The following is a 59835-nucleotide window of genomic DNA, read 5'->3' as shown; positions in this document are numbered from 1 at the left end:
GACACCCAGATCCCTCTGCATCTCAGAGCTCTGCAATCTCTCACCATTTAGATAATATGCTTCTTTTTTATTCTTCCTGGAAAAATGGCCAACTTCACATTTTTCCACATTATACTCCATTTGCCAGATCTTTGCCCACTCACTTAACCTATCTATATCCCTTTGTAGCCTCCTTATGTCCTCTTCACAATTTACTTTCTTACCTATCTTTGTCATCAGCAAATTTAGCAACCATACCTTCGGTCCCTTCATCCAAGTCATTTATATAAATTGTAAAAGTTGAGGCCCCAGCACTGATCCCTGTGGCACACCACTCGTTACATTTTGCCAATCAGAAAATGACCCATTTATGCCTACTCTGTTTCCTGTTAGCTAGCCAATCTTCTATCCATGCCAATATGTGTGACGCCTTATCAAATGCCTTCTGGAAATCTAAGTACAGTACATCCACTGGTTACCTTTCATCCACAGCACATGTTACTTCCTCAAAGAACTCCAATAAATTGGTTAAACATGATTTCCCTTGCACAAAACCATGTTGACTCTGCCTGATTACTTTGAACTTTTCTAAATGCCCTGCTATAACGTCTTTAATAATAGCTTCTAACATCTTCCCTATGACAGATGTTAAGCTAACTGGCCTGTAGTTTCCTGCTTTCTGTCTCCCTCCCTTTTTGAATAAAGGAGTTACAGTCGCTATTTTCCAATCTAATGGAACCTTCCCCGAATCTAGGGAATTTTGGAAAATTAAAACCAACACATCAACTATCTCACTAGCCAGTTCTTTTAAGACCCTAGGATGAAGTCCATCAGGACCCAGGGACTTGTCAGCCCGCAGCTCCAACAATTTGCTCAGTACCACTTCCCTGGTGATTGTAATTTACTTGGGTTCCTCCCTCCCTTCCATTTCCTGATTTACAGCAATTTCTGGGATGTTACTTGTATCCTCTATAGTGAAGACCGATGCAAAATACCTGTTCAATTCAACTGCCATCTCCTTATTTTCCATTATTAATTCCCCAGACTCACTTTTTATAGGACCAATGCTCACTATGTTAACTCTTTTCTTTTTAAAATATCTATAGAAATGCTTACTATCTGTTTTTATATTTCTAGTTAGCTTTCTCTCTCCTATTAATCTTTTATAGTCATTTTTTGCTGTTTTTTTATATTCTGTCCAATCTTCTGACCTGCCACCCATCTTTGCACAATTATATGCTTTTTCTTTAAGTTTAATACTATCTTTAACTTTTTTAGTTAACCACGGATGGTGGGTCCTCCCCGTGGAATTTTTCTTTGTTGAAATGTATATATTCTGTGTATTTTGAAATATCTCCTTAAATGTCTGCCACTGCAACTCTATTGACCTATCCCTTAACCTAATTTGCCAGTTCACTTTAGCTAGCTCTGCTTTCATGCCCTCATAATTGCCCTTATTTAAGTTTAAAATACTAGTCTTGCACCCATTCTTCTCTCTCTCAAACTGAATGTAAAATTCAATCATGTTACGATCGCTGCTATTTAGGGGCACCTTCACTATGAGGTCATTAATTAATCCTATCTCGTTGCACAATACCAGGTCTATTATAGCCTGCTCTCTGGTTGGCTCCAGAACGTGCTGTTGCAAGAAACTATCCCGAAAACATTCCATGAACTCCTCATCTATGCCACCTTTGCCCATCTGATTGTTCCAGTCTATCTGCAGATTAAAATCCCAATCCCCCATGATTATTGCCAGACCCTTCTGACAAGCTCCCATTATTTCTTCCTTTATACTCCATCCTACCATGTGGTTACTGTTAGGGGGCCTGTACACCACTCCCACAAGTGACTTTTTTTTTTTGCCTTTATTATTTCTCATCTCTACCAAAACCACTTCTACATCCTAGTTTCCTGAACTTAGGTTATCCCTCTATTGTGCTAATAGCATCATTAATTAACAGAGCCACCCCTCCATCTTTTCCCACCTTCCTGTCCTTCCTAAATGTCATGTACCCTTCAATATTCAGGTCCCAATCTATGTCATCCTGCAGCCATGTTTCTGTAATGGCGATCAGATCATATTTATTTATTTCTATTTGCACTATCAGTTCATATGCTTTGTTTCGAATGCTACGTGCATTCGGATGCAGAGCCTTTAGTTTTGTCCTTTTATTATTTTTGTAACCTCTAGCCTTATCTGTTGATTTACTCTTAGATTTGTACTCTCTATCCCTTCCTGTCACTGTCTGTTTATCATTTTCCATATTAATACCTTTCTCTCTTGCCTTGTCTCTAATATTTGAATTACCACATCTTCCCAAATTTGATCCCATGCCCCCAATATTTAGTTTAAAGCCCTCTCTGCCGCCCTAGTTATACAACTCACCAGAACACTGGTCCCAGCACGGTTCAGGTGAAGACCGTTCCAACAATACAGATCCCACTTTCCCCAGTACTGGTGCCAGTGCCCCAGGAATTGAAACCTATTTCTCCCACACCAGTCTTTGAGCCACGCATTCATCTCTCTAATGTTATTTACCTTATGCCAATTTGCTCGTGGCTCAGGTAATAATGCAGACATTGCATGAAAAGGGAAATTAAAGAAGCGTGCAATAAGGGCACGGCAGTCATCATGGGTGACTTTAATCTACATATAGATTGGGCCAACCAAATTAGTAACAATACTGTGGAGGAGGAATTCCTGGAGTGTTTACGGGATGGTTTCCTGGACCAATATGTCGAGGAACCAACCAGAGATCAGGCCATCTTAGACTGGGTATTATGTAACAAGAAAGGATTCATTAGCAATCTTGTTGTACGAGGCCCCTTGGGTCGGAGCAATCATAATATGATCGAATTCTTCATTAAGATGGAGAATGAAGTAGTTGACTCAGAGACTAGGGTCCTCAATTTGAATAAAGGAAACTACGATGGTCTGAGGAGCGAGTTGGGTAGGATTGATTGGGGAATGGCACTCAAAGGGTTGACGGTGGATAGGCAATGGCAAACATTCAAAGACTGAATGGATGAGCTACAGAATTTTTTCATCCCAATTTGGCATAAAAATAAAACAAAAAAGGTGATTCAACCATGGCTAACAAGGGAAATTAGGGATAGCATAAGATCCAAGGAGAGGACATATAAATTGGCCAGAAAAAGCAATAATCCTGAGGATTGGGAGCAGTTTAGGATTCAACAAAGGAGGACAAAGGGATTAATTAAGAAAGGGAAAATAGAATATGAGAGTAAGCTTGCTGGGAACATAAAAACTGACTGTAAAAGCTTTTATAGATATGTGAAGAGAAAAAGATTGGTGAAGTCAAGCGTAGGTCCCTTGCAGTCAGAATCAGGGGAACTTATAATGGGAAACAGAGAAATGGCAGGCCAACTAAATTCATAGTTTGGTTCTGTCTTCACAAAGGAGGACACAAATAACCTCCCAGAGATGCCGGGGAACATAGGGCCTGATGAAAGGGTGGAACTGAAAGAAATCAGTATCTGTAGGGAAATGGTGTTAGGAAAATTGATGGGACTGAAGGCCGATAAATCCCCAGGGCCTGATAATCTACATCCTAGGGTACTTAAGGAAGTGTCCCTAGAAATAGTAGATGCATTGCTGGTCATCTTCCAGAACTCGATAGACTCTGGAACAGTACCCATGGATTGGAGGGTAGCTAATGTTACCCCACTATTCAAAAAAGGTGGTAGAGAAAAAGCGGGGAATTATAGACCGGTAAACCTGACATCGGTAGTGGGGAAAATGCTAGAGTCTGTTATAAAAGATGTAATAGCAGAGCACTTGAAAAGCAGTGACAGGATCGGACAAAGTCAACATGGATTTACAAAAGGTAAATCATGCTTGACTAATCCACTGAAGTTTTTTGAGGATGTAACTGGTATAACAGATAAGGGAGAACCAGTGGATGTGGTGTATTTGGACTTTCAGAAGGCTTTCGATAAGGTCCCACATAAGAGATTAGCATGCAAAAGTAAGGCACATGGTATTGGGGGCAAGGTATTGACTTGGATAGAGAACTGGTTGGCGGACAGAAAGCAAAGAGTTGGAATAAACGGGTCGTTTTCCAAGTGGCAGGCAGTGACTAGTGGGGTACCGCAAAGATCGGTCCTAGGACCCCAGCTGTTCACAATATATATTAATGATCTGGACGAGGGAATTGGATGTAATATCTCCAAATTTGCAGACGACACAAAGCTGGGTGGGAGGGTAAGCTGTGAGGAGGATGCCGTGAAACTCCAGTACGATTTGGACAGGTTGGGTGATTGGGTAGAAACATGGCAAATGTACTATAATGTGGATAAATGTGAGGTTATCCACTTTGGTGGCAAAAACAGGAAGGCAGATTATTATTTGAATGGCAATAGATTGGGAGAAGGGGAAGTACAAAGAGACCTGTGTGTTCTTGTGCACCAGTCGCTGAAGGTAAGCATGCAGGTGCAGCAGGCGGTTAAGAGGCAAATGGTATGTTGGCCTTCGTAGCGAGAGGGTTCGAGTACAGGAACAAGGATGTCTTGCTACAGTTGTACAGGGCCTTGGTGAGACCACACCTTGAGTATTGTGTGCAGTTTTGGTCGCCTTACCTGAGGAAGGACGTTCTTGCCATGGAGGGAGTGCAGCGAAGATTCACCAGGCCGATACCTGGGATGGCAGGAATGACGTATGAGGAGAGATTGTGTCGATTGGGCTTATACTCACTGGAGTTTAGAAGATTGAGAGGGGATCTCTTTGAAATCTATAAAATTCTGTCAGGCCTGGACAGACGAGATGCAGGAAGGATGTTCCTGATGGCCGGGGAGTCCAGAACCAGGGGTCATAATCTAAGGATAAGGGGTAAGCCATTTAGGACTGAAATGAGGAGGAATTTCTTCACCCAGAGAGTGGTGAACCTGTGGAATTCTCTGCCACAGAGGGCGGTGGAGGCCTGTTCATTAAATATATTCAAGAAAGAGTTGGATATATTTCTTAAGGGTAAAGGGATCAAGGGATATGGGGAGAAGGCAGGGACAGGGTACTGAATTTGGATGATCAGCCATGATCTCATTGAATGGCGGAGCAGACTCGAAGGGCCGAATGGCCTACTCCTGCTCCTATCTTCTATGTTCCAGTCCTTCTCGGGTCCCCTCCCTCACCTCTTTTTCCGGTACATTGATGACTGTATCGGTGCCGTTTCCTGCTCTCGCCCTGAACTAGACAATTTCATTCACTTTACACCCTTCCCTCACCTTCACATGGTTCATCTCCGACTCTTCCCTTCCCTTCGACTTCTCCATCTGTGGGGATAGGTTATTGACCAACATTCACTACAAGCCCACTGACTCCCACAGCTACCTGGACTACACATCCTCCGACCCTGCCTCCTGTAAGGACTCTATTCCATTCTCCCAGTTTCTCCGTCTCCGCCGTATCTGCTCCGACAATGCCACCTTCCACACCAGTGCTTCTGACATGTCTTCCTTTTTCCTCAACTGAGGATTCCCCTCTACCATGGTTGACACGGCCCTCGACCGGGTCCTTTCTATCTCCCACACTTCAGCCCTCACCCCTGCCCCTCCCTCCCGGAACCACGATAGCGTTCCCCTTGTCCTCACCTTTCACCCCACCAGCCTCCACATTCAACGGATCATCCTCTGCCATTTCCGCCACCTCCAACGTGATTACACCACCAGATGTATCTTCCCCTCCCCTTTCAGCATTCCGTAGGGACTGCTCCCTCCAAGACAGCCTAGTCCACTCCTCTATCACCGCCAGCACCTCTTCCCCGGCACCTTCCCGTGCAAGCGCAGGAGATGCAACACCTGCCCATATACCTCCCCCCTTCCCACTGTCCAGGGCCCCAAACACCCCTTCCAGGTGAAACAGCGATTTACTTGTACTTCTTGCAATCTAGTATACTGTATTCGCTGCTCACGATGTGGTCTCCTCCACATTGGGGAGACCAAACGCAGATTGGGTGACCGCTTTGCAGAACACCTCCGTTCAGTCCGTAAGGGTGACCCCGAGCTTCCGGTCGCCTGTCACTTTAATTCACCGTTCCATTCCCACTCAGACCTCACTGTACTCGGGCTCTTGCATTGTTCCACGGAAGCTCACCGTAAACTCGAGGAACAGCACCTCATCTTCTGATTAGGCACTTTACAGCCTTCCGGACTCAATATCGAGTTCAACAATTTCAGATCATAACCTCGGCTCCTGTTATATTTTTTATCCACACTTTTGGTCTGTGACTTTTCCTTTTGTTTCTCTCTCCCACATGGCAGTTGTCTCTCTTTCTGCCAGCGCATTTCACACTTCATCTAGAGCCATTGTTTGTTTCTTGACTATCTCGTCTCACCTTGAATATCTCTTAATGTCTCTTCTTTCTTCCACTCCCCCATTTCCCAGGCCCCAAACTGCCTTTTGTTTCATTTCCTGCCTTTTCTCTCAGTTCTGACGAAGGGTTTTGACCCAAAACGTTGACTCTATTTCTCTCTCCACGGATGTTGCCTGGCCTGCTGAGCTTTTCCAGCGTTTTCTGTTGTTATTTCGGATTTCCAGCATCCGCAGTATTTTGCTATCGTATTAGTGTCAGGGACTCCCCTGAATTGGCTGTGTGGTGAACAGGACAGAGTTTCTCAGTGAATGTATCAGTGAAAGTGTCCAGGGGAGACACGTCATCAGCATTGTCCAGTGACACCTGTCCCCCCCTCACAGTCCCGGGAAACTCCCAGCTCCCGGGGTCACCAGGTGAGGTCAGAGCTTGAAATGTCCCTTCCACAATCCACACCTTATCCAGCATCAATGAATCCTTCTTCAGCAGAGACTGTGTGGCACAGACCCAGAATATGTCGTTCCCCCTCCCCCGCTCGCCCCTTGACCTTTGGGGCTCAGCTCGCGCTTCCGAACCACCCGCCGACAGGCCAATCACAGCCTCTCCTTTTTCCCGCTCTCTCTCTCTCTCGCGCTTTTGCGGTTTGCTTTTGATTGTCAGCTCGCGCCCGCTCCTCAACCGCCTTCCGTCTCCACCGCCCCCCCCCGCGCTCGCTGATCCTCCAATCACAGCCGCGACACCCCACCCCTCCTCACCCACCGCTCGCTAATCCTCCAATCAATTCAATTCAATTCAAATCGCTTTATTGGCATGACAAGGTACATCTTATGTTGCCAAAGCATCGAAAAACATTCATGGTTGAACACATAAATATAGATCTATCCATACAGTGTATAAACAGATATATCCCTGAGTGTATAAATATACATTCATATAATTTGTATATACTCTTTTCTTATATTTAGTGGTTGTCCCTGTTTATATTTAGTGGTTGTCCACAGCCTCGACAGCCCACCCCCTCACCCACCGCTCGCTGATCCTCCAATCACAGCCTCGACACCCCAACCCCGCTTCACCCACCACTCGCTGATCCTCCAATCACAGCCTCGAGACCCCCCCCACCCACCGCTCGCTGCTGCTCCAATCACAGCCTCAGCACCCCGCCCCCACCGCGCTCACTGATCCTCCAATCACAGCCTCGGCACCCCCCCCCACCCCGTGCTCGCTAATCCTCCAATCACAACCTCGACACACCCGACCCCCACACAGACACACACACACACACACCCGCCCCGGCGCTCGCTGACGGGCCAATCACAGCCTCTCCTTTTTCCTGCTCTCTCTCTCTCTCTCTCTCGTGCTTTTGCCGCTGGGCTTTGCCGCTGGGCTCGAGCCCGTCCTCCCGCCGCCTTCAGTCTCTCCGCAGCGGGGCGCCGCGCTCCTCCGCTCGGCGGCTCCACAACCCCTTCACATCACAGCGAGCCCGCGGCACAAGGTGGAGCCCGGCCTGGGGGGAGAGGGACAAGCAGAGCGGCTGAAGTCCCACTGGACCACCCACGTTAAAAGGAGCAAAACAGGAAGGCTGAGAAAATGAAAGAACTGAGAATGGGATGAACAGCTGGATGAGTGAAGCGGACTGGGATGAGGAGGCGGTGACAGCGAGATTCCTCCCTGTACCAAACCCAGGGACCACTTAGACCCTGAGACCAAATCCAGGGAGTTACTTACACCAAGAGACCAAATCCAGGTACCACTTACACCAAAACACCAAATCGAGGTGCCGCTTACACCCTGAGACCAAATCAAGGGACCACTCACACCCTGAACCCAAATCCACGGGCCATTTATAGCAAGAGACCAAATCCAGGGGCCACTTACACCCTGAGACCAAATCCAGGGACCACTACACCCTGAGACCAAATCCAGGGACTATTTACACCAAGAGACCCAATCCAGGGGCCACATACACCCTGAGACCAAATCCAGAGACCATGTACATCCTGAAACCCAATCCAGCGGCCACTTAGACCGAGAGACCAAATCCAGGGACCACTTACACCCTGAGACCTAGTCCAGGGACCACTTACACCGTGAGACCAAATCCAGGGACCACTTACACCGTGAGACCAAATCCAGGGACCACTTACACCGTGAGACCAAATCCAGGGACCACTTACACCGTGAGACCAAATGCAGGGACCACTTACACCCTGTGACCAAATCCTGGGACCACTTACACCCTGAGACCAAATCCAGGGACCACTTACACCCTGAGACCAAATCCAGGGACCACTTACACCATGAGACCAAATCCAGGGACCACTTACACCCTGTGACCAAATCCAGGGACCACTTACACCCTGTGACCAAATCCAGGGACCACTTACACCGTGAGACCAAATCCAGGGACCACTTACACCCTGAGACCAAATCCAGAGACCACTTACACCGTGAGACCAAACCCAGGGACCACTTACACCCTGTGACCAAATCCAGGGACCACTTACACCGTGAGACCAAATCCAGGGACCACTTACACCCTGAGACCAAATCCAGGGACCACTTACACCCTGTGACCAAATCCAGGGACCACTTACACCCTGAGACCAAATCCAGGGACCACTTACACCGTGAGACCAAATCCAGGGACCACTTACACCCTGAGACCAAATCCAGGGATCACGTACACCGTGAGACCAAATCCAGGGACCACTTACACCGTGAGACCAAATCCAGAGACCACTTACACCGTGAGACCAAATCCAGGGACCACTTACACCCTGAGACCAAATCCAGGGACCACTTACACCCTGAGACCAAATCCAGGGATCACTTACACCCTGTGACCAAATCCAGGGACCACTTACACCCTGAGACCAAATCCAGGGACCACTTACACCCTGTGACCAAATCCAGGGACCACTTACACCCTGAGACCAAATCCAGGGACCACTTACACCCTGAGACCAAATCCAGGGACCGCTTACACCCTGAGACCAAATCCAGGGACCACTTACACCGTGAGACCCAATCCAGGGACCACTTACACCCTGAGACCCAATCCAGGGACCGCTTACACCGTGAGACCAAATCCAGGGACCACTTACACCGAGAGACCAAATCCAGGGACCACTTACAGCGTGAGACCAAATCCAGGGACCACTTACACCGTGAGACCCAATCCAGGGACCACTTACACCGTGAGACCCAATCCAGGGACCACTTACACCCTGAGACCCAATCCAGGGACCACTTACACCCTGAGACCAAATCCAGAGGCCAATTACATCGAGAGATCAAATCCAGGAAGCACTTACACCCTGAGACCCAATCCAGGGACCACTTACACCCTGAGACCAAATCCAGGGACCACTTACACCCTGAGACCCAATCCAGGAAGCACTTACACCCTGAGACCCAATCCAGGGACCACTTACACCCTGAGACCAAATCCAGAGGCCAATTACATCGAGAGATCAAATCCAGGAAGCACTTACACTGAATACCAAATCCAGGGATCACTTACAACAAGTGAGCAAATCCACAGACCACGTATGTCCTGACACCCAATCCAGCGGCCACTTAGACCGAAAGATCAAATCCAGGAAACACTTACACCGAGAGACGATATCCAGAGAACACTTACGTAGAGAGATCAAATCCAGGGACCACTTACACTAAGAGACCAAATCCAGAGACCACTTACAATGTGAGGCCAAACACAGGGACCACTTAACCATGACACCAAATCCAGGGACCACTTACACCATGAGACCCAATCCGGGGACCACTTACACCGAGAGACCACACCAAGGCTCCACTTATATCCTGAGACTAAATCCAGGGATTGTTTACACTGAGTCTATAAAATGCGAACCAGAGCCCTCAGTATGGGATTAGTCATGGAGGTGAAACCAGCTCCAGTGAAGGCGAATGGCGGGTAATGGTTGAAGATATGATGGTGGAAGCAGATGGTGACTGGGGGGCCCTTGTGACATGTTGTTAGAATCATAGAATGGTTACAAAACAGAAAGAGGCCATTCCACCCATTGAGCCCATGATGGCTCACTGCAAGAGCACTTCAGCTAGTACCACTGCCCCGCCATTTCCCCGTAGCCCTGCAAATGTTTTCCTTCAGGTACTTATCCAATTCCCTTTTGAAAGCCATGATTGAGTCTGCCTCCACCACCTTTCCAGGCACTGCATTTCAGATCCTAACCACTCGCTGCTTTAAAAGTTTTTACTCATGTCACCTTTGGTACTTTTGCCAATCACCTTAAATCTGTGTCCTCTGCTTCTGAACCCTTTCTCCAATGGGAACAGTTTCTCTCTATCTACACTGTCTAGACCCCTCATGATTTTCAACACCTCTATCTAATCTCCTCGCCACCTTCTCTGCTCTAAGGAGAACAACCCCAGCTTCTCCAGTCTATCCACGTAACTGAAGCCCCTCATCCCTGGAACCATTGTCGTAAATCTTTTCTGCACCCTCTCCAAGGCCTTCACAACCTTCCTAAAGTGCGGTGCCAGAATTGGACACAATACTTCAGTTGAGGCCGAACCAGTGTTTTATAAAGGTTCATCATAACTTCCTTGCTTTTGTACTCTATGGGCTTGATTGTAACTCAGCCGTCAGGCGGGCTTTGAGGTGTGTGGGGGGTTAAAATCGCAAAACCTGGGGGTCGGGACCCCCCCCGCTTGGTTCCCGACACCTAGCCATTTTAACCCAGGCGTGTCTGATGGTCCCAAATCAGTCCCGCCTGCAACAGGCAGGACTGGTCTTTAGGGCCCTTAAACAGCACTCATTGGCCTTTATAATCCCATTTTAACAGGCCCTTGCCTGTTTAACCCTTTTCCCATGTAAAACACACCTAGTGGGGATCACGCCTGTGAAACCTGCCGTGAACCCTGTTGGCTTGCTGACTATCAGCTGCAGGTCAACCATTAAAGAGGAGATTTGATCAGCCATCATTTGCAGGTGGCAGGACTTTGTTGTTTCAGGCCAGGTGCAACTTTTACTAGGCTTAACCACACCTGTGGAAGGTTGGACCCTCGCACACTTCTCCAGTGTGACCTGCGAAACCCCTCTCGCCAGCCTCACTCAGCGCTTCCTCAACGGAGGCATCTATCAGAAGCATGGGAGGCCTTTTTGTCCTTTCCTTCTTGGCATTAGAGGACCTCCAGCCCCATTCGTGAAATGACACACACCACAACTGCAGAAGTTGCCATCAGAATTTTTATGCAAAACAAACAACTGATGGCATTTTTACAGAATACACAACATTTCACCCAAGTGACTACCCTTGTGACTATTTGTGCTTTATTTTCCTCTTACGCATGCTCCTACGTAATGGTTCCCCTGTGGCTTCAGCAGATGTGGAGGCCCCTTGCTCACTTTCCTGCTGCTCCTGTCTCGACACCTTTGGCGGGTGTCCTCTGGGGTGGCGAGCCTGTGAGGGCTTGTCAGCAGTCTGCTGCTCCTGTGGCTGTGCAGGAGTTGAGACGTCTATCTCAGTTGGGTATGGACTCCGGCGGGGCTTTGACCGAGGGCTCTGCAGTGGCATGGAAGTGTGAGCGCTTGGAGAGGAGCCCGCACTTCCTTGAGGTCTGCCACCAACCTCCCTCTCATGGGTCAGGTCCGCCTCAGTGCCTGCAAATGGCTTAAGGGCACCTTGCTGCACATCAGGGGGGCCATGGGGACCCGTATCTGCAATGGCAGTCCTATTCAGAAGGACTTCCATGAAGGTCTGGTTTCTCTGTTCAATAGATGCCCATCGCTCCTCAAGAGATGTCACTCTATTCTGAACACTCACCATGTTTTCCATACCCTGGCAACTAACCTCCTCCATGGCCGTAGCCCTCCTCTCCTCTACCGTAGCCAGCCTTACCACGGAGGCAGCAATCATTTCCACGTAGGTAGCCATCCTTTCCGTGTTGATGCGTTCATGCGCCAATGACTCCACAAAGGCTCTGCTCATGTTCGCTATGGACTCCTCCATTCGCCCCACACTCGCAGCGACCCTAGAGGCAAAACCTGCCAGAGACTCCTGTATCTGTGCCTGGAGTTCCATCACCTCTGATCTTACGATTGGACCCAGAGGCAGAGGGTCGACATGCAGCTGAGCCGAGCTGGCAGAGTCCTGCGCCCTCCGATGAGGACTCTCCACTGCTGTCCCTGTCTCCACAATCTGCTGATGCTCACTTGTGAGCTGTGATACTCTATGTCCCGAAGGTCCAACCGAGTCAAGGAAAAAGTTAAGATGTGATGCCAAGGTTACATGCACATTGCATTTTGCAGGTGATCATAAGTCCATATGATGTAGCTTCAGAATCATTATCAGCGACTCATGCAATGTCAATGAGAGAGATGGAAAACTATTCTGTCACCAGCTTGCGGGGATGCACTTGTCTCTCCTTCCCCAACTCCTGCATCTATGTCAGCCCCGACAATCTCCAGGATGCCTTCCTCCCAGTGGGTGAGCAGGGCTAATGAGGGTGGCCCTCCTCCTGTCCTGGCTCGCTCTCTCCTGTTGTGAGCTCTCTTTTCCTGCAATGAGGGAGACAAGTGGAGGTTGAGTGAGAATGAAGGAGTGAGTGCAGAGATTGCATAGCATAGATACTTAGAAGGTGACAAAGATGGAGTGAGGTTGCAAGACCAAGGGCCCTCCCTGTGTGTTGTCAGTTGTGTTCAAAGCATCAGAGTGAGAGGGAGTGTGAGGGCTGCATGGTCGAATAGTTATGTGAATGTGAGCATAGAGAGAGAGGGAATGGGTAAGGGTGCATGGATGTGAGTGTCAAGTGGAATGTGGAGGAAGAGATTGCGAAAACTGAGTGTTGGTGAGGAAGGGCAATGGGGATCAGATTGAGGGTGATGGAAACTTCATACAGTACTTAATTTTCCAGTGTGATGAAGGTCATGGAATCTTTTTCTGCACTGCATCCAGGTGCGTCGTGTGAGCCCCAAGGCGTTGACTTCCCCAGCCACCTGTAGCCACCCAGCCTTGGTCGGACTGGGAGCCTCTTCCTCCCTGAAGAAGGGAACAGGACCTCCCTGTGGGCCCTAGCACCATCCAGCAATGCCTGGGGTGAAGCCTCATCAAATTTGGGGGCAGCTCTTGCCCTCCCGCTGGCCGTTGCTCCTGCAGGCTCCTGTGCCATCTCAATGGTGAAGTTTGGAAGCCTGCAGAAGATGCAAGGCTTGCTGTGGGCCCTAAAAGCAGCAGCAATGATGACGTCATATTCTGCGACTTTCTGACTGGAAATACTCAATTGCCAAGGCTTCCCACACACCGGAAATCAATTGGGCAATTGAGTGAAAATTGCATCAATCTCACAGACCCATTTAGATTCGTGTGGGAAACACCAAATTCGGGGAACCCGACAATTCCCCGCACCTGAGTTAAAATCGAGCCCTATGCCTCTATTTATGAAACCCAGGATCCCGTATGCATTTTAACCACTTTCTCAACCTGCTTTGCCACCTTCAAGGATTTGTGTACATATACCGCCAGGTCTCTCTGCTCATGCACCCCCTTTAGAATTGTTCCCTTTAGTTTTAATTGCCTCTCTTCATTATTCCAACCAAAATGTATCACTTTGCACTTTTCTGCATTACATTTCATCTGCCACGTGCCCGCCCATTCTACCAGCCTGTCTATGTCCTCTTGAAGTCTATCACTATCCTCCTCACCCAAGTCCAAGTCATTAATATATATCAACAAAAGCAGTGGTCCTAGTACCGACCCCTGGGGAACACCACTGTATACATTCCTCCAGTCCAAAAAAACAACCATTCACCACTACTCTCTGTTTCCTGTCACTTAGCCAATTTCGTATCCGTGCTGCCACTGTCACTTTTATTCCATGGGCTTCACCTTTGCTGGTAAGCCTATTATGTTGCATTTTATCAAATGTCTTTTGGAAGTCCATGTACACCACATTAACTGCATTGCCCTCATCAACCCTCTCTGTTACCTCATCAATAAATTCAATCAAATTGGTTAAATACGATTTTCCTTTAACAAATCCATGCTGGCTTTCCTTAACTAATCCACACTTGTCCAAGTGACTGTTAATTTTGTCCCGGATTATCATTTCTAAAAGATTCCACACTACCGAGGTTAAACTGACAGGCCTGTAGTTGCTGGGTTTATCCTGACACCCTTTTTTGAACAAGGGTGTAACATTTGCAATTTTCCAGTCCTTCGGCACCACCCCCGTATCTAAGGAGGATTGGAAGATTATGGCCAGTACCTCGGCAATTTCCTCCTTTACTTCCCTTAGCATCCTAGGATGCATGCCATCCGGTCCTGTTGACTTATCTACTTTAAGTACAACCAGCCTTTCTAGTACCTTCTCTTTATCAATTTTTAGCCCATCCAGTATCTCAATAGCCTCCTCTTTCATACTAGGTTATTGTCAGAAGGCCTTTGCAGGCAGTCTGAAGACTGAATTTAACCAGCGGAACCTGGATCCTCCTGTTCTTGTTCTAAAATCCCAAAGTCTAATGTCCCTGAAGTCTTTCTGTGAGAAATGTAGAGATGTGAAAGAAGGAAGGAAATTGGACTCAGGCCAGAAGAGGGTTCCTTGAATGAACAATTCATGAGGCTGTTTCGTGATTCCAATGTGTAAGGTAAAAAAACATTGAATGAAAAAGAATGCGTCTGGTATTGTCATTAGTGGTTTCTAACCCTCACCACTAACCCCAGCCCGTAACCCTAACCCCAGCCCGTAACCCTAACCCCAGCCCGTAACCCTAACCCCAACCCGTAACCCTACCCCCAGCCCGTAACCCTAACCCCAGCCCGTAACCCTAACCCCAGCCCGTAACCCTAACCCCAGCCCGTAACCCTAACCCCAGCCCGTAACCCTACCCCCAGCCCGTAACCCTAACCCCAGCCCGTAACCCTAACCCCAGCCCGTAACCCTAACCCCAGCCCGTAACCCTAACCCCAGCCCGTAACCCAACCCCAGCCCGTAACCCTAACCACAGCCCGTAACCCTAACCCCAGCCCGTAACCCTAACCCCAGCCCGTAACCCTAACCCCAGCCCGTAACCCTAACCCCAGCCCGTAACCCTAACCCCAGCCCGTAACCCTAACCCCAGCCCGTAACCCTAACACCCTAACCACAGTTCGTGGAAGTATTTCCTTCTCTCATTACTTCCTTCCTTCTTCCCTCTCATCCTTACTTTCCCATCAACTCCTTCCCCACCTTCGCCCTCCCAGCATTCCCCTCTCTCCCATCCTCCATTCCATTGTCTCCTTCCATTTCTGCACCTTCTCCCTTCCACAGGCTTCCTCCTCCTCCATCTCTCTCCTTCCACTCACTCCCTCCCTTCCCCTCAAACCTTCCATTCCCCTCCCTCCCTCCCTTATCCTCCCTTATCTCCCCTCCCACCCTCCCTTCCTTACCCTCCCTTATCTCCCTTATACTCCCTCTCTCCCCTTACCCTCCCTCTCTCCCTTACCCTCCCTCTTTCCCTATCTTCCCTTTCTCCCTTACCCTCCCTTAGCCTCCCTCCCTTCCCCTCCCTCTCTCCCTTCCCCCCTCTCTCCCTTATTCTCCTCTCTCCCTTCTGCACCCTCCCTTCCACTCCCTCCCTCTCCCTTCCCTCCCTCACTCCCTTCCCTGCCTCTCTCCCTACCCTCCCTCTCTCCCTTCCTTCCCTCTCACCCTCCCTCTCTCCCTTATCCTTCTCTCTCCCTTCCCCTCCCTCCCTTCTCCTCCCTCCCTTCTCCTCCCTCCCTTCCCCGCCCTCCCTTCCCTTCAGTCTCTCCCGCCCTTCTGCTCCATCTGTTCTCCTCCCTCCCATTCCCTCAGTGCTCCCGCCCTTCTTTCCACTACTCATTCCTTACCCTCACTCCCTCCACCTCATTCCCTCCCTCCCTTCAATGTACCCATCCCTAGCTACCTTCACACACTCCTCCCGACCTCAATTCCACCCCCTCATTCCCACCCTTTCATTCATGCCTTCTCTTCCCCAAACACTCCCTTCACTTCACTCCCTCCCCTCACTCCCTTCTCATTCCCTCATGCCCTTCCCCTCACCCCCTTCTCATTCCCTCGCTCCCTTACTCTCACTCCCTTCTCATTCGCTGACTCCCTTATTCTTATTCCATCACTCCATTCCCCGCTCTCCCTTCCCCTCACTCCCTTTCCTTCACTCCCTTACTCCCTTCCCTCTCTCCTTTCTTTTCCATCCATTCGTCTCATGACCTCCCTCTTTTCCTCCTTCCCTTCATGCCCTTCCCCATTCTGCACCCATCTCCTCCTCCCTTCCCTCGTCTTCCATCCCTCCTCCCCTTCCCCTTCAACCATTCCCTCACACTCTCTTCCCATCCCTTCTCTCCCTTCCCCTTCCTTCTATGCCCTCCCTTTTCATGAGTCCCTCACTTCCCTCCTTACCTTTCCCTTTCCCTTCCATTCCCATTCCCTTCCCCTCCCCTCCCCTTCCCACCCTTCTTCCCTACCTCCCTCCCTTTCTCTCCCTTTTCATCACCTCTTACACTCTAATTTCTTCCTTTACTCCCCTCATCCGCTCCTTCCATTCGCTTCACTACCTCTCTCCTTTCTCCCACCTTTCATGCCCCTCCCCATTCTTTCCAATTGTGGTGTTTAAGATTATTAAAGGATTTGATAGGGTAGATAGAGAGAAGAAATTTCTTTTGTGGGTGAGTCCAGAACAAGGGGGGTGTAACCTTAAAATTAGAGCTCGACCATTCAGAGTTGATGTCAGAAAGAACTTCTTCACACAAAGGTTAATGGAAAACTGGAACTCTCTCCCCCAAAAAGCTGTAGAGGCCGGGAGTGAATTGAAAATGTCAAAACTGAGGTCGATAGGATTTTGTTAGGTAAGTGTATTAAGGCATATGGAATCAAGACAGTTAGCTGGAGTTATGATACAGATGAGCTATGATCTAATTGAATGGCGGAACAAGCTCGAGGGCTTGGATGGGCCTACTCCTGTTCCTAATTCTTTCTACTGTTTCCCTGACTCATCAATCAGCACACCCGCTGTCAGTCCAGTCTACAAGACAAACATTTTTTAAAGAAAGAAAATTAAAACACTTTGTTTCATTCCAGCACAATATGTCTGGGTCATATTAGATTGAGATAGGGACATCAGAATGGGTAGAGTCATTGAGCTAAATTTACAGAGTACATACCAACAGCAAACACCCTCACCCGCCGGCAGCACACAGCAGACAACTGGGGCAATGTGAGCTGCTCGGGCAGTGGGTTAAGCTGCTCACCCAGAGCCGTGACCTCAGAAAACGTGCCCCACTGTGTTAACCAGTGAGCAGTGTGAGTGGTTCAGTGTTTGTACCAGTGTTATTATTACACGGATTAAAGATGGGATAGAGTTTCTTGGTGAAAGTGTCAGTGAAAGTGTACAGGTGAGACATGTCTTCAGCATCATAAAATGACATCTGTCCTCCCTCATAGTCCAGGAAAACTCCCAGCTTCCGGGGTTTCACTTTCAGATGGGAGGTGACGTCTGGTATTTTCAATGATCTGTACTCAGGAAGCTGGCCAATGACCCAATATCCATTCTCAGGTGAAGGGATGATGTCTTCCTTCCTGTTGACAGACTCTCTGCAGACACCCACAATCCAGCAAGTCTTGTTTCCAAGACCCATCTCCCAGTAGTGTCTCCCTGATGTGAAACTCATTGAGGTCAAAACTTACAAGCGTTTATCAAATCTTTCCGGCCGATCAGGAAGGTTTTGCTCCTTATTCCCAAACTTCACACTAGTCAGATCCCGGGACAAGATGAGTTTTTTGTTTGCCGTCACTGGGTCCAGTGTTAGAGATGCTGGGACTGAAACAAAACATGAATGGGAAGCTGTTACTATAAGAAAACCAGGACTGGAACACGAGATGTGTACAGACAGCGATGGCTATCACCACTTTCCTCAGCTCAAGAACCCAACGACCAGGGCTGGTCTTCCAGGCCAATTTGATCAAGAAGTGATCCTTTGGCTGCATCCTTTGATGACTTCCCCCAATAGCCTGTGACACTCAATACCCAGGCACACACCAGAGAGCGAGGGGCCAGAAGGACAGTGACTCCCAGGGGACCTCAGGAAAGAAAGAGGGAAAAGTGGGGATATATCCAAACCATTTCAGGTACCCAGTCCCGATTTTAACTTAATCCACCTGGTGGTAATGAGGCAGGTTCGGGTCGGATGCCCATTTTACACCCTGCCCAATTTTACTGCCAATTGACTTCAATAACCCAAACCCACCCTCAGTCCTGCTGGGTAGATTAGGTTAAAATTGGGACTCCAATTTCAGCATCCAGGTCAGTTATATCACAACCAGTTGCAGAGTGAAGCTCCCTCTACTCTGCCCCAACGCTGCCTCCGCAAGATCCTGCAAATCCATTGGCAGGATAGGTGCACCAACGTCAGTGTTATCGCTCCGGCCAACATCCCCAGCATCGAAGCTTTGACCACGCTCGATCAGCTCCGATGGACAGGTCACATCGTCCACATGCCCGATACGAGACTCCCAAAACAAGCGCTCTACTCGGAGCCCCGACATGGCAAGAGAGCCCCAGGTGGGCAGAGGAAACACTTCAAGGACCCCTTCAAAGCCTCCTTGAAAAAATGCAACATCCCCACCGACACCTGAGAATCCCTGGCCCAAGACCGAACAAAGTGGAGGAGAACTATCCGGGAAGGTGCCGAACACCTTGAGTCTCTTCGCCGGGAGCAAGCGGAAGCCAAGCGCAAGCAGCTCAAGGAGCATCCCACCCACCCACCCACCCCTTCAACCACCATCTGCCCCAACTGTGACAGAGACTGAAGTGTTGTGTATGTAACCTGTTCCACCTTAAGAGAGCTTAAGCCTGTTCCACCTTAAGAGATGTACTACTTTCTCAGGCTGCTGTAGACGTAATACCAGGGGTGAACACACCGGTATATAAGCACTGTGCAGTAATCTTGTATTCAGTGTAGTCCCTACCTCCAACCAGTAAAGACCTGTTTTATTGTTACTGATTAAGTCTGAGTATTAATTACTTGAACAACTCACAGACTTAACACTGGCGACGAGTCAGGTTCTTACCCTGCGGCAGTTATTCCACGGCGGCTTCGTCCACAGACAGGACGTTGAAGAGAGGTTTCAAACCTCACCACCCCACTGGAAGCGACAGGCATTAGGACCCTGAAGCCTCCATCAGCGACTGAAAACTGGAGGACAGAAGACATCCTGCAGCTTCTTTTTCAACCTCGGTGGTGGGTAAGCCAAGCAGCGTTGGCTGCAAAGACAGGGCTGGGGGAAGTCGGAGGTAGAAGGGCCATCGATCGCAATCCCTGATAAGGGCCGCACTCGGGCTGAAAGGCGCAGCGTCGGCAGACACTGAAGGCGCGAGAGCCGCGGTGAAAAGCGCGGGCCATCGATCGCGGCGGAGATAAGGGCCGCACTCGGGGCTGAAGGGAGACGGCGTCGGGGGACGGGTGAAGACCGCCAAGAGCGGGAAAACCGCCATTTTGTGGGCGGAGGATGATGGCAAGAGCGGGAAGCCGCCATCTTGGATAGCAGTAAAAAAAAAAAATCTGAGAAATTGCAAATCTGATAAAGTACTACAATGCCTAAACACGGGAATATTAGCAACTTTGATAGTGACATCGAAGATTGGGCCATATATGTTGAACGAGTTAAAAATTATTGTAAGGCCAATAAAATTCATGAGGCTGATAAAGCACGAACATTATTAAATTTAATGGGTGCGAAGACATACGGGCAATTGAAACACCTGTTACCACCAGATGAACCGGCGGATAAGACGTTCGATGAGATTGTTACTGTCCTGAAAGATCATCTAAACCCCACGCCGCTGATGCTAGCGGAATGATTTAAATTTTACGACAGAAGGCAGCTACAGCATGAAAGCAATGCTGAATATTTGCTGGAATTGCGTAAATTAGCGAAATATTGCCAGTTTGGAACGGGACTGACAGATGCACTACGAGACAAATTTGTGTGTGGTTTATTTAAACAGGATACACAAAAGCGACTGCTCGAGGGGAATGAGCTGACGCTTGAGAAGGCGGTCACTATGGCAGCAGCACACGAAGCCGCAGCGAGAGGCACGGCAGTAATGCAGCTACGGTCACCGGAGCTCAGTGCACACAAATTGGGTGTGAGTTCTGGCAAATGTTATCGTTGTGGAAAGACAACGCATGATCAGAACCAGTGTTGGTTTAAAAACCAAGAATGTAGAACTTGTGGTAGGCTTGGACATATAGCTAGAGTATGCAGGTCAGGGAAGAAGACCAGCAACAAGAAGTCACCGCAAGGAAAATACGCAAAAGTACACAAGGTGGCCGAACAGGAGTCCGATTCAGACGCTAGCAGTAATGAACTGGCTGGCTTAAGCAGTATTGAACTGGCTAGCTTAAGGGTACTCAACGTTGGTAAGGGTGCAGACCTCCAGACAATTTGGGTTACTCTTCAGATAGAAGGAGTCCAAGTAAAAATGGAATTGGACACTGGATCGGCATTGTCGGTCATGAATAAGAAAGATTACAGAAGGTTATTCCAACATATTCCCCTACAGGATACAGAGATTATATTGACAACCTACACGGGGCAGAGAGTGTACCCCATCGGGACAATAAAGGTTGCAGTGGCCAATAAGGGCGAAGGAAGTCAAATAATGGACTTATATGTGCTACCGGAGGGAGGTCCACCACTACTAGGCCGGGAGTGGTTTAGAAACATAAATATGGACTGGCATTCGCTAACAGCCATAAAGAGTGAGAACTCGGTGCAGATAATCAGCCCAGACTCTAGAACTGATGATGGTAAGACCAACCCATGTGCAAAAGACAAAGTTTCAGCACAGAATTCCACTGAGCAACAACAACATAGTTTAACAGAGAATTCTGAGTCTGTCAAGTCTACTGATATGCACATTCTTGAGGGACACTGGGCTCGAACTCAACTCCATTTCAAACTACAACAGCAATTAGAACAAATGATTCGCTGTTTTGAGCAAGAGATGAATGAAATAAAAAAGTTCTTTGTTACAGAGTGGGATAATCTGGAAAGGCAACAGAAGCAACTGATGGAGAAAATGGAGCAGGAGCACACCAACCATCTGCGCGAGGAGGCCGAACGAATCAAAGCTGATTCAGGTTCTGAAGGTGCGTGCCATAATCTGGCGTCAGAAGAGTTAACGGTCAGCCAACTCCTTCATATGCTGAGGGACAAGACTCTGAAATGGGAAAAACTTGAACACGAGCTGCGATCTTCAAAGGAAAAGGGTTCGGAGCTCTCAAAAGTCATTGAGATGGCTGATGTGACGACACAGACTGAAACGACTGCAACAGAGCAGCCATTGGATGCCAAAAGTACGCTGACTCACGTCAATGTCGAACAACAGACCGCTGAAACAGCTGCTCCGGTAGAGGGATTGCATAGTCCGATCAATCAATCTCCAAAGGAAGTTGAAGTATTAAAATCACAAATGAGGTCACTAGTAAACGACTTGCTGAAAGCCCAGAAAAAGCTGGATGCAGAGGTACACATGAAGAAGTCTCTTCAGGAAAGATATCTGGATTTGGAACAAGAGCTGGCTAACGTCCAGCTGGGTATGGAGGAAATAGACGACCCTCTCGCTGACCTGTCGGACGACTCCGAATATTACTATGTCCTGTCCTGCCCAACTTGTAACTTCGACTCCCACCATACAGAAATCATGGAGGAGCACCGAAAGTCTACGGAACATCGGGAGAAGGTGGCTCTACTACGAAAAAAGGAGGAAGAGAAGGAGGAACTGCGCATGCAGCTGGCAGCTGTGGCAGCTGACAATGGAGCCCAGAGAGTCTCCAAGAAGCAGAAAAGGAAAAGTAAAAACAGAAGATGACCCATCTGAACCATTATCACCTCTACCAGATCACACACGTGGTCCCTCCGAACGGAGCCAAATCAGTTCGGAAGTTCAAGCTGTTAAATCCATGAAAGGACTATTGAATGAGTAACGTGAACCGACTACACCACAGAGATTGAATCTGTGAACTGTTTTCCGCAGAGACTGAATCTGTGATATGTTACGTTAAACATGAAGTTATATATGTATATATGTTATTACGTTATGTTAAATGGGGGGGATGACTATAAAGCTAAGAAGGGAGGAGTGTTGTGTATGTAACCTGTTCCACCTTAAGAGAGCTTAAGCCTGTTCCACCTTAAGAGATGTACTACTTTCTCAGGCTGCTGTAGACGTAATACCGGGGGTGAACACACCGGTATATAAGCACTGTGCAATAATCTTGTATTCAGTGTAGTCCCTACCTCCAACCAGTAAAGACCTGTTTTATTGTTACTGATTAAGTCTGAGTATTAATTACTTGAACAACTCACAGACTTAACATGAAGGTCCCGCATTGGACTCATCAGTCACCTGAGAACTCATTTTAATGTGGAAGCAAGTCATCCTCGGTTCCGAGGGACTGCCTAAGAAGAGAAGACTCTGCCCCAACAATGTGCCTCAGTCTCCATGTCAGATGAGCACCTGCCTCTGCTTCACCAGTATGATGTTTTTTCCATTTCCCACCTATTGCCTCTATGAATGAGATGGCAAATTCGGGTCAGTTTTCTGCTGCTGGCCCTTGCCCAATGTGAACTGGATCAAGATTACCCCAACCCATTTGACCCAAAACACTTGCAGATTGCAGACAGAAGAGACTTTCATCCCATCAGTCTGGGCTGGGTTTGACTCAAGGACCCAGAAGTGAAAGGTCAGTGTCTAACCCACTGTGTAGCCTGTACCAGGTGAGAGACTGGAAGCTTTAGATGAGCAAAGGGATTTGGGTGTCCATGCACACAAATCACTAAAAGCCGCACAGGTACAAAAAATAATCAAAATGGCGAATGGAATATTGGTCTTTATCTCCAGGGGGCTGGAATACAAAGGCGAACATAAGAACTTCTGGAGTGCTGCATTCAGTTTAGGGCACCGCACTTCAGGAAAGATATATTGGCCTTGGAGGGGATACTGTACAGATTTACCAGAGTGATACCAGAGCTAGATTAGGATACAGTAGTCGGTTCCTTTGTAATTTAAATTACATTCAATATCTTTTAAAACGTACCTACTCGTGCCCTGGCACCCAAAAGATCCAGCTTAATATTTAGAGCCTCCTCGAAGGCGAAGACAAGCGCAATTAGCGGAAACTCACAATTGTGGCCAGTTATGTGGGCGGGGCCTGCTACTTGCGCAATGTTTTTAAAACTAGCGCAAAATATCACGGAAATGTGAGTTGCGCTGAAAACAATTTGTGCTTAAAATTGCATGATCTTTTGCGCCGGTTACACCGATTTCAAGTGAATTATGCCGAATAAAACAACGAATTGAGCGAAAACTCCAGGCCACCATGTCCTCTGGTTGGGGAATCCAGAATAAAGTTAGAGCCAGGCCATTAGGGAGCAAAATCAATAAGTACTTTTTCATACAAAGGCTAGTGGAATTGTGGAACTCTCTCCCCCAAAAGGTTGTGGATGCTGAGGGACAATTGCAGCTTGCAAGACTGAGATCGATAGATTTTTGTTGGGTAAGGTTATTGAAGGATATGGAGCAAAGGCGAGTACATAAACATAAGAAGAACATAAGAAATAAGAGCAGGAGTAGGCCAATCGGCCCCTCGAGCCTGCTCCACCATTCAATAAGATCATGGCTGATCTGATCCTAACCTCAAATCTTCTATCACTCTCCATCCACCCGAGCCCATGTGATCTCCCGGGAGAGGCGAAAAACCAGATAAAAGACCCAATGGCCAATTTGGGAGAAAAAAATCTGGGAAATTCCTCTCCGACCCATCTAGGCGATCGAAACTCGTCCAGGAGATCACTCTGTCCCTATATTTTCTACAGTACTTACCTTCTGTAAAGGCGATCTCCACCCCAGCCAGGAACAGGAATAAAACCATCTCCTGAAATCTAACACAGAATTCGAACACAGTAGGAGCAGAACCAGGCTACACGGCCCCTGGGCCCACTCCACTACCCGCAGGGCCATGACCATTCCGAACCTAGACTCATGTCCAATTTCCTGCCCGCTCCCCGTAACCCTTAATTCCCTTTACTTCTAGGAAACTATCTATTTCTGTTTTAAATTTATTTAATGTTGTAGCTTCCACAGCTTTCTGGGGCAGCAAATTCCACAAACCTACCACCCTCTGAGTGAAGAAGTTTCTCCTCATCTCAGTTTTGAAAGAGCAGCCCCTTATTCTACGATTATGCCCCCTAGTTCTAGTTTCACCCGCCATTGGGAACATCCTCACCGCATCCACCCGATCAAGCCCCTTCACAATCTTATATGTTTCAATAAGATCGCCTCTCATTCTTCTGAACTCCAATGAGTAGAGTCCCAATCTACTCAACCTCTCCTCATATGACCACCCCCTCATCCCCGGGATTAACCGAGTGAACCTTCTTTGTACTGACTTGAGAGCAAGTATGTCTTTTCTTAAGTGTGGACACCAAAACTGTATGCAGTATTCCAGGTGCGGTCTCACCAATATGGAGTTTAAAAAAAATTCATTTATGGGATGTGGGCGTCGCTGGCAAGGCCAGCATTTATTGCCCGTCCCTAATCATCCTCGAGAAGGTGGTGGTGAGCCACCTTCTTGACCACTGCAGTCCGTGTGGTGAAGGGACTCCCACAGTGCTGTTAGGGAGGGGTTTCCAGGATTTTGACCCAGCGACGATGAAAGATCGGCGAAAAACTTCTAAATCAGGATGGCATGTGACTTGGAGGGGAACTTGGGGGTGGTGGTGTTCCCATGCACCTGCTGCCCTTGTCCTTCTAGGTGGTCGACATCGTGGGTTTGGGAGGTGCTGCTGAAGAAGCCTTGGTGAGTTGCTGCAGTGCATCTTGTAGATGGTACACACTGCAGCCACGGTATGCCGTTGGTGGAGGGAGTCAATGTTTAAGGTGGTGGATGGGGTGCCAATCAAGTGGGCTGCTTTGTCCTGGATGGTGGCAAGCTTCTTCAGTGTTGTTGGAGCTGCACTCAACCAGGCAAGTGGAGAGTATTCCATCAGACTGCTTACTTGTGCCTTGTAGATGGTGGATAGGCTTTGGGGAGTCAGGAGGTGAGACACTTGCCGCACAATACCTACCTCGAGTTGAGGTACAGATCAGCCGTGATCTAACTAAATGGTTGGAGTGGCTGAATAGCCTACTCCTGTTCCCAATGTTTGCACTATTTGTCTATCCTGATGTTGCATTTACTTAGTGACCTACCTCCCCGTCTATAACACTTTGCAGTGTATCCAACATCAGTGTCCACAGGCATAGCAGTGGACGAAATGTGCTCAGTAAAATATCGATAATATCTGCTCTCATACAGCTCATCAACTATCTAGTTCCATGCCTGTAGCAGAGCCCACCCAATCTCCCGTCCGTTAATTTAATCAGATGTATAATCAGACGGGCTCCCTTAGGGTGGAACGTTCCTTACTGCCCGATTCTCAGGTATTAGTGCCCTCAGGCGTTCCAATCACCTTAGGAGTATGAACAAGAAAACCTGTTCCCCCCACTTTAGTCACATGGATAACAGTAGGGTGAACGGGTTCGGTCGTGTAGTGGTTACTAATGTAATAAAGACTCACTATGCACTTGGTTGAACATAAAGCAAGGCTTTAATGGACTTGTACCAAAACATGGAGGTCTAGTTAGTAGTCACTAGCTTCCTGTTTCAAGATTGTCTCTGGCCAAGTTGGGACCACGCCCGAGTATTTATACTCCTCAGGCGGCGCCCTCAGCTGGCTGTCCAGTAGTACTTCCTGAGTTACTTCTTGTAGAAGTTGCGATTTATGACAGTTATGTTATCAGTAAAAGTGTTGGATTGTCCCAGCTGGTTCACTAATGTCCTTTGAGGATGGAATCCTGCTGTCCTTTCCCGGTCTGGCCTATATGTGACTCCAGTCCCACAGCAACGTGGTGGGCTATTAACTGTCCTCTGAAGTGGCCGAGCAAGCCACTCAGTTGTATCAAACTGCTACAAACAGTGGTTCAAGAAGCTTCTCAGGATGAATAGGGATGGGCAATAAGTGTCAGCTTTGCCAGCGACACCCACATCCTGAGAATGAATTTTAAAGAAGGAAGAAGGTGCCCGATAATAATGATACCTGGTGAAATCACTGCTCTCATTTCCCTCCACACCTTGACGTATTTGAATGGTCCGCCAACTATATCCACAGGTAGCTCAGCGGAGACAGCTCCAGGATTGTGAACCTCAATCTCACACCTGTAAAAACAGGGCTGGGAATCAATCAGTGTTCGAGAGAGAGCAGCAATCAGATCACAGAACGGCTTCTTTAAATCTGCTTACCTGTTTAAAAGGTCTTGAATGTGCTGAGGGGAAAGGAACAGAATAAACGTTACTGAATCAGATTAAAGAGCTGCTGCTACAAATCCTTCGACGAACCTTTAACAAGGGTTGGAATCAAGATACCAAGGAATCCATCAGAAAAGGACTCGGCAAGTTTAACAAATTGTTAGATTTATTTCCAGATGTTCCTGAGTAACTTCTTGAGAATGTACTTTCGGTTCAACATGATGAGGGATGTGAATTAGTGCTGGGGAGTGGAAGGTTATAGTCGATTCCCCAATGGGCACTAGTAGAGAGCGGGGGACTTAAATTACAGGCCCACAGGCCCTGATTACTGCACATTAGGAGAAGTTGGTATGTGATTTCCTGACCAGTGCTCCCTGGGAACACTCCTCCTCATTCCTCACACAATCTGACCTCTTACCATTTAGAGTTCCTGCCCTCAGTGTCAACATCAAGCGATCCCAAGGTAAGGAACAGCAGAACCAGCAACGGAGCAAAGCCCCTCCTCTACTTCTCCCCAGCAATGCACCTTATTCCCATCCTCAGATAATGGATTTCTTGAGTGTGTCCGGGATAGTTTTCTACAACAATATGTTCGAGAGGCAACAAGGGGGCAAGCCATCTTAGATTGAGTAATGAGCCAGATTTAGTTAACAGCCTAACTGTGGGTGAACATTTATCCAACAGCGATCATAACATGATTGAGTTCAATGTAACGTTTGAAAGGGAGAAACATGAAACAGCTACTAAGATTCTAGATTTAGGTAAGGCCGACTTCAACGGGATGAGGCAGAGACTGTCCACAGTAAACTGGGCAAATCTGTTAATGGGTAAAACGACAGAAGATCAGCGGGTGATGTTTAAAAAAGAGTATAATGTGATACAGAACCAGTTTATACCTCTGAGGGGCACGAGCTCTACATACCAAAAAAACCCAGCCATGGACGACTAAAGAGGTAAGGGACAGCGTAAAACGAAAAGAAAAATCATACAAAAATACAAAAAATAGCACAGATCCTGGTGAAAGGGAAAGATACAAAGAAAAGCAAATTGCCACAAAACAGACAGTAAGAGCTACAAAAAGGGAGTATGAAAAGAAACTTGCAAGGGATATCAAAATCAATATGAAGAATTTTTATAATTACATTAGGAAAAAGAGGGTTGTCAGGAGCAATGTTGGCCCCTTAAAAACTGAAAGTGGTGATATTGTCAATGATAATAAGGAAATGGCAGACATGTTGAATAATTACGTTGCATCAGTAGAATCATAGAATGGTTACAGCGCAGCAGGAGGCCATTCGGCCCGTGCCGGCTCTCTGCAAGAGCACTTCAGCTCTTCCCACTCCCCCGCCCTTTCCCCGTAGCCCTGCAAATTTTATTCCTTCAGGTACTTATCCAATTCTCTTTTGAAAGCCAGTATTTACAGTGGAAGAAGGGGATAGCATGCCAGAAATCCCAAGGAAACTAATACTGAATCAGGGACGGGGACTCAATAAAATTAACATAAGTAAAATAACAGTAATGAAGAAAATAATGCCACTAAGTGACAAATCCCCAGGACCAGATGGTTTCCATTCCAGGGTTTTAAAGGAAGTAGGTGAGCACATTGCAGATAGCCTAACTATAATCTTCTAAAGTTCTCTCGATTCAGGAACCGTCCCTTTAGATTGTCACATGCATGTCACACCGCCATTTAAGGATGGTGAGAGAGGGAAACCTGGGAATTATAGACCAGTTAGTCTAACATCTGTTGTCGGGAAATTGCTGGAGTCTATAATTAAGGATAGGGTGACTGATCACTTCAAAAATTTTCAGTTGATCAGAGAGAGCCAGCATGGATTTGTGAGAGGCCGGTCATGCCTGACAAACCTGACTGAATTTTTTGAAGAGGTGACTAAAGTAGTGGACAGGGGAATGTCTATAGATGTTATTTATATGGACTTTATGGCATTTGATAAAGTCCCACATAAGAGACGGTTCACTAAGGTAGAAGCCCATGGAATTGAGGGCAAATTATTGACCTGGTTAGGAAATTGGCTGAGCAAAAGGAGACAGAGAGTAGGGTTAATGGGTAGGCACTCAAATTGGCAGGATCTGACTAGTAGTGTCCCGCAGGAATCTGTGTTGGGGCCTCAAATATTCACAATATTTATTAACGACTTAGATGATAGCATAGAAAGTCATATATCCAAATTTGCCGATGACACACAGATAGGTGGCATTATAGGCAGTGTAGATGAAAGTATAACATTACAAAGGGATATTGATAGATTAAGTGAATGGGCAAAACTGTGGCAAATAGATTTCAATGTAAGCAAATGTGATGTCGTCCACTTTGGATTTAAAAAGGAGAGAACAGGGTACTTTCTAAATGGTGAAAAGCTAAAAACAGTGGATGTCCAAAAAGACTTGGGGGGTCCAGGTACATAGATCATAAAAATGTCATGAACAGGTACAGAAAATAATCAAAAGGCTAATGGAATGCTGGCCTTTATATCTAGAAGACTAGAATACAAGCAGATAGAAGTTATGCTGCAGTTGTACAAAACCCTGGTTAGACCACACCTGGAGTACTGTGAGCAGTTCTGGGCCCCACACCTTAGGAATGATATATTGGCCTTGGAGGGAGTGCAGCGTAGGTTTACCAGAATGATACCCGGACTGCAAGGGTTAAGGTATGAGGAGAGATTACACAAATTAGGGTTATATTCCCTAGAATTTAGAAGGTTAAAGGGGTGATCTGATCGAAGTTTTCAGGATATTATGGGGAACAGATAGGGTAGATAGAGAGAAACTATTTCCGCTGGTTGGGGATCCTAGGACTAAGGGGCATAGTCTAAAAATTAGAGCCAGACCTTTCTGGAGTGAAATTATGAAACACTTCTACACACAAAGGGTGGTAGAAGTTTTGGAACTCTCTTCCGCAAAGATTTTTGTTAACTAAAGGTATTAACGGATATGGGCCAAAGGTGGGTTTATGGAGTTAGAGCGCAGATTACCATGATCTCATTGAATGGTGGAATAGGCTCGAGGGGCTGAATGGCCTACTCCTGTTCGTATGTTCCTCAGATGAGTCCCATCTGAACTGAGATCAACTTTTCCATGTCCCACATCAGCACATCTGTAGCCTCTTTCAGTCTGATTGACAGTTAGTGGCGGTTTTACGCTGGGAGATCATGCCCAGATTTACAAGGAGGAGATACATTTTGTACCTTGAGGACCTCTTGGGCTTCTTGTATCTCCAGCCTCACTTTTAGATCTCTTATCACTCCTTCAAGGGAAGATATTTCATCAAAGATGCTCGTTAAATTGTTCTTCATTTCTTCTAATATTTTATCTGCGTTTTGCTTCAGCTCTGCTTTTATCAGCTCTTCCTTCTCAGACAGGAACTTGTGCATTTTTTCAAACTCAGTGCTGATTTCTCTTCTCAGTGTGTTAACTTGGGCCTGGAACAGATTGAATACCGAACAGAACAAACAATATTCATAATCCCAGTGTCCCTGGGCTCCGTGTGTCTCCTAATGACTTAGGGCTAGAAATTCGGTATCACCCCGTTTGGGGCGCTAGTCCTGGTGAAGCGCAAAGTTTAGCGCCAGGTGCAATTTAGCGCCACCTAGCGCGATATTGGGTTGCAGCGCCCCTGAAGGTGATTGCGGCGCTAAATCAGGCGCTGCATGAGACTCCTAAGGCGCTAACCCGGCGGCGCAACCCAATTTCGCAGCTGTGGGGCGCTGCGAAGGTGCTGTCAATAATCACTTTCCCTGAGACACACTGGCACCGGCCAGCTCTTAAAGGGGCAGGTCAATTGGCATCACCAGACACACTCACTGCCTTGTAGACCTTCAAATCGGTGGGAGCCTACCTGTGGCGCACCAGCCTAGCAAGACATGGAAAGGGTGAGGCAGAGGGCGGAATGCCTCACTGATGGGGCATTGGATGCTTTGGTTGGCGCAGTGGAATCAAGGCCAAGGAAGATGGTCGGAATGTGATTTATGTTTTGGACAGTCTCCCGGGTGTGAGAGGCAGTTATGTGTCAGTGTATTCATTTTGCTTTCTGTTGCCATAGCTTTCTCATGTTTGAAGGAACCACATTTTGTGTAGTGAAACACTTTCTTCATTTACAATGGCCATGTCTGCTATTTACATACATCTTGCCCTTCACAGGCTTGGGGGTATCAGACCGGTTCCATTCCTGTTCTTGGAATGGCAGCAAGCATTCCGTGAGAGGGGCCGAGAAGCTACTTCTGATCAGCCTCTGACACGCAGCCTGAGAAGAGCCGCTCGCGTAGAAGTTCAGGCCAGCAGGCATCTTCGCAGCCACCGACAGAGATGTCCTGCACCTTATCTGAGGCTGCAGATCTGGCTGAAGCAGCTGGCACAGCTCAGTCACCACCTCCTTTCTAAATCACAGCCTTCTGACACACTGCTCCTCCGACATGTTCATGTAGGAAAATTGCTGTCGGAAAACCCTGCCAGCGTAAGGTCTGCTGTGGCGACGTCTGTTGGTCCTCCTCCGTCTGGCCATGCCCGCCCCCCTCTCCCAGCGTCTCAGTGCCCTTTCCAGATGATTCAGCAGCAGGACGTTCCCCTCCAATACAGCCCCCATAATAAGTGCGCACAGGAAGTTTACCCGTTGTAAATGCTCACCAACAGCAAGGCGATGGTCAGAAGGCTGAAGTTCCTCTGCCTGCGCGGGCTCAGTAGTCAAAAGGCTCTCTGTGTGCAGCTCAGCAACTCTTTGTAAGTCTCGAAGAAGTTGTGCTCTAGAAATGGCTGCCGCTTTTAAACCACACCAGTCCCCTTTAAATAACGCTCCTCCAGCCCGAGAGCGACTTGGTAAGGTTCCAGGTAAGCTGTCACTATTAGCGCCAGGCGCTACGGAGGGGGGTGCCACTGAATTTCCGGTCTGGGGCGCCCAAAAGGTGTTGCATACTCAGATGACGTCATAATCTGCCTGCGCCCATGAGCGGGCGCTAGCCGGCGCTAAATGCATGCTCAATATGGGGCGAGGCGCTAGGCGCCCTGCGCCCGACCGGAAATTGGCTAGCGCCCCACTTCTCGGCCTCTTTAGGCGTTAATCGGTGGCGCTAACAGCCGAATTTCTAGCCCTTAAATTCTTGTATTCATCACACATGCAAAAAGGGTTTGTCATATTCTTTGTCACACTGTATGTCAGACTTCTTGGATTGCCTAACTATATACATAACAAAACAATAATTCACAACAAGTCACTGTCAACAGATTAATATAACTAAATATGAGTGAGTTACAGGCTGGAATCAAATCAAGAGGTTCAGATGGTTTATAGTTAGAATAATGGATACCCGCGAGTGAGTTACAGGCTGGAATCTAATCGAGCGGTTTAGATTATATGTAGAATTATGGATACCAGGGAGTGAGTTGCAGGCTGAAATCTTGACAGCATAAATAGATTCATAAAACATGCAACAACTAACAACTCACTGCTGACTAAACAATGTAACTAAATATTGTATACATGGGAGTGAGTTACAAGCCAAACATAATTAAGGGACTCAATTGAGGGGTTCAGGTGGTTTATTTATAAAATAATGGATACCTGGGAGTGAGTTACAGGCTGGAATCTAATCGAGGGGTTTGAATGGTTTATATATAGAATAATGGATACCCGGGAGTGAGTTACATGCTTGAACCTAATTCAGGGATTCAGATGGTTTGTATCAAGAATAATGGATATCTGGGAGTTAGTTACAGGCTGGAATCTAATCGAGGGGTTCTGATGATTTATATATAGAATAATAATAATGGATACCTGGGAGTGAGTTGCAGTGTGAAATCTAATTGAGGGTTTCGGTTTGTTTATGTATGCAGTTATGGGTTTTCAGGAGTGAGTTACCAACCGGAATCTGAGTGCTCCAAGAGATGCAGTTAAGGAGGAGTGTGAAATATTAGATGAGATAAACATAGTGAGAGAGAAAGTATTACGAGGTTTAGCTTCTTTGAAAGTAGATAAATCACAAGGCCCGGATGAAAAATGGAGAACAAGACAGACCAAGTAATTACAGGTCAGTCAGCCTAACCTTGGTGCTGGGAAAATTGTTGGAAGAAATTCTGAGGGACAGTATTAATCGCCATTTAGAAAGGCACAGATTAATCAAGGAGAGTCAGCATAGACTTGTTTAGGGAAGTTTGTGTCTGACTAACTTGATTGAATTTTTTGAGGAAGTAATTAGGAGGGTTGATGAGGGTAGCACATTTGATGTAGTCTACATGGATTTTAACAATGCCTTTGACAAGGTCCCACATGACAGACTGGTCAGAAAAGTAAAAGCCCATGGGATCCAAGGGAAAGTGGCAAGTTGGATCCAAAATCGACTCAGTGGCAAGAAGCAAAGGGTAATGGTCGACGGATGCTTTTGTGACTGGAAAGCTTTTTCCAGTGGGGTTCCGCAGGTCTCAGTACTAGGTCCCTTGATTTTTGTGGTATACATCAATGATTTAGACTTCAATGTAGGGGGCATGATTAACAAGTTTGCAAATCTGAAAATTGGTCGTGTGGTTGATAGTGAGGGAGAAAACTTTAGACTGCAGAAAGATATCAATGGACTGGTCAGGTGGGCAGAAAAGTGGAAAATGGAATTCAATCCGGAGAAGTGTGAGGTAATGCATTTGGGGAGGGCTAACAAGGCAAGGGAATACACAATAAATGGTAGGATAATGAGAAGTGTAGAGGATCAGAGGGACCTTGGAGGGCATGTCCACAGATCCCTGAAGGTAGCAGGACAGGTAGATAAGATGGTTAAGAAGGCATAAGGGATACTTTCCTTTATTAGCCGAGGCATAGAATACAAGAGCTGGGAGGTTATTCCTGAACTGTATAAAACACTAGTTAGACCACAGCTAGAGTACTGCGTGCAGTTCTGGTCACCACATTACAGGAAAGATGTGATTGCACTAGAGAGGGTGCAGAGGAGATTTACGAGGATGTTACCAGGACTGGAGAATTTTAGCTATGAGGAAAGATTGGATAGGCTGGGGTTGTTTTCTTTGGGACAGAGGAGGCTGAGGGAAGACCAAATTGAGGTGTATAAAATTATGAGGGGCCTAGATAGAGTGGATAGGAAGGACCTATTTCCCCTAGCAGAGAGGTCAATAACCAGGGGCCCTAGATTTAAAGTAATTAGTAGAAGGATTAGAGGGGAGTTGAGGAGAACTTTTTTCACCCAGAGTGGAGGAGAAGCATCTGTGAAGGCGCAGAACACCTCGAATCTCTTTGCCGGGAGCAAGCAGAAGCCAAGCGCAAACAGCGAAAGGAGCGAATGTCAACCGAAGCACCCCACCCACACGCCCGCCCCTTCAACCACCATCTGCCCCACCTGTGACAGAGACTGTAGGTCCTGCATTGGAATCATCAGTCACCTGAGAACTCATTTTTAGTGTGGAAGCAAGTCCTCCTCGGTTCCGAGGGACTGCCTAAGAAGAAGAAGACAGACTCAGATTATTAGCACAAAGAGTGAATGAAGGACACGGGCTCCTAAAGTCTGACTGTTCTACGATAACTAAAAGTTCACATATAAAACTACAGTACTGTCAATGAATGATAATAATTGTGAGTTACATGTTGGTAATCTGTGCTGAATTTAGGGTGAAGGATCTTCCTGTTGTATGTGTATAAAATTAAATTCAATATCCAGCAGTCGTTACCGGAGGGTCAGGTATGTTTAAAGGTGATACAGATACAGATTGTATTTCAAATTAAATCAGTGCCGGACATGCAGAGAGTTCAGTGACCCAGTACCTGGTATTTCTGGGTGGCCTCCTTTATATGTTGATCTTTGTGAGTTTGATGCTCTGAGCTCCAGCAGTCCACACAGATCACTTTCTGCTCCTCCTCACTGTTAAGTCTGTGTGTTCCAGTTATGGTTAATATGAATCACTGCACACAGACCACAAGAATAACTTTAACAGGTCTTTACTAGTCGAAGGTCAGGGCTGAACTACCCAGCAAATTACTACACAGCACTTATATACCGGTGTGGTCACCACCGGTATTACCATATACAGCAGCCAGAGAAAGTAGTACATCTCTTAAGGTGGAACAGGTTTAAGTTCTCTTAAGGTGGAACAAGTTACATACACCACACTCACAGAACAGTTTCAGCTGCTCCTCGTGATCCTCGCAGTAAAACTCCTCCTCCCGCTGTGTCGCCTTCAGCAGTCTGAGCTGCTCGGCGATGTTGCCCAGGGTCCGAGCGGGCCTGGTGTTCCTCTGGGCGGAGACCTGCCGACACTGGGGGCAGGAGACATCTCCCGCGACTTTCTCCCAACTCCGAGAGATGCAGGATCTGCAGAAGTGATGCCCACATTCCAGGGACACCGGGTCGGTGAACATGTCTAGGCAGATGGGACAGGTCAGTTCATGTGTTAGATCTGCAGACGCCATCTCGCTGCTCACAGTCTCCTTCCCTGTCCAGTGCTTTCACTGTCAATTCTTGGTCAGTGCTGCACTTCCTGGCTTTCACTTCACTTGACCAGAAACAAACTCAGACTAAACATGGATGTTGACACCCACAGCAAATCCATTTAAAACAAACTGGTTAAATAATATTTATATTTATTTGTATATAGTGTGCATTTTATAATTATATCAAATGACAGTTTATTGTTGGCATTTATCTGGTGTTTTAATTCTTAGGATGTTGTCAAGGCTGGCACCTACTTGAGTATCTCAATCTGATCAACCTCAGGCTGGCTCAGTACTGTAGCTGTCAGCCAGTGCTGCCATTTGCTTTTGGCATGTCTGTGAATTACCACAAATGTATCCTAGTGACATACACCCACGACTTGTGTCGTTGTTTGAAGCCTGTTAACTTAGCACGTGGAAATAACCAAGTCAAGGTTTGGAAGGACAGGCCATTTACTTTGGTGCAGTGATATCTTGGAATCCAGCTTGACAAATCTTTCTTCGACAAACATACCAGCAAATCGAGGGTGAGTGCAGAGAGCTTGTGAAACTGAGTCCTTTAAAGTCATCCCACATGGGTTAGAATTGTGGGGAGCAGCTTTCTGAGGACTCTGATCCTACATAATCAACATTTGGGTTCAAACTCCTGGACCGTTGATATAAGTTCAATAACCAAGCTCTCTGGTCCCTATTCAGTGCACGGCCCACATCAACGCCGACTTCTGAAAGTTTGGGGGCAAAATCCGGTTCGGCCTCAGCTGGATAATTGTGTTGAATTCTGGGCACCACACTTCAGGAAGGGTGTCAAGGCCCTGGAGAGGAGAATTACTGGAATGGGAGCAGGGATGAGGAACTTCAGTTACGTGGAGAGACTGGAGAAGATGGGATTGTTCTCCTCAGAGCAGAGAATGTTAAGGGGAGATTAATTAGAGGCGTTCTAAATCATGAAGCGTTTTGATAGAGTAAATTTTGAGACACTGGCCTAGAAATTCGGTATAGCCGCGTTTGGGGCGCTAGTCCTGGCGATGCGCAAAGTTTAGCGCCAGGCGCAATTTAGCGCCACCTAGCGCGATATTGGGTTGCAGCGCCCCTAAAGGTGATTGCGGCACTAAATCAGGCGCTGCATGGGACTCCTAAGGCGCTAACCCGGCGGCGCAACCCAATTTCGTGGCGGTGGGGCGCAGCGCAGGTGCTGTCAATAATCACTTTCCCTGAGACACACTGGCACCGGCCAGCTCTTAAAGGGGCAGGTCAATTGGCATCACCAGACACACTCACTGCCTTGTAGGCCTTCAAATCGGTGGGAGCCTACCTGTGGCGCACCAGCCTAGCAAGACATGGAAAGGGTGAGGCAGAGGGCGGAATGCCTCACTGATGGGGCATTGGATGCTTTGGTTGGCGCAGTGGATTCAAGGCCAAGGAAGATGGTCGTATTGTGATTTATGTTTTGGACAGTCTCCCGGGTGTGAGAGGCAGTTATGTGTCAGTGTATTCGTTTTGCTTTCTGTTGCCATAGCTTTCTCATGTTTGAAGGAACCACATTTTGTGTAATGAAACACTTTCTTCATTTACAATGGCCATGCCTGCTATTTACATGCATCTTGCCCTTCACAGGCTTGGGGGTATCAGACCGGTTCCATTCCTGTTCTTGGAATGGCAGCAAGCATTCCGTGAGAGGGGCCGAGAAGCTACTTCTGATCAGCCTCTGACGCGCAGCCTGAGAAGAGCCGCTCGTGTAGAAGTTCAGGCCAGCAGGCATCTTCTCAGCCACCGACAGAGATGTCCTGCACCTTATCTGAGGCTGCAGATCTGGCTGAAGCAGCTGGCACAGCTCAGACACCACCTCCTTTCTAAATCGCAGCCTTCTGACACACTGCTCCTCCGGCATGTTCATGTAGGGAAGCTGCTGTCGGAAAACCCTGCCAGCGTAAGGTCTGCTGTGGCGATGTCTGTTGGCCCTCCTCCATCTGGCCATGCCTGCCCCCCCTCTCCCAGCGTCTCAGTGCCCTTCCAGATGATTCAGCAGCAGGACATTCCCCTCCAATGCAGCCCCCATAATAAGTGCCCACAGGAAGGTTCCCCGTTGTCAAGGCTCACCAACAGCAAGGTAATGGTCAGAAGGCTGAAGATCGCCTGCTTGTGCTGGCTTAGTGGTCAAATGGCTCTCAGTGTGCAGCTCAGCAACTCTTTGTAGCTCTCGAGGAAGTTGTGCTCCAAAAATGGCTGCCGCTTTTAAACCACACCAGTCCCCTTTAAATAACGCTCCTCCAGCCCGAGAGCGACTTGGTAAGGCCCAGGTAAGCTGTCACTATTAGTGCCAGGCACTACGGAGGGGGGGCGCCACTGAATTTCCGGAAATTGGCTAGCGCCCCACTTCTCGGCCTCTTTAGGCGTTAATCGGTGGTGCTAACAACCGAATTTCTCCCCCACTGTTTCCACTGATAGGACGGTCGGAAACCAGAGAACATAATTTGAAGGTAATTGCCAAAAGAGCCAGAGGTGAGATTAGGAGAATTTTTTTACGCAGCGAGTTATGATCTGGAATGCACTGCCTGAAAGGATGGTGTAAGGAGATTCAATAGTAACTTTCAAAAGGAAATTGGATAAGTACTTGAAAGGGAGAAAAATGCAGGGCTATGGGGATAGGGCAGGGGTGTGTGAGTAATTGGACAGCTGTTTCAAAAAGCCGGCACAGGCACGATGGGCCAAATGGCCTTCTTTAATGTAAGATTCTATGGGGGAGAAATTTGTGTTCAGCAGCAAACAAAGTTAACTGCTGAAACTGGCCGCAACGCTAACGGAGCAAAATTGGTCTGGGGGGGCATTGAGATTGGTGGCGCAGCGCTTACCTTCCGTGCAAAGCCGTCCTGGTGGCATTGCTGGAGGGATCCGAGATGAAGTTTGTGTGCAGGTGCAGCGTTCGAGCTTCCCACAGCCTCTGGAATCGAGGCTGTGGAGCTTGTAAGGAATTGTGGGTAATGAAGAGGTCTGAGAATTAATGGGGCCATGCACACTGAAGCAATACAAATTAAAATGAAGTGAAACAATTCAGTTTTCAGCATTTTATGCTTTAAAAAAAATATTTAACATTAAAAAGAAGTCCCAAATATGAATATTCAGCTCTTAAAGCTGAATTACCTTCCTAACCTCAGCAAATGGGTAAACTGCCTCAGCCCTAACACAAATGGCTCAGCAAGCCAGGGAACAGGCACCCAGTGTCTTGCACACAGCACTCCAGCTTTGTGAAGGGGTGCAACAGTGCAAGACAGACCCTCTACCCACAAGTGACAGGAAGCCCTCCAGAATGAAGGACATGGGAGTACATCACCGAGGCCGTCACCGCCAGCAGTGTTGCCCCCACCATTTGGCTCCAGTGCCCAAAGAAGCTTCATGACCTCAGACTACTGGTCAATATCAGTGAATGCACCTTTAAAAGCCGTCTGCTACCAACTTCACCACCAGCATCACACTCTGCTCAATGCACAACCCCCAATCACTCACCTACCAACAATCTGCACCAATCAGGAGGCATATCTCCCATTCCTAGACTCACCTCACTCCCTTGGAGGAGTCGGTGCAGGCCATTCATGGCAGGGGCATGGCTGAGTCCTTGGTCAGTGGTGGGGCTGAAAGGATACAAGATGCTGGTATCCTCACACGTTATCTTCCTTCTGACATGCACCTCTTGCTTTCCTGCCCTCCCATTACCACAAATCCACCCTTGTGCCTTCCTCATTTCACACACCCAAGAAATGCAGCCGGCCCAGCCAGTGGGTGAACAACAAGAGGGTGAGGAGTGTAAAAAAGTACAAGAACAGAAGAAAATTGATTTGACACTCCAAACCACCAGCTCCTCAAGGCCAACCAGCACAGCCATTTGCAGTGTCTCCCACTGAAAGTCAGCAGCCTTCCACCAGCCATGCATGCGCCACTGGGGTAGCACTATGTGACATCAGTAGGATAGGCAAAGGCACACACAAGACAGTCACTAAGAGAATGCATACGTGTGATGAGTTGATTTCTTGATGTCACATTGGATGGATAGATGTATATAGGTGGATTGGAAAGTTTGCTTTGCGGTGGCTTTTATTTCAGCATTGTGGCCAAGAGGACATTGTGATGGTCTGTAACAGATGGAAGCTAAGGTGTGGGACTAATGTTGAAAGGGGAATTGGGGTTGCGGTCACTGGGACCGTTGGTGGATGATTCCATCCTGGATAAATCGGCCATAAAGGGGCTGTCTGGGATGCATCCTTCCATCTGATTCCTCCTCTCTGATTCCTCCTCTGCGGCTTTCTCCTCTGATGCTTCCTCTTCTTCTGTGACTTCCTCTTCTCTCTGCAAGCGAATGCTGGAAATGTGAAACGACAGCATAAAATGCTGGAAATACTCAGCTGGTCAGACAGCATCTCGACTTGAGGCGTGAAATCTGTTTTTCACTCCACGGATGTTGAGAGACCTGCTGAGCATTCGCAGCATGTTTTGTCTTCTTAAAAGCCTTCATTTACCCTCTGAACCCTTGCAAGCATCCAGCAGCACTCCCTACACACTTAAAAAAAACTTTTCACTTCTATTGCAGCAAACCACTTCAATAAAAAAAAATTTAAAAGTCCAAAACCTTACATTCAAACTTACGTAATGATGTGTTCCCTTTAAGAGGTGCCGACATAAGAGGTGCTGACATCGCCACTTGCACTGTCAGCCTGCTTGCACGCCAGGTTTATCTGGCATGCTTAGGGCCCAGCGCTGAATTCAGCGCTAGGTTCAAAGTTCGCGTTGGTAATGTTAAGTTGGCGTTGCACGTTGATTGACATCACCACATTGCCATATTTTCTTTCAGGACACTACCAATTACTGGCAGTGCAAAGGGGGACATGAATATGGCAGCTGCCGTGGGAGCCGCCGCCAGCTGGCAAAACAACAGCGGCCGCCATTTTATCGCCATTTCATGGCGCTATGGAGTGGCAGTAAGTAGATGAATTTCTAGCCCTATGATTCTATGATGTATTGTCCATCCCGAGCTGCTTTTCCGAAGGTAGTGAGCAGCCGTCTCGAACCATTGCAGTCCATGCGTTGAAGGTGCTCCCACAATGCTGTTAGGGAGGGAGTTCCAGGATTTTGACTCAGCGACGACAAAGGAACAACGATATATGTCTAAATCGGGACGGTGTGTGTCTGGAGGGGAACTGGGAGGTGATAGTGCTCATCTTGTCCATGAAACCCACATCCTGCTCCTCGACCTTATTCCCACTAAACTGCTGACCACCCAACTTTCTTTTGTGGCTCCCATGTTGGCTGATATTGTTAACGGTTCTCTCTCCTCAGGTACTTTTGCCCTCTGCTTCAAATCTGCCGTCATCACCCCTCTACTTAAAAAAACAACTCTTGACCCCTCGGTCCTTGCACACTACCGCCCCATCTCCAACCTCCCAAATCCGTGTGCATCTTTCCTGAAACTGAATGTTTGAATCCTTCCAATCGGGTTTCCGCCCCTGCCACAACACTGAAACGGCTCTTATCAAGGTCACCCTATGTGACTGTGACAAACGTAAAGTATTCCTCCCTCACCCTTCTCGACCTGTCTACAGTCTTTGACACAGTTAACCTCTCCATCCTCCTCCAACACCTCTCCACCATTGTCCAGTTGGGTGGGACTGCTCTCGCCTGGTTCCATAGCCAGAGAATCACCTGCAATGGCTTCTCTTCCCACTCCTGCAACATTACCTCTGGTATCCCCCAAGGATCTATCCTTGGCCCCTCCTATTTCTCATCTACATGCTTGCCCTCGGCGACATCATCAGAAAACACAGCATAAGTTTCCACATGTACGCTGATGACACCCAGCTCTACCTCACTACCACTTCTCTCGACCCGTCCACTTGTCCAACATCCAGTACTGGATGGGCAGAAATTTCCTCCAAGTAAATATTGAGACGACCAAAGCCAATGTCTTCAGTCCCCGCCACAATCTCCGTTCCCTAGCCAATGACTCCATCCCTCTCCCTAGCATCTATCTGAGGCTGATCCAGTCTGTTTGCAACCTTGATGTTATATTTAATCCTGAAATGAGCTTCCGACCACACATCAGCGCCATGACTAGGACCGCCTATTTGCACCAACGTAACATCACCCATCTCCGCCCCGCCTCAGCTCATCTGCTGAAACCCTCTTGCATGCCTTTGTTACCTCTAGACTCGACTATTCCAACGCACTACTGGCTGGCCTCCCATGTTCTACCCTACGTAAACTTGAGGCCATTCAAAACTCAGCTACCCGTGTCCTAACTCGCACCAAGTACCATTCACCCCTCACCCCTGTGCTCGCTGAGCTACATAGGCTCCTGTTTAAGCACAGCCTCGATTTTAAAATTCTCATCCTTGTTTAAAATCCCTCCATGGCCTCAGCCCTCCCTATCTCTGTAATCTCCTTCAGTTCCACAATCCCCTGAGATATCTGCACTCCTCTAATTCTGGCCTCTTGAGCATTGCTGATTTTAATCGCTCCACCACTGGTGGCCGTGCCTTCAGCTGCCTAGTCCTAACCTCTGGAATTCCCTCCCTAAACCTCTTCGACTCTCTTACCTCTCTTTGCTCCTTTAAGATGCTCCTTAAAACCTACCTCTTTCACCGAGCTTTTGGTCATCTGCCCTAATTTCTCATTATGTAGCGTGGTGTCAAATTTTGTTTTATAACACTCCTGTGAAACACCATGGGATGTTTTACAACATTAAAGGCGCTATATAAGTACAAGTTGTTGTAGTGTTCCTATGCAGCTGCTACCATTGTCCTTCTAGGTGGCAGAGGTCGTAGGTTTCGGAGGTGCTGTCGAAGAAGCCTTGGGGAGTTGCTGTAGAGCATCCTGTAGATAGTACACACTGCGCCACGGTGCGCCAGTGGTGGAGAGAGTGGATGTTTAAGCTAATGGATGGGGTGCCGCTCAAGCGGAGTGCTTTGTCCTGGATGAAGCCAAGTCAAAAACATTGGTCTTGCAGTGTCTGACATAATCTGTATCAAAGGGGGTGATGGTAACAGTTTCAGAGTATGGCTTTAACGACATCAAGAGTTCTTCACACAAACTGTCCTGATGGGAGTCCTCTGTCCCAGTCAGAGACCTGCGACCCTGACACCGACAGAGAGCGCCCCCTACCTGGGCTGAACTTATATTACCAGAGAGTACTCAAGGGATGGGCTCGGTCAGGTCACTTGATCACGTTTAGGAACTGGGGCATCAGCTGCACAATCACATCCTTAAAATACTGTTCACCTCCTGCCTGGAAAGTGTGTTATTGTTTTGTTAGTTTTAATGAATTGTGTTCCTGATTCCACCATTGTCTTTTCCACAGTGAAGTCATGCTCCCACAGCCATACTGTGCTTTAAAGAGCACTCCCTTTTGCTTCAGTATTTACCAGGGAGATAGAACAGTTGGACATGACATTGGATGATGAGATTAGTAATGAGATAAGTGCATTTAAAATAAATGGGGATTATTAAATAAATTAATCAAACTCAAAGAGGATAAAACCCCTGGAATCCACGCATTTTAAAAGAATCTAGGTAAGAGATAGCAGAGGCATTACTACACATATTTAATAATTCATTAGAAAAAAGTGCAGTGCCAGAGGACTGGTGGATAGCTAATGTAATACCTATATTTAAGAAGGGGGAGAGAACATGTCCAGGGAATTATAGACCAGTCAGCTTAACATTGGTGGTAGGAAAAATAATGGAATCCCTACTAAAGGAGAAAATAGCAGAACATCTAGAAACCAAAAATATAATAATGATTGGTCAGCATGGATTTCAAAAGGGAAAGTCTTGCTTGACCAACCTTGTTGAATTTTTTGAAGAGGTAAAAGAGAGAGTAGACAATGGTAATGCAGTAGATATAATTTATCTAGATTTTCAAAAGGCCTTCGATAAGGTGCCCCATAATAGACTGATGAACAAGGTCAGAGAATGCAGAGTCAGGGGACAAGTAGCAGGGTGGATAGCTCGCTGACTTCAAGACAGAAAGCAGAGAGTAGGAGTAAAGGGTAGCTATTCACAGTGGCAGAAGGTGGGTAGTGGTGTTCCACAAGGATCAGTGCTGGGACCACTGCTGTTCACAATTTACATTAATGATTTAGACTTTGGAATCAAAAACACAGGGCTAGATTTTCAGTATAGACAGTTTTGGGGCGCTAAGCTTAGCGCCCGCCCGAAGTTATCGCCCGCCCCAAAGTAGCGCCCCGTTGCCGGAAATTCAGTGGTTTCGCCCTAAGAGGTTGGTGGAGCGCTAAAAGAGGCGTTCCACTAGTATCTTTAGGCGCTAAGCCGGCGGTGGAGAGCGCAACACCCGAGCTCGGGCGCAGCGCACGGCAGACACTCTGGTGCCAGTGAGCTCTTAAAGGGGAAGGGTGCATGTATTTTTTTCAAATGCAAAGTCTGGGGAGAAACGAGGAGGAGGAGGAGGAGGGGGAGGGGGAGGGGGAGGGGGAGGAGGAGGAGGAGGAGGAGGAGGAGGAGGAATTGGTGCCCGGAAACATAAATAGTCCGTTCAGAACAACACACAGCTTACTTCCACACAACACATGCAGAGTGCCTTTTGTACGAGTGCCCTTTAATTTGCGCTCCCCAGGGTGTGTTGCGTTCCATTTTACAAACGCTCTGGATGCCAGGCGCACAATGGGGCGGTCCGACTGAAGTTTGGATTCGGGGCGGCCAAAGGGCGTTGCACGAGGTTGTGACGTCATTTTCTGCGCGCGCATCCGGGCGGCCGCTAAACTTTGCGCCGGCGCTAACGGGCAACTTAATTTGGGGCGGGGCGCAAACTGCGCTGCGCCCAGGCGCTACACGCATAGCGCCCGAAAATCACTTCTCTTAAGGCGCTAACTGCTGGCGCAAGCAACTGAAAATCTAGCCCACAATTTCTAAATTTGCAGATGACACCAAATTGGGGGGGTTAGTCAATACTGAGGAGGACTGCAACAAGTTACAGGAGGACATTAATAAACATGCAGAATGGGACATATAATTGGCAAATTAAGTTCAACATAGATAAATGTGAGGTATTACATTTTGGTAGGAAGAATAGGGAGGTCACGTATCACTTGAAGGGTGCGAGTCTCGGTGGGGTCGAGGAACAAAGGGATCTCGGAGTACAAATACACAAATCACTAAAAGTTGCGACACAGGTTAGCAAGGCCATAAAAAAGCAAACCAAGCACTAGGGTTTATTTCTAGAGGGATAGAATTTAAAAGTAGGGAAGTTATGCTAAACCTGTATCGAACCTTGGTTAGACCACACTTGGAATACTGCGTACAGTTCTGGTCGCCATATTATAAAAAGGATATAGAGGCACTGGAGAGGGTGCAGGGAAGATTTACAAGAATGATACCAGAAATGCGAGGATATACATATTAGGAAAGGATGAACAGGCTGGATCTCTTTTCTCTTGAAAAAAAAAGGCTGAGGGGTGACCTAAGAGGTCTTTAAAATTATAAAAGGTTTTGATAGAGTGGATACAGAGAGAATGTTTCCACTTGTGGGGAAGAGAATAACTGGAGGCCATCGATATAAGTAGTCACCAAGAAATCCAATACAGAATTCAGAAGAAACTTCTTTACCCAAAGAAGTGGAACTCACTACCACAGGGAGTGGGTGAAGCGAATAGTATAGATGATGCATTTAAAGGGAGGCTGGACAAACATATGAGGGAGAAGGGAATAGAGGGTTATGCTGATAGATTTAGATGAGGAAAGACGGGAGGAGACTCGAGTGGAGCATAAACGCCGGCATGGACTGGTTGGGCCGAATGTCCTGTTTCTGTGCCGTATATCCTGTGTAATCCTATGTAATCGGCTCAGCTTCTTTCTGTCTTCCCCAAACACTCTACAGAAGACAATGATCAAGAAGGTGTCTCTCCAGGACCAGGCTAGCCATTGCACTTGAGGTGCGCTACAGCCTGCGATGTCCCCAAATGTTTGGACGCTTGACTGAATCATTTAGTGCTAGTGGTGGAGTTTGCACTTTCCCCATCTTCATCATTAAATCATGAGGAAGGCCATTCATCCCATTTCACCTCACCCATCCAGAGAACCCGTGTTATCCTCCCATCACAGCTGTTGATATTTTCCTAAGTGATTCCTTTCATTTCTCTCCTCTTGGTATTCCACCCACCACTCCATGCCGACCTAAATGCATCACTAATCCTCGGCCTTTCTGCTCTCCTGCCACTGTCCCAGGCTTGAATGCCCCTCTGATAAGCCCCTTGGATAATGAACAGCGGCCCAACCTGCCCCGTGCTCCTCTCATGCCGATCATGCCATGCACCATGCCTGCTGGGGGTTAACCTCACCAACTTGCTTTCCATCCCGTTCATCCACCCACCACTGCCCTCTTGGACTTGGGTGGTGACACCTTGCCCCTTACTGAAGTCTGGCCACCTGGCTGTACTTTCCACCACCTGCCCCACATAAACCACCACGGTGGTGTGGACCTTGGCATCAAATCACAACTTGTTTTTTGCCTCTATTCTTCCTTCGAGCACCTCATCATGTTCCACCCCTCTCACCTCTTCTTTAAATCCTCATTCTCTACCGCTCCTCCCAGAAGCCTCACCCTGAGTTTCTCACTGAGATATCCTTCCTCCTTTCCTCTCTCAGCATCTACACCGAGCAACTCCTCATCCTCGGTGATTTAATCTTCATCTCATTAGCCTTATCTCCAGCACAGCCTTTACTCTCTCACATCCCAGTTGATTCCTCAGGTATGGCCTAATTTCTCATGCCCTCAAGTTCAAGAGATGCTGAGTTGAGCGTATCTGGTGCACATCCGGCTTAGCCATCCATCGCCACATCTGGCTGGACGACATCAAGTGCTGTCGTGAGTCTCTTCTGCCCAAACGTCCCACTACTCCAGGATCATTAAATGCAGTAAAGAAAACCCCCGTCTGCTTAACTCCACTACCAATCATCTCTTTAAACCCCTCTCCCCTGCACCCTCGCCTCCAACAACAAACGTGGAAAGCTCATGAACTTCTTTGTAATGAAGATTGAGACCATCAGTTCCACGGCCTCTGCTGCTTCCTCCCAATCTCTTGCCGACCAAGCCAAACCTCACTGCAGAATTCCCCGCTGCCCTAGCCCTGGACTCGTGTCTTTCGCTAGTTTCTCTCCTCATGCCCTCTCCAAGCTCCTCCGTGACTCACCTCATGCTCCCTTTGACTTCTATCCCTCTAGACTGCTGACCACCAAACTTCCCATCCTGGCCTCCAGACCAGCTGACATTGTGAACGGTTCTCTCCCCTCAGGCACCGTCCCCTCGAGTCAATAGAGTGTGGGTCAGGGAGTGCTTGCTGACAGCCCAATGAGGATTCTTATTTCTTCCCCTTCACCCTCGCTCACTCTGTAGCAGGCGGGCACATCTGCCCACCAGCGACAGGCCTCTCGGTGTATTTGCACTGGGACTGTGTGTAGGACCACATCAAGCAGCACCTGGGAGTGCTTGGTGCTGATGCTGGTTGCCCCCAGTGGGAAAGTGTTCATTCCCCCGTCACTTAACAGCCTCCAGGCTGATGGGACATTAAACCTGGGAGAGCTTGACCCGGGGATTGGAGCAGAAAGTAAACCCCATTCCACTGCACTGACGATCCTCACTGTGAAGAGCACAAACAGGGAGATAAAGGAAGAAAGTATCAAGGGAAGGTCATCGAGGTCAGGTGGGCCATGAACAGGTGCCCCTTCCCTCTGGTATTGGGCCCAAGCCATCGTCCCTCTGCTCTCCGCTGATTGAAGAATCTGCCCAATTGTGGTGTTTAAGATGATCAAAGGATTTGATGGGGTAGATAGAGTGAAACTATCTCCTCTGGTGGGGGAGTCCAGAACAAGGGTCATGACCTTCAAATTAGAGATAGACCGTTCAGGGGTGATGTCAGGAAACACTTCGTCACACAAAGAGTAGTGTCAATCTGGAACTCTCGCCCTCAAAAAGCTGTTGAGTCTGGAGGTCAATTGGAAATTTCGAAACTGAGATTGATGAATTTTTCTTAGTTAAGTGTATTAAGGGTTGCAGAACCAAGGTGGGCAGATGGAGTTAAGATACAGATCAGCCATGATGTAATTGAATGGTAGAACAGGCTCAAGGGGCTGAATGGCCTCCTCCTGTTCCTAATTCTTTCTACTACTTCCCTGACTCAACAATCATCACACCCGGTGTCAGTCCAGTCTACAAGTCAAACCTTTATTAAAGGGTGAAAATATAAACGGATTCACGAATAATTGTTATGAAGCTGGACACAGTTATCACAATTCAGGAGACCATTCTACTTCATTATATTCCAGCACAATGTGTCTGGGTCAGAGTAGATTGAGATAGGGACAGAGGTAGAGGCACTGAGCTAACTTAGTGTACACTCTAACAGCAAAAACCCGCCGGCAGTACACGGCCGAGCATCAGGGCAACGTGGGCTGCACGGGCAGTGGGTAAGACTGCTCACCACGGCCGTGACCTCAGAAAACATGCCCCACGGTGTTAACGAGTGAGCAGTGTGAGCGGTTCAGAGTTTGTGCCAGTCTTATTATTACATGGACTAAAGATGGGATAGAGTTTCTCAGTGAAAGTGTCAGTGAAAGTGTACAGGTGAGACATGTCTTCAGCATCATAAAATGACACCTGTCCTCCCTCATAGTCCAGGTAAACTCCCAGCTTCCGGGGTTTCACTTTCAGATGGGAGATAACGTCTGGTATTTTCACCAATCTGTACTCAGAAAGCCGGCCGATGACCCAATATCCATTCTCAGGTGAACGTGTGATGTCTTCCTTCCTGTTAACAGACTCTCTACAGACACCCACAACCCAGCGAGTCTTGTTTCCAAGACCCACCTCCCAGTAGTGTCTCCCTGATGTGAAACTCATTGAGCTCAAAACATACAAGCGTTTATCAAATCTTTCCGGCTGATCAGGAAGGTCTTGCTTCTTATTCCCGAACCTCACACTAGTCAGATCCTGGGACAAGGTGAGTTCACTATTCGCCGATTCTGGGTCCAGGGTGAGAGATGCTGGGACTGAAACAAAACATGAATGGGAAGCTGTTACTATCAGAAAACCAGGACTGGATCACGAGAGGTGTACAGACAGTGATGGGCCATCACCACTTTCCTCAGCCCAGGAACTGTGGAGCCCCAGGGACAGGGCATCTGAAGAGATTTCTCACCTTTGAACCCTGATCTTTCCCTCAGCCCTATTTACACAGCGCAGGTTTTCATCAATCTATTTAAAATAAAGATCTCGCTCGAGGACAAGGCCTCATTGACCAGAAGCTGTAGGATCTCCGTCTCCCTCCCCGAGCCCAGCCTGCTGTATTCTGGCACTTTTGGGGCAGTGGTGATGACCTTTCTAATGGCTGAATGGGATTGAAGAGGCGACAGTTCTATTTCCGTCTACACAGCAGCCAATGGGGAGCCTGGAAACATGGTCATTTATTCTATGTGTGGAATCAAGGAGCGAAACTTGAGCTCATCCAAAACCCTGCTGCCCGTTTCCTAAATCACACCAAGTCCCGTTCACCCATCACCTCTTGTGCTCGTTGACCTACATTGGCTCCCGGTCCAGCATTGCCTCAAATTTAAAATTCTCATCCTTATATTCAAATCCCTCCAAGGCTTCTCCCCTCCCTATCTCTGTAATCTCCTCCAGCCCTACAACCCTCCGAGATCTCCCCCAGGACAACAGGGAGAGCTCCTTGCTCTTCTTCGAACTAGTGCCATGGGATCATTAACCTCCACCTGAGAAGGTGTAAAGTCTCATCCGAAGGACGGCATCTCAGACAGTGCAGCACTCCCTCAGTTCTTAACTGGAGTGTCAGCCTGGATTTTTGCACTCAGGAGTCTGGGTTTGGACTTCAACCCACAACATTCTAACTCAGAGACGAGATGTCATGGCTGACACCTAAATATTCCACCCGCAACTCCACTCACACATGAAAGGAGTGATACTCGGGGAAAATTCAGCTCCAAATAGCAGAGGATGACTTCAGTTGGCTTAATAAAATGGCTGCTTGTATTGACTAGTGCCTTAAACGTCCTTGGGGGTTCCCCTAGTCTCCTTGGGAGCAGGCGACCAGTGGAACTCCCTCAGAAAATGTGTCTGTGTGTTGAGATGTTGAACTTTGACCTGCCCTTACAAGGCAAATGATGGACCTGAGGAAGGGCCTAAGGTGAGGTCTCCCTCAGATGGGAGTTCCCAGTCCTTGGCCATGGAAGGGGACATGATGTAGTCATGGCGGCTGGTACACCGAGTGAGGGAAGTGTATCAACCTCCATAAAGGTGCAGGTGGGCCCCACCAGTGGCCTGGTAAGCCGATCAGAAGAGTGCCGAGGTCAGGTGATGTCCCTCAGTAGCAGATCCCTCCATACACTGACTATCATTAAATACAAGTTGTTTAACTTGGTGGGAGAAAGGTACCCAATAATATACAGAGAACGACACCTGGTGTCATCCAATGTATTAAACATCATTAGTCACATGTATAACAGTAGGGAGAAGGTGATATACAGAGAATGATACCTGGTGAAATCACTGCTCTCATTTCCCTCCACACCTTGACGTATTTCAATGGTCCGCCAACTATATCCACAGGTAGCTCAGCGGAGACAGCTCCAGGATTGTGAACCTCAATCTCACACCTGTAAAAACAGGGCTGGGGATCAGTCCGTGTTCGAGAGAGAGCAGCGATCAGATCACAGAACGGCTTCTTTAAATCTGCTTACCTGGTCAAAAGGGCATCAATATCCTGAGGGGAAAGGAACAGAAGAAACGTTACTGGATCAGATTAAAGAGCTGCTGCTACACATCTCATGGGGAAATTATAAAGAGACACAGAATCTGGACACCAAGGAATCAATCAGAAAAGGACTTTTCCTTTTCTTTTAGTGCTGGAGAATGGAAGACCAGGGGGGTAAACAGCATGCAACCCCCAGCCCAAGACTTTGTTTCCATTAACACTGATATGGAACACCAAGGCAGATGATTTAAATGTGTATTTTCCAGTTTTGATCCCCAGCGTCAGCACCAAGCGCTCCCAGGGTCGCAAACAGCACAGCCAGTGGCAGAGAAAAGCTCTACCTACTCTGCCTCAACAATGCACCTTAACCCCATTCTGAGAAGAGCCCCAACTGCACGCGTGCGAGCATCTCCAGTTCCCACCCCAGCCCTCTCGGAGTCCAATCGCCAGTCAGTGCCACTGTTACACTGTGTGGAGGAACTGCACTGAGATTTCCTCACCTCATTTCCCATTGGACCCTCAGCAGAAAGAGTAGATGTTTATCCCACCAATCAGATTGAGGCTAAACCAAAGCCCAGAGGTGAAAGGTCAGTATATTAACCCACTGCCCCCCAAGCCCCCAGTCCCCTGAATGTTGTAGTGTTTCTACTGACCTGACCTCACTGAGGGGGCTGGTTTGATCCCATTTACCCTTTAGATCAATCCCACTGACAGTTATTTTACTGTCCATTTGGATTCCCTGTACAAGGAGTAGGGACATTTTGTACCTTGAGGAGCTTTGGGGCTTCTTGTACCTCCAGCCTCGCTTTTAGATCTCTTATCGCTCCTTCAAGAGAAGACATTTCATCGAAGGTGCTTTTTAAATTGTTCTCCATTTCCTTCAATATTTTATCTGCTTTTATCTCCAGCTCTGCTTTCATCAGCTCTTCCTTCTCAGACAGGAACTTGTGCATCTTTTCAAATTCAGTCTTGATTTCACTTCTCAGACCATCAACTTGGGCCTGGAACACATTGAATACAGAAAAGACAAGCAGTATTCATAATCCCAGTGTCCCTGGACTCCGTGTGCCCTCTGTAGGATTAAAGCATTGTATCCAATATGCATCTATCATATTTCAAAGTGTCATGCATGTAAATTGTGTGTCACATTGTACGTCATACTGTATGTTGCACAGACTTGACAGCATAAACAGATTCATAAAACATACAACAAACAACAACTCACTGCTGACTAAACAATTTAACTAAACATTGGATACATGGGAGTGAGTTACAAGCCAAACAAAAGCAAGGGATTTAATTGAGGGGTTCAGGTGGTTTATATATAGAATAATGGATTCCCGGGAGTGAGTTACAGGCTGGAATCTAATCAAGGGGTTCGGATGGTTTATATATAGAATAATGGATACCCGGGAGTGAGTTACAGACTGGAATCTAATCAAGGGGTTCGGATGGTTTATATATAGAATAATGCATACCCGGGAGTGAGTTACAGGCTGGAATCTAATCGAGAGGTTCAATTTGTTTATGGATGCAATTATGGATTTTCAGGAGTGAGTTACCAACCGTAAGCTGAGTGTTCCAAGAGATGCAATTAAGGATGAGGAGTGTGAAATATTAGATGAGGTAAAGATAGTGAGAGAGGAAGTATTAAGGGGTTTAGCTTCTTTGAAAGTAGATAAATCACTAGGCCCGGATGAAAAAGGGACAGACCGAGTAATTACAGGCCAGTCAGCCTAACCTCAGTGTTGGGAAAATTGTTGGAAGAAATTCTGAGGGACAGTATTAATCGCCATTTAGAAAGGCACAGATTAATCAAGGACAGTCAGCATAGACTTGTTAAGGGAAGGTTGTGTCTGACTAACTTGATTGAATTTTTTGAGGAGGTAATAAGGAGGGTTGATGAGGGTAGTGTGTTTGATGTAGTCTATATGGATTTTAGCAAGGCCTTTGACAAGGTCCCACATGGCAGACTGGTCAGAAAAGTAAAAGCCCATGGGGTCCAAGGGAAAGTGGCAAGTTGGATCCAAAATTGACTCAGTGGCAGGAAGCAAAGGGTAATGGTCGACGGATGTTTTTATGACTGGAAAGCTGTTTCCAGTGGAGTTCCGCAGGTCTCAGTACTAGGTCCCTTGATTTTTGTGGTATACATCAATGATTTAGACTTCAATGTTGGGGGCATGATTAAGAAATTTGCAAATGATACAAAAATTGGTCGTGTGGTTGATAGTGAGGGAGAAAACTGTAGACTGCAGGACGATATCAATGGACTGGTGAGTTGAGCAGAAAAGTGGAAAATGGAATTCAATCCAGAGAAGTATGAGGTAATGCATTTGGGGAGGGCTAACAAGGCAGGGAATACACAATAAATGTTAGGATAATGAGAAGTGTATAGGAACAGAGGGACCTTGGAGTGCATGTCCACAGATCCCTGAAGGTAGCAGGACAGGTAGTTAAGAAGGCAGAAGGCATCCTTTCCTTTATTCACTGAGGCACAGAATATAAGAGCAGGGAGGTTATGCTTGAACTGTATAAACCACTAGTTAGGCCACAGCTAGAGTACTGCGTACAGTTCTGGTCACCACATTACAAGAAAGATGTGATTGCACTAGAGAGGGTGCAGAGGAGATTTACGAGGCTATTGCCAGGACTGGAGAATTTTAGCTACGAGGAAAGATTGAATAGGCTGGGGTTGTTTTCTTTGGAATGGAGGAGGCTGACGGGCGATCTAATTAATCTGTATATAATTATGAGGGGCCTAGATAGAGTGGATAGGAAGGACCTATTTCCCCTAGCAGAGAGGTCAATAACCAGGAGCCATAGATGTAAAGTAATTGGTAGAAGGATTAGAGGGGAGTGGAGGAGAACTTTGTTCACCCAGAGGGTGGTGGGTGTCTGGGACTCACTGCCTGAAAGGGTGGTTGAGGCAGAAACCCTCATCACATTTGAAAAGTACTTGGCTATGCACTAGAACCTGTAAGGCTATAGACGAAGAGTTGGAAAGTGGGATTAGGTTGGATAGCTCTTTTTCAGCTGGCACAGACAGGATGGGTCGAATGGCCTCCTTCAGTGCTGTAAATGTATATGATTCTACGAACTGAGATATTCAGGTGGGTCACACTGACTCTGGAATTTCTGCTTATAATCTTGGGGCTGGCTAGTTAGGGACTGTCCTAATTGTCACAGTTTTACAAGACTCAGATATTCAATTGGGAGAGGGAATAATTGTCACATGTAAACTCATTTAGAAAGGGCTCATCTAGCAGTCGGCATTTGGGATAGGATGGGAATCAAACAACTTGCTGTCTACGGTTTTGAAAAAAAGTCAATTTATAGACGGCCCCTCATGCTGAAGTCTAGGTGGCAGCCTGCAGTGTGCTGGGACAGAAAGCTCTTAATTCAGTAAAACTCTCTCTCACTGTGTTAAACGCTCAGTTACGAACAGAGGGCACTTTACACAAACCCCAGAGGACACGCCACTACCTTTATCTGTGCGATCCCATCCTCCCCTTCTCTCTTACATTGAACAGCGAGATCCATTTGCTTTTGCAGAAACTCCAATGACTTTTCCAATTTTTCCTAAGAGACAAAAAACGCATCGGAGTTTGAAACAGAAAACATTCCCTGTGTTCCTGACAATGATACGCAATGTTAGAACAGGGAATAGGAGACATTCCCTGTGTCTCTGACCGTGGTACAGTGTTAGAACAGGGCAGGGAGAGACAGACTGTGAATTATTCACTAACAAGGGAGCTCGGGGCAGTGAACTGCTGCCAGTTTATGAGCCGCCACAGACTCAGGTTATTAACAGAGAGTGAATGAAGGACACGGGCTCCTAAAGTCCGACTGTTCTATGGTAACTAAACGTTCACATATAAAATAAATACTGTCAATGAATAATTATAATTGTGATTTACATGTTGGTAATCTGTGCTAAATTTAGGGCGCAGGATCTTCCTGTTGTATGTGTATAAAATTAATTAAATTCAATATCCAGCAGTCATTACCTGAGGGTGTGTTTAAAGGTGATACAGGTACAGATTGTATTTCACATTAAATCAGTGCCGGACATGCAGAGAGTTCAGTGAACTATCACCTGGTATTTCTGGGTGGCCTCCTTTATATGTAGATCATTGTGAGTTTGATGCTCTGAGCTCCAGCAGTCCACACAGATCGCCTTCTGCTCCTCTTCACAGAACATCTTCAGCCTTTCCCCGTGTTCCTCGCAGTAAAACTCCTCCTCCCGCTGTGTCACCTTCACCTTCAGCAGTCTGAGCTGCTCGGCGATGTTGCCCAGGGCCCGAGCGGGCCTGGTGTTCCTCTGAGTGAAGACCTGCCGACACTCGGGGCAGGAGACATCTCCTAGGACCTTCTCCCAACTCCGAGAGATGCAGGATCTGCAGAAGTGATGCCCACATTCCAGAGACACCGGGTCGGTGAACATCTCCAGGCAGATGGGACAGGTCAGTTCATGTGTTAGATCTGCAGACGCCATCTCGGTGCTCGCAGTCTCTCTGCTTCCCTGTCCAGTGCTTTCACTTTCAATTCTCGGTCGGTGCTGCACTTCCTGGCTTTCACTTCACGTGATCAGGGACAAACTCAGACTAAACTGCAATAGTTTTCTCCGTGGTGGTGGAGGACATTTTGATCACCTCAGGCCATTTCGAGTGCGCATCCATGGCTATTAAAAACATTGAGTCCATGAATGGACCAGCAAAATCAATATGCACCAGTTGCCATGGAGATGAGGGCCACTCCCATGGGTGTAGAGGGGCATGTGGTGGTGCATTTTGGACCTTTTGGCATCCTGAGCAGCTCTTTGTCAGGTCCTCGATTTGCTGATCGATCCCCGGCCACCACACATAAGCCCTAGCAAGGCTTTTCATTTTCGCCCCTCCCAGATGACCTTCGTGAAGCTCATTGAGCACTCTCTCCCTTAACTTGGGTGGAATTACTACTCGGGATCCACACATCAAGGTCCCCTGGCATACTAACAGCTGTTCTCTTCTGGATGAGAATGCTGGCAATAGTGAGTCGCCATGTGCTGGCCATCCCTTCACCGTCAAATCATATACCCGAGACAGTGTCGGGTCATTTCGGGTCTCCTTCTCTATACCAGCGTTAGTTACTGGCAAGCATTCAATTATAGTCGAATGAAATATTTCGACAGGATCCACTGCTGGTGCTTCCTCCGCAGTAGGCAGTGGCAGGCGTGATAGCCCATCAGCGTTTCCATGCTGTTTCGTGCCCTTATACTCGATTTCACATTGGTGCGCCCCTAGAAAAAGGGACCATCTTTGTAGCCGTTGCGCAGTCATCACCAGAACGCCCTTCTTTGGATTAAAGATGGAGACAAGTGGTTGGTGGTCAGTCAGCAAGGTGAACTTCTGCCCGTGCAGATAGTGATTGAACTTTTTCACTCCCCACACTAGGCTGAGGACCTCCCTGTCAATCTGGGCGTAGTTACTCTCGGCTGAGGTTAGTGATCGTGACGCAAAAGCTATTGGCCTCTCTGAGCCGTCCGAGAATTTGTGCGACAGCACCGCTCCAATGCCGTAGGGTGACGCATCACATGCCAACTGAATTGGTAATGCCGGGTTGTAATGAGCCAATACCTCTTTCGATGTGATTAGTGTTTTGCTCTTCTGGAAAGCTCGTCTACATTCGTCACTCCACTTCCATGGCACCCCAGTTTGCAGTAGGGTGTTCAGCGGGTGTAGTATTGTAGACAAATTTGGCAAGAACTTATGGTAGTAGTTTACCAGCCCGAGGAACGACCTCAGTTGTGACACATTTTCCGGTGCTGGAGCCTTGACTACTGCCTCAATCTTCTCTGGGGACTTATGTAACCCCTCTTTATCGATAACGTGGCCACAATACGAGATCTGTTTTCTAAAAAACTCGCATTTGGGGCGATTAGCTCGGAGCCCATATTCCTGCAATCTAGTGAGCACCTGCTCCAGGTTGGCAAGGTGATCACTGTCATTTTCGCCCGTGACCAGGATGTCGTCCAAATAACACTGGGTCCCTAGGATCCCTTGCAGGACTTGTTCCATTGCCCTCTGCCAAATAGCCGGAGCTGTTGCTACCCCGAATACCAGCCGGTTGTATTGGTAGAGACCTTTATGGGTGTTGATTGTGAGGTATTTTTTTGATGCTTCTTCTACCTCCATTTGCAGATACGCCTGGGCCAGATCAATCTTAGTGAAGCGTTTCCCTCCAGATAGCGAGGCGAAAATATCTTCAATCCGCGGAAGTGGATATTGTACGGTGTGAAGGACCGGGTTCACTGTTACCTTAAAGACCCCACAGATGCGAACCTTCCTTGGTTCCCCAGGCGTGCTGCTCAACGACTTTTTCATCACAGGGATGATGGGTGTAGCCCACTCGCTCCAGTCTACCTTGGACAGTACACCTGAACGTTCCAGACTCTCCAGCTCTGCTATGACAGCTGGGTGGATCGCATAAGGTACCGGTCTGGCCTTAAAAAATTTTGGGCTTGCGTTTTCTTCAATTTTAATCATCACTGTCATGCCTTTTAGTTTCCGAGTCCTTGCTGGAACACTTCTTTTGCGTCAGTTAGGATCTTTGACAGTCGCCCAGGTGTGACGTCGTCATCCTTTTTGTCAGCCACAGTCAGTGCCTGTATGGAATGCCAATCTAGCTGTATCTTCCGGATCCATTCACGTCCTAGTACCTGTAGTGGTGGTCCTCCATCTGGCAATACATATAGGTCTATTTTTGGTGTTTCCTTGCCGTTATGTATAACGTTCACCCTTATTTTTCCTTTGGGGTAGACTTTTTGCCCCGTGTACGTCTTCAAGACAATCTTTGTATCTCTCAAGGGTATATGTGAGAATAGCTGCTTGTAGGCCCTTCGGTTTATGACTGTTAGGGCTGATCCTGTGTCCAATTCCATTTTCACTTGGACTCCTGCTATCTTGAGCGTGACCCAGATAGTTTGGTGATCCTCCGTTTTGATCACATTATGTAGTTTCAGACAACCCAGCTCCTTGCTTCCGGAGTCTGTATCACTTTTCTGTTCATCTGAACTATTCTCCGTCACCTTATGTACCTTCTTGTACTTCTCCTGTGGAGATTTCTTGCTGCTGGTTTTCTTTCCCGACCTGCAGACTCTTGTTATGTGTCCTACTTTTCCACACTGTCTGCACACTTTGTCCTTGAACCAGCAATCATTATGGTCGTGTGTTTTTCTGCCGCAGCGATAGCACATCAGTGTTCCGTATGACATTTCATTTGTGCCATATTCTTGCGGTCTCCGTTGTATCTCTGCAGCACCCCGTGCTGCTGCTTCGTGTGATACTGCAATGCTGAAAGCCTTGTCCAGCGTAAGATCCTTTTCTGATAGAAGCCATTTCTGGGTTCCTTCACTTTGAAGCCCACACACAAACTTGTCCCTTAAAGTATCTGCTAGTCCCGTTCCAAACTGGCAGTGTTTCGATAGCTTGCGCAGTTCCGTTAAATACTCAGCATTACTTTCATCTTTATGCTGGTTCCTTTTGTGAAACTTAAATCTTTCTGCTATCAGCAGCGGTGTGGGGTTTAAGTGGTCCTGTAGGATTGACACTATGTTTTCAAAATCCTTTTCTACTGGCTTCTCTGGGGTTACTAGGTTTTGTAGTAAGCCATATGTTTTTGCACCCATTGAATTCAACAATACCAGCGCTTTCTTGTCATCTGGCACTTCATTCGCCTTGCAGTATACTTCTATGCGTTCGACATATGTCGTCCAATCTTCGACTTCATTGTCGAACGCTGTGATACGGCCACGCTTCGGCATTTTTGGGTGTGGTTAGACTGGCTTAAAATGGCGTCTCCCGCACTTTCCTTTCTTCCCCGCTGCGGCTTAAAATGGCGTCTCCCGCGCTTTCCTTTCTTCCCCGCTGCGGCTTAAAATGGCGTCTCCCGCGCTGCTGCCAACGCTGCTCTCGGCGGTCCTCGTGGCAAATGGCGACGCCCTGTGGGTTTTGTGCGCTGCTCCTGCGCTGCTGCCAACGCCGCTCTCTGCGGTTCTCGTGGCAATTGCAGCGCCTCGCGTTTTCCTGCACGCCTCTCTCCCCCGTTGATGCTGCTCGGCCCTTGAACACCGGCCGCGCTCCGCTCTCTGTCGTCTCTCTCCCCCGCTGACGCCGCTCAGCCCTTCAACACCGGCTGCACTCTGCTCTCTCTCGTTTCTCTCCCCCGTTGACACCGCTCGGTCCTGAACACCGGCTGCGCCCTGTGCGCTCTGCCCTCTCTCTCTCCCCCGTCGACGCTGCTCGGCCTTTTTCTGTGCCGCTCGGTCGGCTCTAGCTGCCGCTGTCCGGGAAGGGTCTGCGCAGTACCTGTTGCCAGCCCGTTTTGCTGGACCACCGTGACTGGAAAGCCATGCCTGGCTCTCGACAGCCTCCCCTGCAATGCTCAAATCTCCGCTGGATGACTGGGCGGTTGCCCGTGGTCGACGCCCGTGCTTCTGGACTCGACCGCCTTCCACTGTTCTCCAGGAGCGAATCCCTCGGAGATGATGCAGAGTTGCAGATAGGTTCGAATCTACCTCGTCGCCAATGTTAGATCCTTGTATCTTAATGTTGTGTCCTTCAATAATCAGACAAAAGACTGCAGGGAACGATCAACAGGTGTTTACTGAATGTGGGTTCAAACTGCAACTGACTGTACAGATCACTACTCAGGGTTTATATACAGGTGTGGTCACTGCCGGTACTACAGTATACAGGAGCTGTAAAAAGTAGTTCTCCCCTTAAAGGTACATACATTACAGTTGAAATAATATTCATATTCTTTCATGTCCAGTGTTGTATATTTTATAATTGAATCAAATGACAGTTTATTGTGGACACTTGTCAGGTATTTTTTATTGTTGTGATGTGCGAGTCGCTAGCAAGGCCGCCATTTATTACCCGAGTCTAGATGCCTTTGAGAAGGTGGTGGTGAGCCGCCTTCTTAAACGGCTGCAGTCCGTGTGGTGAAGGTGCTCCCACAGTGCTGTTAGGGACGGACTTCCAGGATTTTGACCCAGCGACCATGAAGAAACGGCTGATATATAGGGTCATATTCATAGAGTTATAATGGTACAGAAGGAGGCCATTCGGCCCATCGAGTCCGCACCAGCTCTCTGTAGAGCAATCCAGTCAGTCCCATTCCCCCGCTCTATCCCCGTAGCCTTCAAGTTTATTTCCCTCAAGTGCATATCCAGTCTCCCCTTGAAAATATTGAGTGTCTCCGCTTCCACCACTTCCATCGGCAGCAAATCCCAGATCATCACCACTCGCTGCATAAAAATGTTTTTCCTTACATCCCCCTTGTATCTCTTCCCCAAACCTTAAATCTGTGTCCCCTAGTCCTTGTACCGTCAACTAGTGGGAACAGCCTTTCCCCGTCTAGCCTATCCAAACCCGTCATACTCTTGTACACCTCTTTCAAATCACCCCTCAACCTCTTTTGCTCTAATGAAAACAAATCCAGCTTCTCCAATCTGTCCTTGTAGCCAAGATCCTCCATCCCCAGAACCATTCTGGTAAATCTCCTCTGCACCCTCTCAAGGGCCTTCACATCCTTCCTAAAGTATGGTCACCAGAACTGGACACAATACTCCAGTTGTGGCCTAACCAGCGCTTTATAAAAGTTCAGCATAACTTCTCTACTTTTGTACTCAATACCTCTATTTATGAAACCCAAGATCCCATATGCTTTATTAACCACTCTGTCAATATGTCCTGCCACCTTCAGGGACCTATACATATTAACTGCCAGGTCTCTCTGTCCCTGCACACTCTTTAAAACTGTGCCATTAAGTGTATATTGCCTCTCTCTGTTCCTTCTGCCAAAATGCATCACCTCACACTTCTCTGTATTAAATTCCATCTGCCACTTGTCTGCCCATTCTGCTAGCCTTTCTATGTCCTGTTCCAGTCGATTGGTATCATCATCACTGTTTGCCACACCCCCAA

General features: G+C 47.6%; 1 protein-coding gene and 1 pseudogene across 2 annotated transcripts; both read right to left on the bottom strand.

Annotated features, from left to right (window-relative positions):
- Positions 1-17582: 17582 nt before the first annotated feature.
- LOC147095812 (zinc-binding protein A33-like) lies at positions 17583-35868 on the bottom strand (annotated as a pseudogene).
- Positions 35869-47311: 11443 nt separating this feature from the next.
- LOC147095811 (zinc-binding protein A33-like) lies at positions 47312-54416 on the bottom strand. 2 transcript variants are annotated; one of them, XM_085974813.1, is made up of 6 exons: positions 53964-54416; positions 53351-53446; positions 50635-50868; positions 49854-49876; positions 49651-49769; positions 47312-48149 (listed from the first exon to the last, which is right to left on the bottom strand). In XM_085974813.1, the coding sequence occupies exons 1-6, from the start codon at positions 54360-54362 to the stop codon at positions 47617-47619; spliced, it is 1404 nt and encodes a 467-aa protein (XP_085830939.1). In that variant the 5' UTR covers positions 54363-54416; the 3' UTR covers positions 47312-47616. The 2 variants fall into 2 exon arrangements, with proteins under 2 accessions (XP_085830939.1, XP_085830940.1); XM_085974814.1 differs by lacking the exon at positions 53964-54416 and adding an exon at positions 53875-53922.
- Between the last annotated feature and the right edge of the window lie 5419 nt (positions 54417-59835).

Source organism: Somniosus microcephalus, unplaced genomic scaffold, assembly GCF_052327205.1.
Source record: "Somniosus microcephalus isolate GS21.2 unplaced genomic scaffold, FLI_Smic_1.0 unresolved_chr1, whole genome shotgun sequence".
Classification (NCBI taxonomy): Eukaryota; Metazoa; Chordata; class Chondrichthyes; order Squaliformes; family Somniosidae; genus Somniosus; species Somniosus microcephalus.
This window is presented reverse-complemented; position numbering and strand designations above follow the sequence as displayed.

Excerpts from the sequence above, each read along its gene's own strand:
- LOC147095811 (XM_085974813.1), bottom strand. The coding sequence starts at position 54,362 with ATGGCGTCTGCAGATCTAACACATGAACTGACCTGTCCCATCTGCCTG. Across the intron at positions 50,869-53,350 it reads ATGGGATCGCACAGATAAAG|GCCCAAGTTGATGGTCTGAG; the intron begins GTAGTGGCGTGT and ends AATGTGTTCCAG. Across the intron at positions 49,770-49,853 it reads ATTGATGCCCTTTTGACCAG|GTGTGAGATTGAGGTTCACA; the intron begins GTAAGCAGATTT and ends CTGTTTTTACAG.